The sequence below is a fragment of the Rattus rattus genome, chromosome 4 (genome assembly GCF_011064425.1).
Source record: "Rattus rattus isolate New Zealand chromosome 4, Rrattus_CSIRO_v1, whole genome shotgun sequence".
NCBI classification, from domain to species: Eukaryota; Metazoa; Chordata; class Mammalia; order Rodentia; family Muridae; genus Rattus; species Rattus rattus.
The window spans coordinates 63,713,984-63,786,072 of NC_046157.1; the positions used below are offsets into that span (position 1 = coordinate 63,713,984).

The window sequence follows — 72,089 nt, forward strand, 5'->3', positions numbered from 1 at the left end:
GTAACGAATATTTTGCCATTGAAGTGTAGTTTTTTCCTTTTGCTTATGTAATTGTCCTTCCTTAGGTTAATACAAAGATTATAAAGGTTATTGCATATTAGACGTATAGGTCTAAGTTTTACATAGGCTCCTTTTTATAAAACTGCAGACTGGTCTCAAACTCACAGAGACCACCTGCCTCTCTCCTTAGATGATAGGATTAAAGGCACGTACAACATTCTTAATAAAAAGTAATTTATTAAAACAAAAGCCTCCAAAACTTGTAAATAAACTAGTGGAATGTTGTACAGTAGAATTGTGACATTCCCCTCCATCTCCAGCTCCCTCCTGTGCCTTTCTATGGCTGTTTATTACTGGGCTTGGCTTTCTCTTTTGCTTTGTTTTAAAGAGTGGTTGCTTTCTAGACTGTTTTTCAAGTCTATGGCATAAATATTTAGGGCATTTTTATCTGTATGTTGAGTTATACATTACAAATTACCTTTATTGAATTTCCCAGAAATCACCTAAATGTGATTTTAACTCAATTTTGTTTTTACTCATCAAGAACACAAGTCCCAAATAACTGCTCTTAATTGTAAGTAAAACTGACCTTTAAGTTTAAAATCAGTTTACATTTTCTTTTAAACCAATTGACATTTATCTTTACCCATCACAAAAGAACATTAGAATAAAAGTGTGGAAATTAAGGTAGCTTACATGTTTTTTTCGAAATCATTTCTCTTTGGCAGTCCACTCCACAAGAAAACATTTCACAGAAAAAGAAATTACTGCTGTCTAAGCCCTGTGTAGAAAGTTGATATAGTTCTACTATTAATGTTTTGGATTTTTTTTTCTTTCTTTTTGTAGTAAGAGTAGTTTTTAAAGTATGTTCTGGAAACAAGTCCTTCATACATAGATGTAATGAGAATATATACCTTCTGTGATTTAATCTTTGATGATAAGAATCTAAAGGGGGATTGTCAAATACAGACAAAAGCATTCAGAGCTCCTGTCAGGGGGATCTTTATTCTGTAGTGTTTCCAGAAACTACTTAGAGTCAGCTTTCAATCTTCCCCAAGTTGGTCTGTGGACTCAGCTTAACACACTGATTCTAAAGTTTTAAGAAACTAAAATTTGAGGGCTAACATAAATATAAAACTTCTGTACATCAAAATTACTAATAGTTTAAGGATATACAATATATCATTGGAAAAAATAAATTATGAAATAAGCTCACTTTTATACATTTGCCCTACTCACCAGTCCACAGCAGAATACCAAAGCAGTTAGGGTGGAAAGTCTTGAATAGGTTTAAAAAGGAGGAAAAAGGCCAAAGTGGGTCTAAGTGTTGCCTGATAGCATGCACCAAACATGGATTTGGGATGATCACAGCTCCACATATAAGAAAACTTAATTTTTAAAGGTATATGTATGAAGAAATGTGAAGTATCTTGAAAATGTCTCCAAAGAGTTACAAAAATTGATTTCTATCTAAACTAAATGTTTTTAATCACAAAAAGGAAACATTAGAAAGTGAATGACTAAATCCCAGAAAGTATATTCCCATTATACTATGTGTTATGAACTTGTTTTGAGAACATAAAAACACTCCAAAAAATTAATAGGCCTGGTGGAACAGCAGGAGGATCTCAGTGCCAGCTTGGGCAGATGAGAGAGACCAAGTCTCAAAATAAAAACTGGAAAGGGGAACTGGGCAGTAGCTAAGGGAACAACAGTTGCCTCATATGCACAAGGCTCTAAGCTCTGTCCCCAGCATTCCAACAACAGCCACAGCAATAGCAATAGTAGTAAAACACGAATAACCTAAATAGGAAGTAGGCAGAAGTTATAAATACTGTACAAATGGCCAGTGAACACAGGAAAAGGTGTTAGATTCCTGTGTCTTCAGTGAAACACAGATTAAAACAGTGAGACATGACTTTTTCCAAGTTAAACCATCTAGCAACTCATCTTTTAGTCAAGAACAGAAGCAGCCAGATCTCGTAATGAGTAGGAACTGCTGTGACCATTTGAAAAAACTGACATCCCCATCTATTCTACTAGTCACCACACTGCTGCTACATGTTAAGGAAAATGAAAATAAGGATCTTTAAAGCCAAATGTAAAAAAGTTCTAGTGAGGGGCTGGAGAGATGGCTCAGTGGTTAAGAGCACTGACTGCTTTTCCAGAGGTCCTGAGTTCAACTCCCAGCAACCACATGGTGGTTCACAACCATCTGTAATGGGATCCGATGCTGCCTTCTGGTGTCTTTGAAGAGAGCAACAGTGTCCGCACATAAATAAATCTTTAAAAATAAAAAGCGTTCCAGTTGTGTTCACAGGCACAAACATAGAACCTCCTTTTCAAAATATACACAAAATTGGTTCATGTCATCGTACCATCTGAATTAAACGCTCTACAGAATCTTAACTATTGAAAGCATCCCACACTTGAAGAACAGATTAGAGCTAGAGAATCGCAAACTTAGAGTGCACTGTTCCAAGCAAAGAATTTGAAAACTGCTGCTGAGATTTAAATAATGTGAACTTGGTGTCACCTACCTGATGTAAGATTGTTTTTAAGATTTTTAAGATTGTTGGCCAAGGGCTAAACAACTTACAGCAGAATGGTCTGGAAAGCTTTATCAAGTAGACCACAGCAGGGGTGTGAAAAATTTGTGCTTTAAAGCTCCCTGAGTGACTTCTTACTTAAACCTATCCTTAGGAGTGACTGTTACGTTGTGTTTGCATCTTCGATGCTCGGAAGATTGTTTTTTATTAGTCTTTTTTCTTCATTTCAGAAAGTACATGGGAGGTATTAATGGGATGCTGGCTTTTGTATCTTAACATTTAAATGTAACCATAGGGATGTTCTCTTAGGGTATGTGGTAGGTTTGTGCTTAGTAAGTGGCCTGAAACGACTTAGTCTTTACTGACAAGTAGATTATTGTTTTCTTCTCAATTTATGCAATGCTTTCTCTTCCTACAGATTTCAGAACTGATATTCCCACCTCTTCCAATGTGGCACCCTTTGCCCAGAAAAAAGCCAGGAATGTACCGAGGGGGTGGCCATCAGAGTCACTACCCTCCTCCTGTTCCATTTGCTTATCCAAGTCCAGGAAGGAAGAATAAAGCGTTCCGCCCAATTCCAGTGACATGGGTACCTCCTCCTGGAATGCATTGTGACCGGAATCACTGGATTAATCCTCACATGTTAGCACCTCACTAGCTCATTTGATTGTGCTGATGTTATGTTGATAGAAAGGAAGAAATGCCTTCCTAGATACTAAGAGTTCATACTTGTAGTGAAGTCAGATGGACAAAACCATCAGACTTATTTTTATAGAAAAGCTATTGAGAATAATCTTTCTTAAAGTATATATATATATGCACTTTAGATATATTGATATAGTTTGAGAAACTTTATTAAAGTTAGTCAAGTGCCTGAGTTTTTAATATTGGACTTGAGTATTTATATATTGTGCATTGACTCTGTTGGATACAAAACACTGTAGGAGGGCGATATGTTCTAGCACCTTTGAGCATTTACTTTATGGAGAATATGTAAGTTATTTATACAGAAGGACATCTATTTTATGTCACATAGAAGAATTGTGTGAAATCATGTAGTTGCAAATAAAAAGTAGTTTGAGGCATGACAGTGTGTGGTTTTGTTCTGTATATAAGAAAAGGAGAAGGTAGAAGAGATACTTAGGAAAGAAAATAATCTGAAATGTTCCTTTAAAAAAAACTTTATTGAACACGGGATCCCCCAAAGGCCACATATCAAAATATACATGTAAAAAATTTTAATTTACTGGCAGTAGCTAATTGAAAATATAAATACAACAAAAAACCTTTCAGCTATCAAAGTCAGTATATATGGGACCTTTGTCACCATGATTTTGACCCAAAATCATTTTATAGGATATCTGACATACTTGCCTTCTGCCATTAAAGAAAGCAGAAGTGCTCCTGTAGCTGCTGTAAACTGGGTATAGTGGGAGTTCCTGAAATCCCATAATTTGAGGCTGAGGCAGACAATAGGATACCAGGGCTCCTCAGCTGTGTGTCAGCTTTGATGCTGACCAGGGCAAGGTGATGTTCTAGCTCAAAAATGAAAAACGAAAGAAGTGCTGTACTTTTTCAAAACAGCATTAGTCTACTAAAGTTCTAAAGGAAGGAGTATGGAACTTGAGATTCTTCAGTAGTCCTTCATATTTATACCACTGCAATGCCATCGGTCAGGTAAGCGTACTTGAACTACAAAGAAAGGAGAAGGCATCTATGAGTTTGGATATTGTAAAGGTAAACTTACAGATAAGCGATACTTCTTCCCATAGCACCCTACCCTTCCTAGTTTTCCTCAGGAGTTCTTCAGCTTAGCCAAGAGTGACCATGGCTGTTAAAAAGGACTCGCTATTCCAGACATTCCTATTGTCAGGTTTCTTTGTTTCATTTAGGTTACGGGTTTTTAAGATAGGGTCTCAAGTTGTCTTGGAACTCACTATGTAGAATGGGCTGGCTCTGAACTTTCAGTTCTGCCTGACTCTGCTTCCTGAGGACTGACATTAAAGGTGTTTGCTACCATGCCCAACTCTGTTGTCAGGTTTTTTCCCTTAAATTTACTATGTAAGTACTAAAGAGAGCAAGAATGAAGTTACAGCTCAGTGATATAAAATTGATAGTTTTATATGTCGTGTTCTCACTTAAGCTATAACAATTTTGCATTATTTCTAAAGCATAGTATCAATTTTTCCCGAGTATTTTCCTACTGGTAATTGGCATCTTAATTTTAAAATGAGAAGGGAGCAAAAGAGTACTTTGAGGTGGGAGTCTTGTCTCCTACCTACTGATTTCCTCAGCATGAGTTAGTACAGGGCTGCAGGCACGTGTCGTCATGCCCCACAGAAAAACACGTTTAACTCCTAAGGCCATTGCTTGTTCTGCTGTAGGTATCGGAGGATTTGATAAGAGAAAACAGATTTTGGGCAATTAGAGTTGGGAGTTTGAAATATTTTTGTCAGCTAAGAGCATTCTATTAGTTTGCTCTGTTACAGGTTTATAAATGTCTTGGGAAATTTGAAGTATAATAGCCAACCAGGAAGAGAAGTGGTAATTTAGCACTCACCAAATAACTGGAACTCTTTGCACATTACTACAAAATATGAATCCCTAGTCAACAAGATGGCTCAGAGAATAAAGGCACTTGCCACCAAGCCACATAACTAGACTTTGGTCTGTAGGATCCAATGGTGGTAGGAGAGCGCCAACTACAGCAAGCTTCCTGACTTCAAATGCATGTATGTACGTATGTATGTACACACACAAAGTACATACTTGTAAATCTATCATATCATTCAAGTATGATAGAAGTAAACGGCGAATCCTGGGGAGAGCTGATTTTTATATTTGTTTTTATTTTATGTTGAATGGGTGTTTTGCCTGCGCTTTTATGTGCCATGCCTGGGGAAGCCAGAAGAGGGCATCGGATCTCTGGAACTGGAGTTCTAGATGGTTCTTCACCATCACGTGAATGTTCTAGAAACCAAAGCTGGGTCCTCTGCACGAGCAGCAAGTGCTGTTAACACTAAGCCGTCTCTCCAGCCCTCAGAAAGCTCATGTCTAATTTAACTGCATTTTAGATTATTTTCTGTAGAAGACTATGAACTTTATTCATCTATTTGGTTTTAAAGGTTCAGTTCACCTACTAGTAAAGCTTCCAACAGTAAAACTTTTCCAGGCTATAACTATTGAAAACAAATTACCACTCAGCTATTGGCTCTTTAAGTTTTGGTAGGTATGGGGTTCTCTTTAATGGAATTTAAGACTAAGTTAATGTCCTTACAGGATTGATCTAAATGATCTCAAGATTGATGACTGACAGCAGCTGCATAATTTCATCTTAAAACCTTTATTAGAGTTTGAAGCAGGAGTGGTTCGAGAATGAATAACGATAATTTGTTTTAATTTCCTATTCTGTATTTGTAGACAGAACAGAGGTTAAGTTTGACATGGATGTTTAAAAAATTCAAATTCTTTGGTAAGTTCTACAGTGTTATTAATAAAGTGCTTACTTATGTTGTATACTTTTTAACTGTATCAAGACATTTTGTCTATAGTACAGTATATTTTAAGTCAAGATAAATCATTTATGTTGACTTCTGAGCTGAAGGCTTTGTGATAATTTAGTCCTCACAATCATCTCGTGATTTGTACCATTTTTATTTCAGTGAAATAAGGGCTCTGAGGGAAAGGTGTCCAAGGTGACAGCAAGCTATTTTAAGCCTTGACTTAAAACCAGCAGGACTGTGCTCCGTGGTACCTATGTAAAGTCTACCAACTCCTGCAACTTGGGAGGTTAGACCAAGATTTGACAGAAGGAAACTCAGGCAGAGATTATGTCCTATATTATATGATATCTAAATTATATTCTATATTCTATAATCTTAGTTCCTTGTTATAGACGATAGTTATGTCTGAAAAGGAATACTAAAAACTTGGCTGATTTTATTTGTTTGAACTGTAAATCTAATTTCAATAGCAGTATGGCCTAATGGACAAGAAAGGTACTGGCCAAGAAGACCCAGATAAGAGAAATAATATAGCAATGCCCAAGATGGGCATTCTCTTTTGTTTTTTGTTTTTTAATTATCAACTTGTTTGGTTATTTAACCTGGAACACAATGTTAACAATTACTTTTGCCAAATTACCCCACATTTCTTCTGGCACGAGAGTCTTGTTAGTGAGGCTATAACTAGGATGCTCCCTGGGAAACACAGTATTACCCCTGTGTTATATATGCCATGGACATTGGTTATCCAAGGCAAATCAGGAGAAGCTCCTGTAGTTCCCTTGTAAAGTGTGTATACTCTAAACTGCAGAAATTGCTGCCTGCTTCCCAGTGTATAGCAGAAGGCCATCTCTAAGGGCTAAAACAAATATTTAATACTTCTCAAAATCATGAGGACTTGGAGCAGGGAATCCACTCTCACTGGTGTGGTTTGCTGTTTATTGCATACAACAAGTTGTAAAAATAATTGTTTCTACCCTCAAAATGGAGTAGCTACAGAAAGAACTTTCATGTTACAGATAATCATAGGAAATTTCGTGGGACTCAGTAGAGCTCATAACATGTCTGAGACGTACGGACAGGCTATTAGTACATTAGCTGTCTGTCACTATTGTAGTGCTGAGTAAATGTATCAGCTTCACTAGTAATGGTTAGATTAAAGATATTGGGCAAAATTATTTGCTTAACCAATTAGGCAGTCAGGATTAATAATCCCCATTAATGTGTAAACACTGTACAGTGTATCCATGTATTGGAATATCATAGATCCCTACATAGTACCCTACAGACACACTTTTGAGATGTATCAGTTAAAAAAATATAATTTAAAAGGTAATGTCCCTTGTTTAGAACATGTCAAAATAGAGATTTAAGGGAATACAGCCTTTTGGAAGTCAGTTATACTTTTGAAGTGTGTATGGTTTCATCTAGCAGCTGTACTTCAAGAAATTTATCTACAGAAATACTTAAATGGGGTTTAAATTTACCATGTACTTAAATTTACCTATGTAAAAGTGTTTACTATATTTTGGGTGACAAAAAAAATAGCCATAGCAAAACTATGAAAAGTGCTATGTGGCTATGGAATAAAGAATGGATAGATTTATAATGACGTAAACTATTATAGGTGGGAACGTGAAAATAGACTATCTAAAATGATGTGTGTGTTGTCTGGGTCAAGCAGTTTTTATAGTATATTCAGAAGAAGGAGGAAGGGGCTAATACAATCTTATTTTTCTACTCTGCATCTTTCTTTTGATTTTTCTGGTAAACATTAATACTCTATAACCTTTTTTTTAAACTGGGTTTTTTTTTAATTTTATTTTAAAGGGATATTATGATATGATACAACAACTAATAGGATAAATAAATAGAAGGAAAGAGCCTGAGAGAACAAGAGTCAGAGACCCACTCTCTCACACTCAGAAATCCCATGAAAGCACTGACCTGGAAGCCATAACTCCATAACCTTTTCACTGGAGGAGTAAAACCATTTATAAAAAAAAAAAAAAAACCTTTAAGGTCACTTTATTTTTAGCTAATAGAAGATGAGAGACAGCCTGTGGACATACTTGTAGAAATACAGAATTGATACACACAATGCTCTGTTGAAACCTTTGCAGTAGTGGGGGATTGTGACTCACGCTGTGCAAGAGGGGAAAGCCAGTAAAACATGACCAGTCTTCGGAAGAGAAAAGGCTCAGTGTTAGGACAGGCTGGAATAACGTACGGAATGAGAAGACTGGCATAGAGGGTTTGCTTGTTCTTGACACAGGTCTGTTGTAGACAGTCCTCATGCTCACCCTATAGCTGAGAAGGATGTTAAACTCCCAGTTCCCTTGTCTCTACCTCCAGGGCACCGGGATTATAGGCAGGAGCCACCAGGCCTGGCTTAGAACTTGCTCATTATGAAATGAGAAACGTAAGACACTGGTACTTGGTGAGTATTAAAGCTATGCTCCCATGAGGTGCCTGAAAGGTGAGTATAGAAAATAGGACTGATGAATAGGACCTACTAGTTAGCTGTCCAGGATGGCGTACACATGAACGGCTCAGCACATGGGTGCCTGAGGCTGGAGGATTTCAAGTTCAAGGCCAGCCTACACTATACAGCTAGGCTCTGTCTAAAACAAAACACAACACCTAATAATCAAGATTATCTATGGTAGTTCGTGTATGTGTATACACACAATGAATTTTACCTAACCTGTTGGGAATTAATACATTCCACGACAATCCTGTGTGCGTCCTAACCCTGTCTACTTTACAGCAGAGAAAACTGAGTATTTAAACTGCCTCAGGTGCTGTATGCAACTAGAGAACTTTGAAGTCGGCCATTGTAACTCTATGATGCATACTTTTAAGAGCTGGATAACAGAAGTTTACGCATTGTCTTGCACTGTTAATAATATGTGATTTTATTTTACTTTTTTTTTTTAAAGGAAACAATGAGGTGTTATTTCTGGTAGATCTGTTAGGCTAGATTTTAATAAAAAATAGGTTCAATTTTAATGAGTAGTAAAACCCTTCTAAACGTTGTTGACCACAAGAGGGCATCAGATGATCTTTCTATTGTCAAACCCAAGGTTGGAGTCTAACAAGACTACAAGTTGCAGTTACCGGTCTCCACTCCTCTGTCCTATTATTCCCTGGAAATGTTCTTATAGCTGACAGTTCCGGGACTATGAGAGGGAAAGTGTCCTATTTAACATTAAAAGAATACACTGCCAGTGGCCAAAATCCATCTAGGAATAGCTAAACTAGTTTGTCACTTAATCATATTTTCAAGGGCGAAATCATTCATTCATTTAGTTTATGCTGATTCCATAAAAACTGTTCCTTGTAGAAAATCCAGCAACTTGAAGAAACTAAATATAGGCTGAGAAATTCTGTTAGAAATGTATTTGGCAGTGGCTTACCGTGAGCAAAATGAGAGCAGTTGGAAATTATCTACAACTAAGACCACTGGGAATCTGCTCCATTGTGCTTTCTGATTTACAAGTGTATGTCACTCTGACATGAACCATGACATGCTTTGTTTTCCTTCCCTCTTTTGTACTGCCTGGCAGCACTGCATCCTAAATCCCAACTCAGACACCTGAACATACACACACTCACTTCCCTGCTTCCCGTTAGACTGCCAACAGGATGTGGTCCCTCACCGTCCTCTGCACAGAAGCGTGAGCACCACACACCTCTCAGTCCCAGCCTTTTATATCTCCAATCCAGCGCTCTCTCATGATCCAGATAAACAGGCATTTCAACCTTGCCAGTTCCACATTGAAGGAGGTTCCTTCTACTCATGCTCAGAACACACTTCCATGGCTTTGTTTCCAGCATTTACAAGGCACCTCCCCCAAACTGTCTGCCATGGTTATATGCACCGTGGTCTACCATCTTGCTGCAAACTTTCTGTCTCCGGTAATGACAGTTTTGTTCCAGGTGTGTAACTCAGTCGCCAATTGTTATTTTACCCATAATAAAGACAAACCAAAAGCCCCCATGACCTTTCTGCCTACAGCAGAACTGTTCTCAACACAAGTCAAATAGTAAGTGTTCCGTTTTCTATTCCGCCTCAGTCTTCCACTAAGTTGCTTCAACCTAAAGCCTAGTATTTCTTCCCTTGTGACCAATCCTGACAGTATTCACTGCAAAGAATAAATAGGATGCGCTTTAAAAACACATAAATTAGCAAGCTGGTATATATAGGATATTCTGGAACAAGACAAGAAACTGATCATACTTTTTATTATCTACTTAGACTTTTCCTTTTGCTTGGAAGTGCAGCTTTTTGAGAAGAACTGGGAATAGAAACACCGGTGAGGTTTGTCTTGTGCCTTACACTGTATCTATTACCTTCATTATTACTGTCTGAAATACAATTAAAAAAAAAACTAAAAACTAAAGCTATTCAGACCCAGTTATTAGCTTAAAAATACACACTGTTTAGTTCTGCTTCCCTGAAAATCACTGCATCTTCTCAGCAAGATTCAAAGACAAACGGATTGGCAGCTCGTCTACTTCCACTTGGCAAGCGCGGAAGTTTAAATCGTATTACCATCCCACTTTGGTTTTGAAAGATAGCAAGACTCTGGAGAAAGGATGAGGCAAGTGAGGTATCACTTTTGTCCTTGTTAAGTCACTATAAACTAAAGCTGGGCAGTGGAACGAAGTTTGAGACCAGCCTGATGGTGTAGAGTTGGTTTCAGTACAGCCAGAGCAGGAAGCCCCGTCTTGAAAAGCAAAGTCACTGCATATAAGCAGGGACCGCCCTGTGCACATATCCATATAAACTCTGACTGGTTAGGGCCTTCCTCAGTTTGCACCACTGCCATCAAGATATCGACCTGTCCCCACCGCCCCAAATCCCTATGTGGAAAGGTGATTCTTACTGCATGAGTTGGGAGCTGCTATGAATACAGATGCTACAGTTACGTCAGATGGGGTCTCCGTTGGGTGTAAATGCAGTTATGACTGATGTCCACGAACAGAGTAAATACAGACAGAGATAGGTATTTGTAGAGGAAAAACAGTGTGTAGGAAACGGAGAAAAAGACCCACAGAAAGGCCAGAAGCCGATGCTTGGAATAGTCCATGTCACGGTTCCTAGAGGGAGGAGTCCCTGCCATTGCCTTGACTGTGACCCTCTGACCTCCAGAACATGGAGACATCGATTCTGTCACTTAAGCCTCACCATTTGTGGTAGTCTGTTATGAAAGGAAGCCCTAGCAAACAAAGACAACTTGTAAATAACCGATTTCAGAAGACCAATCATTTAAAGAAGTCAACTGACACGGTACTATAAGGTTTTTGTGAAAACTACAAAGTCTAAAAAAAGTGATGTTTTAGGTATCTTAGCAGGTCTCCCTAGATTTTTACACTAAAAAGTATGAGGACATCAAAACGAGGCAAGGTGCCGCCTAGAGTAGCATTTATTTCTCAGCCTTTCATTCGAGTGTTAAATCAGCACAACCAAGGCCATCTTCCTTGCTGTCTTTTCTATACAATACTTAACCACATTGAAAAGCCACTGTGTTAACTTGGCCTCCACTTCAGAAACACAGCAGAAACCCTTAAAGCCTGAGCTTGAGCGAGGCTGGCCTGTCGTCAGCCGCCATGGCGTCATTTCGAAGTTACGTCCAGTTATGGCTTAGGACACACGAGAGCACTTAGATCTAGTAACAGTTGCTTTACCTTCGGTGTTGCAGTGTTTACTCAGCCAGGGCTGTCATCTGGTCTTTAGAGTTATTACGGTTTAAATAATGGTCTATGTTAAGGGCATTCAATTATGCACATGCTTTCCCCTGACATTTTATTGTAATGTGAACTTTAAATTCAGACTTGAAGTTCCGTGTGTCCTTATGAGCATCTCAAGTAAAGGATGCCTACAAACAACTGTCATCAGGGCAATGCTCTAAAACCTCCCCACATTTCGAGACATAGGGAATGGCCACCAGTTCACCCTCATAAAATTACGGTTAAGTGAAGCAACCAGTAATCATCAGCGTTCACCATGGCTTCCTTCATGTCCTGTGTTCTTCACCTTAGCCCGACAGGAACTCTCCTATTTTCTGTCAGCCATTGGTTCTCAAGTGGACCTGATCAGTCTTCTACCCTAGGCAGTGCGGGGACAGTAAGCAATGTCTAAAGACACTTTTCATTTTAACTGGGGTAGAGGCAAGGGTCCTCCTGACATCCAGTGAGTAGAAGCCAGACATGCCACTCCCACTCCACAGTTGCCCATAGTAACTGTCCAGCCCAAAATGCTGACATTGTCGAGGCTGAGACAACTTAGTGAGTAACCACAGTATTCTTCAACATGTACTCTTACGAAACTTTACTGCCCAGTTTTCTTGAAATCGACATTTCAAGCCCATGAAAATAGCTTTACACCATGAGATGACTTGCTGTGATCGGAGTGGACGTGCTCTCCTGAAATTCTCATCTTGAACTCTCGGTGGCTAATGTGATGGACGGGGCAGCACTTGGGAAAATGGCTGTCATGGGGGATCTACCCTCTTGACTGGAATCAATGAAAGGCATGAATGATCTTGTCTCCCCCATTCCACTTTAGGAAGATACAACAGAACAAGCTCTGTCAGACTCTTCTGGTGCTGTGGGCTTGGGTTTCCCAGCTTCTAGAACTGTAAGCAGTTTGTTTATAAATGATCCAGAAGAGGAGATTCTGTTTAAGCAGCAGGAAGGGACCGGAACATGTTTACGTGTTTAATGTGTATTTATAAACACTCACTTTAAATTCACCTGAGAAGTGTGAGTTGATTTCTAAAATTACAGAACTCCAGAAGCTTCAATCTCCACATCGTACACTGGCATATACATGGCGTGCAAACAATATATATATGCGCTTAACTAACGCATGATGATTCTCTCTTTACTCTTTTTGTTCAGGATGAGAGAGGCTCAATACAGGAAAGCAGGGAGGAAAGAATACTGAAGCTTTGGCAGGCGTCTGTCAAAGCAAAATAAAGCCACACCACAAGGCAGGGGACGACTTTCTTCGTTTTATTTCAAAAGTACACGGTCACAAAGCTAAGAGCAAGTTTCTGTTTTTAAACAAAGTTGTTCTTACAAACTTTAAAATCTGCATCGTTGGGTATGTAAGCCAGATATCTGAAATACAAGATCTGAAACTGACACTATCAATACTTTGCAAATGTGGGTGTCAAATTAGTATTCTTAATACAACTGTGTTTATTGCCAAAATTCACAATTAGGAACAAGAAAGGTCAATTGGTGAATTGTGGTCCTCTTAGCACCTGTGTCATTAGACAAATTAGCAGAACTCCCAAAGCTCAACTTCGGCAGACTTGTTAGTGTCTGAATAAACGCCAAGCTCAACGGATGGCCTCTATCTCTAAATTACAAACTGGGACATATTTTTTAAGCTTGAACTTAGAGCTTAGGGTCAAGTTCTGGAAGGTAAACAAATGGCTGGCCTTCCTAAAGGAGAAAAAAACCACAATTCACAAATGTATTTATTCCCTCTTTCTGTAATATTTTCAAAAGGAACCTTGCTCAAATACAGATTATTTTAGTGTCAAAAGTAGGCAAACGAGAAATTTGACTGCAGAACATTTTGCCTTTATTGCTGGAATATCCAGAGGCATTTGAAATATTGAAACTTGCCCTGAACATTTATACTATGAAACACAAGAATGTTATAAACATATATGTACATATATAATAATGTTGCAAACCACTTAAAATTGTGCCAGCCTTTTTCTACACACTATTCTGTAAGTGACACATTTAAAGCATTCACCACATAAAATAGGAACATTTTCTGTTCACACTGAAATAAGGCAGCTGAGAGCACTCTAAACACTGTTGAAAATATTTTAGAAAAAAAACAGAAACCTACGAACATTCACATAGCTTCAAATTTACATGCTGTACACAGAGACAGTAGTTATTTAATAAGTCACACAGGAAAGAACAGCCAACTCCATGCACTGAGCTCTTGTTAGTCAAAAAGTTCACTTGCCTCTCCATATAGTCTAATCCCCAGGGCACAGGCTGAAGTTCATTTCTTAAAAGAACTTAGAGTCAAACCTCAGTCAAAATACTATACCACTGAGGTCAATCTCCAGGTGTTGGAGCTCTCAGTGTAGCCTTGTTTTGAACTGGCTACTGGCCTCAAATCCATGATCTTCCTGTGCCTCTGAGTTCTGGGATCATACATGTGCACAGTCACACATGTAACAGAAATTAGGCATCTCCATAATCTATACGGATTCTCCTAGTAAACACACTCGGTCTGTGTTTCCATACTAACAAATCCTTGGTCGGTAACTCGAAGTTAAGGAAGGGAATGATGGAACTCAACACCAGACTGAGCAGCAGGGGAGGCTTTCGAACAGGAAAATGCTACTGAGGTTATCAATAATAATAAAACTCATAGCTGTTCTGTATTCAGAACACAGACTATGGAATCTGTGGTGGCACTTCTCTCCAGATTACCCCGTGGAACATTAACATGTGTGTTAAGTCTCACGTAGAGAGTGGGATCCAAACCTCTGCTGTGAGGACAGAGCTGGCCCTGAACTGGATCTCTAGATAAGATTACACCAACCAAGTCCATGAGCTGTTGACTAGTTGACTTCCAGAGCAAATACTTGCTCCCTGGTTCAACTACAATCAGTGAGAATTGTTGGGGAAATTACTAGTACTTGTCTGACCTTTGGGTAAACTGAGACTTCAATGAGAAGAGCTGCAGACCAAAGCCTAAAATTTAACTATGTCGCTAATTGTATACCCTCCAGGCCTGTTGGTTTTCACAGTGTTTTGTTTTGTTTGTTTTTAAACAAGTTTCTCTTTCAGATTATAGTTGCTACAAATCTGGACTAAAGATAGTTGGATACTCTGGGTTTTGTTTGCCTTTCAATAAATACAAAGTCTATGGAAAGGAAAAGATTCCACACATCTGCCTTTGTAGTAATTTCTACCTAGCATCTTCTTCATTACCTAAAAACCATTAAGATCTACATTCCAATTTATTCTTGTAATATCTTATAAAAATGCCAAACATCTAAGAGTCAAACGTGGCTATGGTTATAAACTAGAAACACGGCCAAAGTGTACTGAGGGTGTGAATGTCTTTTCAATCCTAATAAACAATGATATCGCTTAAGTGACATCAAAAAGAGCAGAGGAGAAAAGGCAAGACTGAGACTCGGGGGAGAAAGGAGCCACAGTGATGTGCTTTTGAAAACAGTACCCTCACCTCTAAGCACCTTTCAGGTAGGTGATAGCTAGCTCATAGGCACCATAAAGTCACTGTAGAAATTAAATTACCTAAAAAGGCACAGATGAGAACAACACAAATATAAAAAGTAGTTTTATGTGAGGTTTAAACCTACTTTTAAAAAATGCCTCCGAATATGTAAAACTGTACACTAATCCATTACATGGACATTCGGTTTAAACTCACCATTAAAAAGGCTACACAACATTCTGCCTAACCGTAAATGCATGCCAACGTTAATTTATAATGTAGCATTTACAAGCACAGCACCTGAAGAGATTAACAGAGACCAGTTCCCTAGGGGAAAGGCTTTGTAGTTAGTTAATGAAATCTTTTATAACAGACCTTATCTACTATAAAGAAAATGCTGGCTCATTACACTCTACACACACTCCCTCACAATCTTAAGGGATATACAATAAATTCACTTTTTTTTTTCCTACGAAAACTATATTTAATACATTTGGCAGATAGGAGTATTCCCTTTACTCCTTTTTAAATTTCTTTTAAGAGTAAGTCACTTTCACAAAACTAAGACTCAAACTTGATTTCTGACCACTAGAGGGAGGCAGGTTTGGCCGCAGGTCACCAAGCACACTGCCCAAGTCTGGAATTCAGGACTAGTGGAAGACACTTAACTTGCCTCAAATATATTTGTTCATTGACTCTGAGAAAAATAGCCTCCAGGAACCGCACTCCAAATCAAAAGTCTAGATTATATGTTTCTATAACATAAACTATGCAGTACGGTCTACGACAAAACAAAAACACAAATTTAAAAATAATTTAAGAATTCTCATCCATTACTGTCAGATAAGAGAATTAACAGTTTTCCTTCCTTCCCTACCTCCTTCCTTCCTTGTTTCCTTCCTTCCTTTCCAATTGCAAAACCATCACCTAAAATAGAAGGCCAGTGTTTAGCTGCAGACTGACAAACCTGGCACTCCCACTCTGCCTGGTCAGAGTTTTGCTGAGGTCCACAGGCCCCGAGGCGCAGACCCTCCGCGTCGATCCTCCTCCTCCTCCTCCCCCGGCCCGTGGAGCATCAAGTGTTCCACCTCTATGTGTAGCAGGGGCAAAAGCTACCGAAGCTGAAAGGTGCTTCTTTTTGTAGTGCACAAAAGGTTACTACTTTCTGTGGCTGCTGTAGTCTCTAGGTTAAATACTTAAGGAAATGATACAGACTAGTCAGCCCAGCATTCAAGAAGCTGAAGCAGGAGGATCATGATTTGAGGACAGCCTAGGCAACGAACACACTGAGGCCCAATCTCAAAACAACAAAAGAAAAAAAGAAAGACAAGAAATCTTGTCATCAATGATCGTGAAAGACTTAGAAATAAAACTAGACATTTTTAAAACACTGTCATGTCTCCTACTTACAGATAATGGAATACACTTCAGACTATAAAAACAAATTCTTACATTAAGTAGGTTTTTTCATGGATTTCTTTTTGAGAGACATAAATAAATGAGACAGATACCCTAAAAATAATGGTAGAAACTACAAAGTATCGTTTTCAGATGGTTCAAGAATCAACTTGGTACATCTGTAAATTCACAAATTTCTTGACCCATGACATCATACTCAAAGTGCTATATCTTTCTTAGGATATAAGGGCATTATTGTTTAGGTGCCCTTAGAAATCAACTTGATAAAATTTCCAGTTGGTCAATGTCATTACTCTTCAGCCTTTATTATTTACTATAACCAAAAATTCTTACGGAGCATGTTCCTTATAAATTTCTTCACGTGCGTGTGTGTATGTTTATGTATATATGTGTGTGTATATATGTATAAGTATGTATATATACACATATACACACACATACATATACATGGGCTACTGTTAACAAAATTTAGAATAAGTACTGATATGTCAAGAGAAGAATCGAACCATGGAAAGCGGAGAAGAGAGGTGCAGAGTTCTATACTATAGACCCATCCTTGCTCTGTGCTGGGATCATCACGGGAACCGCTCCCATTCGACTTAGATTAGGGGCAGCTACCTTAGCGGGCGCCAGAGTCGGACTCTGAGGAGCGCGTTCAAAGTCTTCACTGGGGACTTGGTTGTACTGGGTCTTGGAATACCCTTCCATGTTGGAAGGGGACATGGACCCCAGGGAGGAATGGTTGCTGCCGATGTAGCTCCTGGCGGTGGATGTCCGACTCTTCGGAGGAGGCACATCTTCCCTGGAAAACAAAGCGCCCAGTACATGCTAAAAATGAACGCTCACCTCTAAAACCTTACAGTTATGTAAGCTACAAAGCATGGGTAAGGACAATGCAAACAGTGAGCGGAGTGAGACTTCACCTCGTTAACTGTGTGCCTGTCTCAAGTCATTACCGTGGTCAGACCGTAAGGAACAGTAATTGAGCTGTGGCTTTTGTACAAATGCATGTTTTGTAATGTATGATGAGGAAGACATTTCAGTTTCATCTCCTAGCATCGATGATTATGTAGTTAAGCCATATCATTAATACTTAAAGCATTGACACATAAACATACCCCCAAAAGGAAAGAAAGACTTCCTTTTTGCTGTAAAAGCCCTCTTAAGATGTCAGCCAAAGGGGTTGGGGATTTAGCTCAGTGGTAGAGCGCTTGCCTAGCAAGCACAAGGCCCTAGGTTCGGTCCCCAGCTCCAAAAAAAAAAAAAAAAAAAAAAAAAAAGATGTCAGCCAAAAACTACATATTTTGTTTTCAAAACCTGAAAATTGGTGCCTGAGAATTTTCATCAAGCATGGACATAGAATATAAACCTGAATAACTTTGGGTGCATCTTAAACAACAAGCGTTCAGGTCTCCAATCTCCTGACCTAACTAACAACAATTTCCAAGTTGTTAAGCTGTGTAAGTCATGTGTTCTTATTTTTTAAAGTATAACCCTAGTTAAAATCTTCCCGTTTAGAATATTTAAGAAAATAAAGCTATGTCTGGTAGTGACACCCGAGACCCCCCCACTTAGCAGAACTCTATGATTATGACTTCAAGGGCAGTTTGGGCAACACGGTGAGACTGACCCAAGAAGAAAAACTAAAACTCCATTACCAGTGCCGCAAACTACCCATGCCACTTAGTGACCGCCGGGTCTTTTCACAGGAAACAGCAGGTCTTCCTGAGACAGACGCTTCGCTGTGATTCTAAACACAGGACAAGAAGCTGTGAAGGTTTCACAGCGCTGCTGGAAGTGGTCAGACATCTGAACACACATGCTTGGCGGGGATTTGAAGGGAGGAATCAAAGCGTTCACGCAGTTTTCACATTACTTAGTTCCCCAGAGTGCCTCGGGACGGAGGCTCTGGGATGGAACTGTTCTACACCTGTCCAGTCCAGGTTCACTTGATTACCTGATGTCGTGATGCACCTCCTTCTCATACTTCTCTTCTCTGCGTTTCTTATGACAGCAGAAGAGGATGGCCCCGATGAGCACAAGGGCAAGCAGTGTCCCTATGACGGCGCCCGCGATCGTTCCAGCTCTGTTGGAGGCTAGCGTGAGATTGCGACAGAATTAGAAGGAGTAAGAAAGCCCACCACACGGGGGCTTAGTACTGAAAGAGAGGTGTGTGTGTGTGTGTGTGTGTGTGTGCGCGCGCGCGCGCGCGTGTGTGTGTGTGTGTGTGTGTGTGCGCGCGTGTGTAGAAAGAGACCGACAGAATCATTGCATATATTAATTTTTAAAAGAGATCATCAAAGCTTTTGTCTAGCAAGGAAAATGTATAAAAGTTATTTTCTTTTGAATGACACATATCACCAAAATTTAAAAGCTGATGGCATCTGAGTGCAACCTGTCTTGATCAGCACACAGAAATGTCATAAGCTTCATAACTTTAATGGCTAAATAGTGGACCAAAGCTGATTTGACAACTTTTATCTCCTAAGTGATGGTTTTATTGGTAAAACCATCATATCTTCTCTGCTGCATGAACGAGGAAAATGAGCAAACGCCTAGAGTGTCCGATGAGGGAGAGCGTCCTTGCCGTCAGAGACCCTCACTAGGTACGCTGAACAAGGCCATGAGAGCTAACAGAGGTGAGGCATGTGAGAGAATGTACTTACGAGGGACAACATCTAGTCGTAGCATACACTGATCAGAGCCCACTCTGTTTTGGACTGTGCAACTGTAGGTCCCAGAATACTCAGAACTGGCATTTTTCACAGATATAACCGGTGAAGTCATTTCTATGAAAGAAAAGCAGGGGAGAGTAGGTTTGCTTTTGCACGATGGATTGCTGTCAGTTTTTAATAACACTAATTTGTGTCAAGTTTACTTCACATAAGTTTGGCAATGTAGTTAAAAGACAGATAATTCTGGGTGCAGAAAAACTGCCAGGAGCAGATGATGCACATCTCCAGAATTCATACAACCATCCTGCAGGTCCTATAAGCAAGCTTACAGTTACTATATCCCCTCAGGCACAGCCTCAGCTAAAGCAAGGTGGTTGGTCTGCTGCATGGCAGCTACAATGATCACATGAATGGTTACATTTAGCCAAGTTGTAACTTTTTAGCTCATGGCCCATTACGTAGGTTTGGTTTAAACTTACATGGGTAAGTTACTGGAACAACAGTAAGAATCCAGGCAGAACCACCATGATTACACTCTGGTACTTTCCCCACTGACTTGTGACCGTGTCCAGTTCTCAACATTACGAAAGATTTACCGCAGTCACCAATTACAAAATGCTTAAGGTGAAATCTTTATAGAAATATTTCTTCTTTGAGGAGACTTGGTTGTGATTATAAGATACTGAATAATTGTCATGGTAATCTGGATTATTCTATATACACCAGGGAATTTAAACACCACTAGGTTTAAATGTAAGTCAGCGACACAGGGGCACCATTTTGGTACCTAAATGAGAGCAGTACCTGCTAGCCATGGAGTAGGCATTTTCTGGGAATCTGACAATTTCTGCCATTCATACTGCAGTGGGAGGGAACCTTCTTTGGGTTCACACTTTAGCTTGAAGTCATTTCCAATCTCTCCCGAGCCATCCACGAAGCACCTTGTACCTGAAGGCTTAACTGAGAGGAAAGGAAAGAAATTACAGCTCTGCCCAAGAGAATGGATTTGTCTCTCTAATGGACTACATAAGCCCCTTAAGCACAGAGGATGACGCATAGCCACTCACCCTTCATCAGCCAGCATGGGGCTCAGAATGGACAAGGGAACGGAGAATGGTATGTTGTCAAACCAGCTTACACAGCCTCGTCAAACACAAACAGGACATGAGCTCAGGCAAGCAGCCACTGCATAAAGTTCGGTGCATCTCAGATGCAGCTCAGCTCGGCCATTCCATAGGCACATGTCAAAAAAGCGGGGATGATGCGGCTGGTGATGATGCTCCCAGAAAGCTCCCCTCCGTTCCTTACCTAGTCTCTGTCCTTGAAATGCAGCCAAGTCATGTCTCTCTAGGTGTCGTTACTGGACAATCAGGGCACTTATCAATTACTGATCCCCGGGACGATCCGCTCAGTGCAGCCAGACCACTTAATACTATGCACTTACATGAATTCAATCCGTTCAGACAGCAGAGTCATAAAAGGTAAATGGGAGGTTATCTTCCAGACCGCTGAGCGATGATTTAGAGAAACAACTAACCTCGTTACCTGCAACTCACCCCACCTCTGGCCTACTACCTTGGCACTGCAGGCTGTTCTGCACCTCATGAGGCATGACGTTTACGGGATAAAATTAAGATGTCAGTCAAGCGGGTTTAACAAATGTGTTTATATTGTTGTTGTTCAGTACTTTAGTAGGTAATTGGTTTCAGGCCCTATGGGTACATAAATATGAGGCTTCTCAATGCCTTACATAAAATGACATAGTATTTCACTTGACCGACCATTCCTGGTGAGACTTGAAATTCCCTATCGATTGCTTGTAATATTTATTACAATGTAAATGATACATAGTTGTAATAATGATTATAACTGGGGGAAAATCATTAAGTCTGTATGTACATTATACACAGATGTTTCCAAATGTTTTTTGCTCTGTGGTCTACTCAGTGTGAGGATGTGGAACCCAAGGATAGGAAGGGTTAACTGGATACCCAGTAAGCAGGAGTCATAACTTTTCTCAAGTTCTCTCCTGGTGGCCGCAGACGCCTCGCTTCAAACTGGCCCATCAGATTTCTATCACTGGTCCAAGATCTTTTCTCTTTCTGGAATCATGACTTGAATAGTAAGGTTGGTTCCTTTTTCTTTGGTCTTTTATTCCATGAGTTTTTGAGAATAATGCACATTGTGTAACCATGCGTGCTAAACGCTGCTCGCTGTTCCGCTGCCATCAGCACAAGCCAAGTGTGTCTTCCCTTTCACCTACTGAGGAGCCTCGTGCTTGGGGACACCTCTAAGGTCTGCTCACCCAGGCTCTCCAGGACCCAGTGTGTGGTCTTTAAAGTCAGAAGGGAGAGCCAGGAACTGTGAGCACCACACACAAGAGGCAGACACCCATAAAGGATTTGGGGAAACTCTCAAAAAAAGCAGACATCAGCCCCCAGGTAGCTACTTCTGAAGGGAGAGTAGGAGAGTGGGGACTGAACATGGAGTGGGGTCTGTCAGGAGGAAGGGCCCATGAGTAGTTAGTACCCTAGTGAAGGAGGGATGTGCAATGCTGGCCAAACACTAAGTCATTATTTTCACTTTCCTCTAAGACCTTGGGGAAAACAATGCTTCCTACGAACTCTGTGGCTGGTTTTACCATCTGTCTCCCCGGACTGATAAATGCCAATGTTATTGATTTTCCCCCAGTCTAAGTTCATTCTCATGCTTTCTGTCCTTTGTGAGTTTTCCACCATTATGAATAAAAGTGAGAGCTGGAACACACACACACACACACACACACACACACACACACACACACACACACACACACACACAGAGACACTCACTAGATTTTAAGGGCCATTCCTGCCGAGACCGTGATTGTGCTTAGCCACCTGGCCATCAGCGCTGTTCCGTCCACTCATTCTGGGAACAGCAATGCAAATCCCATCGGCCCCACTGTACCTTTTCCCAAAGTTTGATAGACAGCTGTCAGTCACTTCACGAAGCATATGAATACCAGTGGGAAACACTCTCCATGGACCTGGACTCTGAAAGATGTCCAGGAAAGTAGGGGGTCCCCAGAGTCACAGAGCCACATCAGGGTCTGAATAAGAGTTCGGACCACTGTTTAAAGAAACAGTCGCCAGCTTACGCAGTTTACAAACATAAAGAGGTCAGTCCATGTTTCCGTGATAGAAACATAGCTAGTGTTTCCTATGACGCCATATTCCCTTCTGTGGGTCCTTTTACATCATAAAGAATACTTTTGGGGTTGGGGATTTAGCTCAGCGGTAGAACACTTGCCTAGCGAGCGCAAGGCCCTGGGTTCTGTCCCCAGCTCCAGAAAAAAAAGAAAAAAAAAAAAAAAGAATACTTTTAACTAAAACCAATTTAAGATGGAACCGATTTAAGACCGGGACCCCTTGCGTGCTAAGTCAGTGAAGTGACCAACAGCCAAGCCAACCTCTGCAGTTACTTCTGGAATGCAAAGCAATTGCAATCACTCCTCCTGGCCCGTCTGCTCACACAGGAGGCTCTAGAGGAGGCCCTGGCCAGCAACACTTGCTCTTCCTAAACCAAAACCAAGTCTAGAGCCTGACAAGAGGTAAAAATGTCTTGCTTCATTATTTCCAAGAGTGTCTTAAGTAATGCTCGCAACCCACATTTCCTACAAAAAGCGAGTCTCCCTGACACACACAAGACAGGGATATCAGTACCGCAATACAGAGAGCTGACAGCCGTGTTTACGTCATGAAGCTAGAGCATATTGTGTAAATCTGTCACAAGAAGTTTTGGACACAGAGTTATAGAAAGCTTTAGACACAGAGTCACAGCCTTTCAGAGCCTCCTAATTTGAGAAGATTAACTGTACACACTGTTTCAGATTCTAAAGATGGACGACCGAGTTTTGAGTGTGACAGCTTACTAAGATGTTGAAGCATCACCTTTGTAACTCTCCAAGGAAAGCTACCAGGCACCCCAGCAACGGTCTAATCCTCTCAGTGGAAGAACCAAAGCAGTGGTAACAAGGAGGTAAATAATCTGAGTCCGTTTTCCAATCATTCTACCACAGCATATCTCCTCCAGCTGAAACATCCCAGTATGTGGGGCTGGAGAGGTGGCTCAGTGGACAGGCGTATGTATTACAGCTCTTGCAGACAACCCAAGTTCCATACCAGGCATGCACCTCTCACGGTCACCAACTGCACGTAACTCCAACTGCATGGGGATCTGATGCCTCTGGCCTACACGGGCACTGGCACGTACGTACGCTGCACACACAGACATCCGCATACACATAATTTAAGTCTTAAAAATTACAAATAAATAAATACTCTGAGTAACTAATCATAGAAATCTCATCTATCCTTAAGAAAGAAAAGGGTTAAAGCAGAAAAGCATCTTAAAGCTGAATGAGGTCTTAGGCTTAATGATAATTAAGTCTTTATGTTTCACCGTGATAGGCTGAAGTCAAAGGAAATGAAAAGGTTTAATTCTCAGAGAAATTTCTGAAGAGGAAAAAAATATCTTACAGCAGTTAAGGAAACTCCTGGCTTGGTCAACTTCGTTTTAGTTTTCTCTTGCTGTAACAAAATGTCTGAAGGGGAAGCTCGATCACTATTTGAAAGGAAGGTTGTCTTTGTCCTGTAGTTCTGTAGGTCCAAAAGCATAGTAACAACTGGGTCTGCTTGGCTCCCACAAGCTCTTCAGGACCAAGAAGAAGAGCTCTTGGCATTCGAAGAAGAAAGCCCTGAAGCAGTGAAGGAGGCTCAATGGCTACACCGCTCGATCACTGGAGCACAGCAATCCCTCAGAGCGGAAGCTCCCCCACCTAATCACCTAAACTCTCCACCGGCTTCCTAAGCCTCAGGGAGTTCTTCGGTCACAACACACTCCAACCATGGCAGGGGGTCTGTCTACTTCCTAACTTTTACAAAGTAGGCAGTCCTTGTCCTTTCTTCATCTGAAAAAGGAGAGACTAGCTGTTCTCGGCTGTCCAAGAATATCAGAAGTACTTCCGTGTGAAGCCAGCTTTGTGCTCCATGAGCACTACTCCTATAAGTGGTAGCCACTTTCCCTGTCACCCAGGATCCCCCGTGGACAATGGGAACGATAACTTACCAAGAACTGTCAGCAGAAATTTTCTATTTGCAACCCCGGGAGCTTTCTTCACTTTGCACTGGTAAGTGCCAATATCGGACAACTGCAGATTGGTCACATTTATCGATGCGTCACCAGACTTGACGTCGTTACTCGTAAAGTGTACTCGTCCTTTCAGATCCGGATAGTAGTTATCATAAATTTTGTCTCCAGAATACAAAATAATCTGAAAGCAAAATAAGAAAAGGAGATTTAAAAAAAAAACAACCCACCTCATTTCATAATTGTTCTCATTTCGCAATAAGATCCCTTGTTCTTATCCTGAGACTCAAAGGCCAAAGAATGGTAACCAGACACAAATAACAGGGTCACAGCTGGGCCAGCTCCAGGTGACTCTCTTATCTGAGTAGTACGGGCGGAAAGTAACATACAAGCATATCTTTTTCTCCCCAGTGTTAATCTGAAATGCAAAAGCAGGAAAACCGTGTGTTAGGAAGACAGCGGCTCTCCAAGCACACAAGGGAGGAGAAACATAAGGGATACTGGGCTGAGTTGTAGCTCTTTGCCCCATTTCTAGTGGGAAACAAAAGAGGAACAGGGTCACAGGATGTGCCCTATCCACAAACAGAAACAAAAAACCCAACACAACTATAATCTGCACAAATTGCTTGTCTCAGATGCCAATTATGTGCAGTGTAACTGGAAAATGTCTCCTAAGGATCTTCTTTTCTGAAGGAACCTCTGGGTTTTTCTGTATTTGACTTCTCTAGCATGTCCACCCCACCCTGAGTCCACACACCCTCCTTTTAAGTAAGGTAGGTGCCTGTCACCAGGTCCCATTCAAGGTCAGTTTGTTGAGTACACATAGGAGGGTGCCCGCACTTGGCCTGAACACACTGCCGATTACCCAGCTTCCGTCTGGCCACACCCACTTGTCAACATCAATCAACATTCACCAACTTCACAACATTCACAAACAAGATGCCAATGTCCTGTCTATCAAACTTTTCACTCGTGTTCAAATAACTGTACCTCAGAAGCTCATTTAGTCACACACAGCTCACCAGACACGAGTGTGCCCACAGTGAGCGGCCTTGTAAACCTTGGTGTTTTCCTAAGGACTGGTTAAGAAACGTACAGGTAGCACTTACCTGATGATTTTACTTGTCTTCACTGATCTCTCCTTGCACGTACTGTCCCCCTTTAACAGTTAGCCTAAAACAGTGCTGACTCTTGTCGCAGTTTATACAGACTAGCTTCACATCAGCCAGACCTGTTTTCCCTTGGCACAGTATGTGACTAATGTTTCTATATTATTTCCAAGCTGACAAGTATCTTGTGCATGCAGTATTTCGTTAAATTCTCCTAAGAGGTGGTTATGACATTGGTCCCTTCTCTGCCATGTGAGGAAATGTTCTTGTGGGACATGGGAGACAAGGAAGGACAGTGTAAAGGATAACAAAAGTCACAGCTGGGACAGCCCCAGGGGACTCTCTTATCTGAGTAGTATGGGGGAAATAACATACAAGAGTATCTTCCTCGCCCAATGTTAAAATAAAATGCAAAAATAACATTAAAATAACACTGGATAAAAAAAAGAGGTATGAGGGGGGTTGGGGATTTAGCTCAGTGGTAGAGCGCTTGCCTAGCAAGCACAAGGCCCTGGGTTCGGTCCCCAGCTCCGAAAAAAAGAAAAGGAAAAAAAAAAAAAAAAGAGGTATGAGAATTGCAGAATTCTGGGTTCAAATTCCAACTACTATAGCTGTGTGACGCTGGGCTTGTTCCTTCACATCTCTGAGCCTGTTTCCTCACGTTCATAAGCATACCCATGCTCATCTTAGAGTCTGATTAAAGCTTAAGTACACACAGTCATGCGCTGCATAGAGAAGCTTCTGTCAAGCCAGGACTGTGTACATAGAATGGTGACGCCGTAAGAGTACTCCACAGCGATTGTGTTTGTGTGTACATCAAATACTGCCCAAATGACAGTAAAAGTCATCTGATGGTCTTCTCAGAAAATATCCTTCATGCAGAAGCAGGCATGACTGTGTAACTAAGGACCACCAACAGTGGTCAGGATGGGGTACATGGTACAGTGTCACACAGGATAAAAGTAGACGGTTCTCCGGCCCAGTTTTTCAACTTCCAAATCCTTAGCTGCCATCTAGTAGGTTAACTGTCTCAACAGGAGTCCACTGATGCATGGTACAGCTCGACTTCCACGGAGGCATTCTCTTTTGCAGAGAGCTCCCCATACCTGCCTTCCCATACCTCTTCCTTTTCATTGGAGTTTGCTGTGTACTAAATCTGAGGCCAGGTTTTTAGCCCAGAAATGAACTCCAGACCAAGTGCCCAGTGTCATACTTGGGTCCCAATTCTTGTGCTTCATCCTTAGCTTGTGAGACTTGGAACCCTCTTTCCATGAGCAGACAGGCTACGGGCTTGGGGCACACTAGGCTTCCTGGTCTCTACATACCCTCCCCAGACGTCACCATCCTGTATGTTACCTGCAGGCTCAGACTCCTGAGCAGGAAGGAAAGGGAGTGCCAGCCGTTATTAGAAATCAGTGTTCAGAGTGCAGACATCTTCAGAGCGAGAGGCAGGGGGTGGGGTAAGAGTGAGAATGGAGAAGCCCAGGGAACCTATCGGGCGGATGAGAGTAAAGGGAGTAACGGAGGTAACTGTTCTTTGGGGTTTTGTTTGGGGGGTGTGTGTTGTGTGTGTTGTGTGTGTGTGTGTGTGGGGGGGTGTGGTTTATGGTTTGGTTTTGTTTCCTTTGAAAATAGGCCTGATCACACAACCAGACCAATCGGAATGGAGGAAATCCACAGCCCTGGTCACTGACAGCTAAGGACACTGAGAGCTGCTTTACCTCCTCCACAAAAGTCTGGGTTTATCAGAAACTACTCATGTCCGGGATGCACTTCATTCCGTCGTTTAAAAGGAAGACTTGCATTTTCAGTTTTAAAATAACCCCTTCCTTTTCTCTTCTCTGGACAATGAGTAAACTTAAGTCTTTCTCAGAGTCACAGTATGTGGTGCAGGCTGTCTTTACCCTCAGCGTTCTTCTGCCTTGCTTTCCCGATGAGGGAGTGGCAGGCGTACATCCCCGTGCTCAGGTCTTACAGCTAAACACTGCATCTTCATACTCATAACCTCGGCTTACTTCCTTACCTCTGCTCCAATATCCCGTTAAGTGAAATCTATCAAATGAAGTCAATACAGAATGCGCCATAGAAACTGAATGTGAAACTTGTCAGTAGATATGGTCTGGTGTTTGTGCTCGTCTCCCACCCTCTATCGGTTCTGTGTGTCTTACAAAAAGGTTCTGGGGAGAGGAACCTATCACCGAGAATGAGCTCTTCAGCTCCACAGGATGCAAGGAAAGACTCAGCTTCCAAAGCTGCTCTCTAACCGCCACTGGTTCATCAGTGTGTCACATGCATGTGCACGGACACACAAGTCAGTAAAAGTCAAGGCAAAACAGCAACAAAGATCTCATTTCCCTCTTAGGTAATTCATCAGATATTTAAAGTCTGAGCTCAGTTCTGGGTTTTTATTTTATTTTATTTATTTATTTATTTATTTATTTATTTATTTATTTATTTATTTTATATATGAGTACACTGTAGCTGTCTTCACACACACCAGAAGAGGGCATCAGATCCCATTACAGATGGTTGTGAGCCACCATGTGGTTGCTGGGAATTGAACTTGGGACTTCTGGAAGAGCAGTCAGTGCTATTAACCACTGAGCCATCTCTCCAGCTCCAGGACATTTAACCTGATGAATTATGGAAACGAGGCTCTAACGACAATACTATATAGCTTCCTTACAGTATATTATATCTTACACTTCTTTGACAAACGTGCTTTACTCAAGTCCCTAACAGCACGTACGCTGCTGTGCGCCTGCTCCAGCAATTCCCTGCTCTGCCCTCACGTGCACCCCAGACTTTCAGAGGCTTCCCTTGGTCCTCCAGGCCCCTTAATGCATTACATATGCAGTGTCTTCTGGGTGTGTCAACACAGTACAACAGAGTTCCTCACTTACACCACACCCGAGCATCGGGCTGACTGCTTTCTCCTAGGCCCCTCACCCAGTCTATGTGAGGGCACACCCGAGAACCTCGCTGGCCTGTATGGAGTGACCAGCATTGATCAAACTCACCACTTGATCCACTTTCTGGTTATCGGACGGGGATATCAGCCATTCAATGTCCAGTGGTCCCTGGTCTTCGGGTTCAAGAGTAAACTTGCAGGGTAGATAGGCAGTTTCCCCTTTAGCTTTTTCGATCCTCTGTTCAGGTGTGGTGATACTCAAACCGCTGGTGAAATCTGCAAAAAGAACCATATACATGGGACTCAGCCTCTGTTACTGCCCTGGCACATGGCCCTGGGGCTACTCATGGGAGCACAGTGATATGGGGTTTGGCTTCCAAGCAACAGAAGTCAATGTCTGTAGTGCTTTTGTAATGAGCCCACTGATGCTACAATATCCAAGCAATTCCCTTTAAAAGCACTGTGGACTTCCCACATGCAAAAAACACTCTGTACGTTCATGGGCTGCAGCCTGGAACTCACAGTCCTGTTCCCACTGACCAAGTACTAGGATTGTAAAGGCGCACTACAAGCCTGACTATGAAACTAGTTTGACGATGCAGCTTAGTTGCCTAGTTCGTTCCTAGCCCTCCACTGAAATCGCAGGCCAGTGAAGAGCTGGCCTTTGCTGTGTTAGGTTTTTGGTTTTTTGGTTTTGTCACTGAGCATGTGGCAAACATCTTTAGGTACAGCACCAGAGAGGCAGAGGCAGGAGAATCAAAAGTTAGAGGCTAGCTTAGGATACACAGCAAGACTCTCAGAAACAGGAGGGGGGAAAGGTTTGCCAACAACTGTAGTAGCACATTCCTGAATCCCAGCACTAAGGAACAGACAGGACTGAGAGTTTGAGCACCCACCCCAGCTCCATAGCAAGACCCTTTCTCAAAACAGGCAGGGCACTTGCCTAGCGTTTAAAGGGCTCTGTGGGATTGTTCCATGGGCACCATTTAAAAAAAAAAGCCAATGTTGGTTTTCGAATCAAGATCTAAAGTGAATTATCTAATCATTAGCTTGATTCACAACAGTAATTCATCAGATCTGTCTTTAAAACTATTTACAACATCAAAGTTTCTTCAGCTCTAGTTTGCTTTTAGTTTTCTTTTGTTATTCTGAGTGGGGTCTGACTCCTTAAGCCAGCCTGGTCTGGAACGCACTTTGAACTCAGCAGTCCTCTCACCTCAGGGTGCTAAGTTGCGGACCCTTCACAGGCATGAGCAACCAGCTCCAATAGAGCTCCGATGTATACCTCAATCTTCTCCTTGTCCAGGGCGTGAGGCGTCACCATTTTGGGCCCAGAGCAGCAGCTTTACTGCTTGAACCCCCTGCCCTTCCAGATGTGGATGCTCGGTGTTGGACAATTACACAACAAAGTCTGAACACTGGGATTATGAACGGTACCCAGGGTCTGCCTCTCCTCATCCCCACACTCTGTCCACCCCACCCCCCACTTCATCCTGTGCTCATCCTTAACACATTGACCAAAATTAGGAGTCAATCAATCCCAAGTCCTCACTCTCCACAGTGACTATTTGATGAAGTTCCTCAATAATGTATATTATAATTTCTATTAGGTGAAAATTAATCTTAATACATTACCTACCAGAAATAATAGAGTGTTCGTGAAGTTGAAGAATAGAACTAAAGAGAAGCCACCATCCTAAGGTTGTAACAGTATCTAAGGACATTCCTCAAATGGAATAAGAGCTGCGTACAAATCCTCTGCATTCTTTTTTTTTTTTTTCCCTTTCTTTTTTTTTTTCGGAGCTGGGGACCGAACCCCGGGCCTTGCGTTTGCTAGGCAAGCGCTCTACCACTGAGCTAAATCCCTAACCCCAATCCTCTGCATTCTTAAGTCAGATCACTGAAATGTAACCAGTATGCACTGGGCAAGATCCAGGGTGAGGGCCCCTGATGCCCTGCTAAACCCATTCTCAACTTCTTCGGAACCACCGTGCAAACAAATCCCAGGGGAAATAAGTGGGGTGTCTGACCAGGAGTTAGGACTGTCTAAGATACAACCACATCAGACCACCAACACCCCACTTCTAGATCAGTTTCTGCAGGACCTTGGGTGAGGCCAGAACGTCCTTTCTCAGCCTACCTATCCCAACATCCACGGATTTCTGGGTTAAGTCTCTAGAGTTGGGGTTGGTTTTTCACACAGCGAAGGCTGATGATCCGCCATCTAAACCTATTGGCTCAGACCAAGCAACTGCTTATCCTCGCCCTGAGAATCTTCTGGCCTTTGGTCTGTCTCATGTCTACGTATTTATTTTATTTAAATATAGTTTGACACTGGCATCTCTAGAGTCCCTGCTGAAGAGATATTGGAACTTTGGGGTCTTGTGTTTAATTCCTCATAAATTCAGTCCTGTGCCTATGCCACCTCCCTGTAAGTTTTCTGTCCTTCCGTTTAGGTGCATGACCTCACCTGTTTCCATGTGTCACAAGTGTGCCATTAGCTCATGCTGGCGTTAGTGTTTGTTTTCCTTTAGACATCTATGGCACAGCTGACTAGGCAGACACATTCCATTTCCCCAGTACCGGACTGCTTTTCCTCCCAGTGCTGCCCTGGAGTTTCAGGACCCGATAAGGCAGAAATCCTGACTTACTATTACAGGATTAGTTTCTTTAATGGGCAGGGAACCTGGAAGTGCCTCAGTCTCTTAAAATAGCCCCTTGTTAATTACTGAAAAGACTTTGAGATTCAATTATATTCTGTTCATTTTTAGAACTGTCGGGGAGATACACAATCTACCTGAAGAAAGCCTCACATTTCAAGGGGTCTGTCTTCTCCTTCCCTTTGCTGCTGGGCTACGTGCTGTACGCAAATACTCCTGGACTGTACACGTCTCCTCAGATACAGGAGATGCCAGTCTGCTGCGTGAGATATTTTAAGCAGCTTTCTAAATGACTTTCAGTATTTCTTTTTTGAAATCTGTTTGCTCCTTACTGGGTTGTACTAAAAATGAACTGAAATCTCAAGGCCCTCACAAAGAGTTCTTGGGTTTCCTAGCAACACTGAGCTCTCGCCAAAGGCATCTTTATTTTATTATAAAGTGCTGGAGTATGCACCAGTCAGAACTGTATAAAACAAAAGGCAGATGTACTTGGTCTCAGGCAGGGGCTCTGTAAGGTACGCACACTGCAGTAAACTGCAGTGATGACGTAACTCAAAAACTACTTGCAGGTTTAAACAGCGTTTGAAAACTAAACCAAATATAATTTTATTTAAATTGAGTTTGAGGGTTGAATACAATACATGGCACAAAAATTCAAGCCACAAGGTCTTCCAGAGGCCAGTGGTAAGTGCTGCGAACCGGAGTATATAAACAAGCAGTGAGGCCCAGCCCACATGGACGCTGACTGGAATAACATCTTCCAACCTTCTGCTTGCTTTTCTTATCTCCAATTTCTAAATCAATTGGGTCTTTGGAGATTCTCTGCTGCCCAGGCTAACGGAACATCAAAGTGATGAGACCTCATCAAAGAGTATTTTTCAGCCCTTGATGTCACCTCCTACTAGGTCCTTAGGAGACCTAGATTCTACAAAGAAAGGCCCATAGACAAATGGGAGAAGCTTTGGCTCCACGGGGAGGCGGCCCTCTTCATAGAGGGCAATGCACAGTCTGGGAACAAGCTAACTTTTCAACATGGATGGTCCTCGGTCATGCAAAGTTAGAAAATGTTAAGGAAACTTAATGTTGGTTTGATTCTTTTTCTTTCTCTACTTATTATTTTTTTTTTAAGAGAAGTCAAGGTGAGAACTTTAAATTATTTTGACTAGGGATGCTTAGAGAAAGGTTTTTTTTCTTTTTTAAAGGAAATTGGAGGGAAGAGATGGCTATGATGGGGAAGAAAATATTTACTATAAACACTTGAAGTTGGAAATCATCACTTTGCAAAACGACAGAAGAGCTTCAAACAAGAGGCTGAAAGTGAGAAAGCGAGTATCTCACGTGGTGTCATGAATGACAGAGAGGAACGGCGAGTTTGCAATGGAGTATATATGATACACCGCTTTAACCAAATGACCAAAGGAACGTTCACTATACCACTGAGCAAAGCATGCGGCTCCTGATTCAAAATACAGCCTCACTCGTGTAACACCAGCAAGTTAAAGATGCATTAGCTTCCAAGGAAGCCAGAAAACCCTTTAAAGTCTATTTGCAGGGCCGGGAATGGGGGTGCCCACCTTCAACAAGTCCAGGTTATCTGGGAGGCAAACCCTGTGAGTTCAAGGCCACCCTGATCTACATATAACAATGGTCAGGCCACCAAAGCTACACAGTGAGACCTATGTCACAAACCAAAGCAAAATACCAAGTATACTGAGAAAAGAAGTCAGCGAGAAGGGTGATTTGCTAGATTACAGCCATCTGACTTTCTACAAAGGGACAATTTAGCCAGTGAGGGGATGATTAGAGAGGAGGGAGGGCTGGAGGCGTGGAGCAGGTTTCTTAGCGCCATCCCGCTCAGTGCTAATGGCTAACACATCATTGTGTGGTGGTCCAATATCTGTACAATAAAGAGAACCACAGACTTTGGGTGACAGAAATATGTCACAGGTTCAAGCCTTAGCGACGGATGTCTTGGGCAGGGAACGTTGAGACAGAGTGTCTCAGCTGTGCAAAATAACCCCAGGGGTGCAGGAAGTCCCTGTACGCCACACTCAATTTTGCTAAGTATTTCAAACAGTTCTGAACTACAGGAATACAAATGTGATACGGTATTCCACATATAAAACTGATAGTGTTTAAAGTGCAAATATTCCAAACAAGAAGGCTCACACCTATAATCCCAGCGCTTGGAAGCTCACAGGTTTGAGGCTCGCCTGAACTACAGAGGGAGGGAGATTCTGTCTCAAAAACCAGGGGCCGGAATTGTAACTCACTGGTGGAGCAATCACTTGCCTTTCAAAACAAAAACAAAATCAAGCAAACAAAAAACTCTTTGAGGTGGTAAAATTGAATCTCGCTCACATTAATAAAAGTATGGCTAAATATCACCCTTTTGGTTTCATTTCATTTACCTGATGATTTAGTCAAATCATAGCATTCAAAAGGGGCACGGCCTTAGGCAGACAATGTATAATACAGCTCATTAATACTAAGTTCTGGAGAACTAGGCTATGATTGAATGTTCCCAAAATCCATGTGGGAAAGTCCCTTTTGTGACTGGGAGCCACTGCTGTAAAGTAAGGTCTGACTGGGCATTGGAGAAGACCCATGGACCTCCATATGGTGTGGACAGAGAAAAGATCTCTACCCACAAGGCAGAGAGGCCTCTTGCCAGAAACCACAATGGCTGCCACCCTGGCCCTGACGTTCATAGCCTGCAGATTTGTGAGAACCTCATTTCTTTACTTAAGCCACCCTTCTCTGCTGTTCTGTCAGCATCCTGGAGAAACAAATACAGGCTCAGAAAGCTCCATGGACCCGGTGAGCTTTTTATTACAACGAATCTCCCAAGGATGAGCTAAACTGAGAAGTCACCTCATCAATGCACCTCAGCACTTATGAGAGAGACTGTCTAAGCAGGAAATAATTTATGCCCAGGAAGATACAGAAACTTTAATTTTATTTCATTGATCTTCATTAAATTATTTAATTAAACTTTATTAATTTCTTATGAGTCAGGTATCATTCTGAGGCTGTAAATTCGCTTACAGAACCTGCCTGATAGACAGGACAAACAGCATTAGACAACTGTTTCACTGATGGAATATACTGTCATAAATCAGGTTTCGTAACAGTCAAGAATCCTGTTTTACGGGCTGGAGAGATGGCTCAGTGTTTAAGGCACTGACCGCCCTTGCAGAGGTCCTGAGTTCAAATCCCAGCAACCACATGGTGGCTCACAACCATCTGTAATGAGATCTTATACCCTCTTCTGGTGTGTCTGAAGACAGGTACAGTGTATATATAATAAATAAATCTTAAAAAAAAAAAAAGAATCCTGTTTTACTTTTTTTTTTCAAGGCCACCTTGTTAGTGTACAGACTTTCTTGTCTTTAAAATTTAGGGATGTCACTAACAGAATGCCTCCGAAGCCAGAAAACTGTGTTAAGATTCTCACTCCCAGGACTGTCTGGAGCTGAGTCACCAGGTCACCTTGACACAGCATATCCTGGAGTACGGGAGACCTCAAACTGCATCTTCAGTCCTTCCTTCCTCCGTCCACTCACTTGGACCTGAACTGGGTTTGTGCATCATACAATGTGTGACTCTGGTGGCACCAGGAGATAGCATTCCTCAGAAGAGCAGCAGTCCCCTCTCTGAAAGACTGTGGAGCTTCAGATTGATAATTCTGGCGTTTTCTTTTCACTTCGTGAAAGTCAAGGTCTGCTTTTGAAAACTGCTACACAACATGTTTACGTGAAAGGTCGGCCATCACCTGACACCTCCCATTTATAGCACACTATAAAAACTACATTGGATTATATAGTAACTTTAAAGAAGGGGGCAGAGGAGTTTCTAGCCAAATATCAAGAAGTAAATTAGACAAAGCAGCAACCCATACATGAAGAGGATCGGTAAGGACAAACACAAGTTTGTAGTTTAATCACAAATACTACAGATTTGCTACTGGTGACCACATCACAGATGAGTCAGGCCTGAGCCAAAAGAAAGCTGTCATCTATGCATGCTATTTTCATCGATCCCTTCCTGTTTCACTAACCTGTGCCAACCTTCTAGCCAGAAACTTCCTCTATGATTAGTAATGCTTAGAGAAGTCACCTGACTCTCTCTGTTTCTCTCAGGGAAGGGGGAGCCAGGAGGCACTGGACTGGGCTGACCATAGTGGCACACACATGTAATCCCAGCATGAGAGCTGAGATGGGGGATGGGGAGTTTGGGGTGAGCCTGGGCCACAGCAGGAATTTCAAGCCATATTGAACTAAACAGAGACCGCTCCTGAGGAAGAAGAAGGGAGAAGGTAGGTAGAGAGCCAGGGGAGTAGTTAAAGGTTAATATAATTACTTCAATTATTCTTTTATGTGTTGCTGTGGGGAAGAAGAAATCAGAGGGAGTAGAAATTACAGAGGTGGGGTTGCTATAGTTTAGCTGTTCAATTATCACTTATATCTGCTATGGTAAGGATAGTCAGATAAATTAGCAGCAATAAGAATCAGCCCAAGGGCACTTATGTATTTTATAAATAGCTAGAATTGATGCCTACACCAAAGAGAATGCCATACTAGCTACCCAGGAAATAAGCAGGGACGGAAAGCACTGTCTTTTGCGGAGGAAGGTGACTTTCTGAGACAGGGTCTCACTGTGTAGCTCAAAGGGACTTCAACCTTGAGACCCTCGTACTTTAGCCTCCTGGGTGCTAAGATTATATAGCTATGGACAGCACCCAGCTTGAAACCATTTTAATAAACAGGAAGAGTACTCATTAATCCCCTTGTGCTTTTCAAAATGCTCTATAGAGATTAACTCTGAATTCCCACTTACAACTCCATGGCAGAGGTATTCACAGCATCCCTAATTTGTAAAGCAGAGACACCAAGAGGTGGACTAACTTCTGATGGAACACAACCAGATCAATCTGGTTGATTACATCTCAGCCACACTCAACCTGTATGGAGGTGGGGATGGGACAGGGCTCCTCAGGCATGAGCATCCTGCAGGTAGACAACGAAAGGTTTCATCTCCCAAGTCATCGGAAAATGCAGTGAGTCTGCCGTCAGAAACCCATCTGACCTGTAGGGAGAAGGTGGGTTAAGTCTACACAAATCTTGTACACTAAGCTTTGCACCTAAGTGCAATGCCCACGAAGGCCAGAAGAGGGCATCGAGTCCCTGGGAGCTGCAGTTCCAGGTAGACATGAGCCAGCCAAACAACATGGGTGCTAAAATCTGAAGTTGGGATTTCTACAACAGCAGTAACTACCGAGCCATCTGTCCGACCCCCACACCAACCTCCCCACACCAAAGCAGTGTTTCGGGCAGAGCACGTGATTCAGAGGTATGGGTGGATTGTTCTTTTTAGCAGAGAATTAAGTATCAGACTAGGAATCTGCCGTCAAATTTGGTGCACACCTACACGTAGACACAGCCCTGTGTCATTTTAGACAAGCTGCCTCTCTCTGGGCTCAAGCATAGACTGAAGGTGTGGAACTGCATTTTCTATTTCAGAATTAAATGTCTTCAAATTGAGGTTCATCTGTCAACCAAAAGGATGTCTTTGTCCTCCATTGTCCCCTCCCCAGTCCTCCTATCAGCATTTCACAGCTCTGCAGCCCCGAGCCCACCTCTCAGGAAGTACAGTCGAAATCATTCACAGCTTGGATTGTGGAATCAAGTCACCCAGTGAATAGGCAGGGCTGTGAGGTCAGGTCTGAGTTCAACCTTACAGTTTATAAAACTGTCCACGAGAACGCTGTAGTCTCGTGCTGACTAGATGTTTTCACATTTAAGATGAAAATTAATCATCAAAATGCCATCTAGGTAGTGTGGTGCATTACTAGATCTAAGCACTCTGGAGGCTGATGCAGAAGGATCTCCATGTCTGAGACTAGCCTAGGCTATATTTGAGAGTTCGAGGCCAACCTGGGTTGTGCAGTTAAGACCTTGTACTGACAAGTAAATAAACTGTAATGAAGCCTACATCACTGTAGGATCAAGTGCAACAGTGCACATAAGTCTGAGCAGTCTGGGGTCTAGAGAGGGTCTCAGTGGTTAGGAAAAGTGTTCTTCCAGAGGCCCACAGTTCTATTCCCAGAACTGCCAAACGCTTACACTACCTATAACTTTGCCTCCAGGCATCCTAAGCTGCCCAACTGTGAGGCGCACACACAGAGGGACACACTGGCTAGCATGTTTTTAAAGGACAAGCTCAAGCACACACCAGTATTCTCTCTTCAATAAACGTAGACAGTGGGGGACACACTGCCACCTCAATAGCCCAGCCCAGGCAGGCATTATAGCTTACTTAGTAGAGACCTGGTCTAGCATATGGAAGGCCTGGGTTAGATCTCCACCATGGCACGATTCAGACAAGGCGATGCATGCCTATATGTCTTAGGGGTTCTGTTGCTCCAATAAAACACCATGACCAAAAGGCAAGCTGGGGAGAAAAGGGTTTGTTTGACTTGCACTTCCACATCACTGTTCAACACTGAAGGAAGTCAGGACAGGAACTCAAATAGGGCAGGATCCTGGAGGCAGGAGCTGATGCAGAGGCCATGGAGGGGTGTTGGTTACTGGCTTCCTCCTTATGGCTTGCTCAGCCTGCTTTTCTAGAGAATCCAGGACCACCAGCCCAGGGATGGAACCACCCGCAATGGGCTGCGTCTTTCCCTATCGATCACTAATTGAGAAAATGCCTCCATAAGGTTTGGCTGTAAGGCGCTCTCTCAGGTGAAGTTCCTTCCTTTCAGATGACTCTAGTGTGTGACAAGTTGACACAAGACTAGCCACACGCTATACAATAAATAACTATACCAAACCAATCCCTCTGATAGGATGTGGACCTCTCGGGGTCTTTTAACTATAACTCTTAGTAATAATGTTTTCCAAACAGAAAGAACTCAAGACTTGCTGTGAAAGGAAGCAACGCTGTCCTGTTATCTACTAGGGTTTATGGTCACTAAGTGACCTAGGTCAACTCCAACTTAGTGACACTATTTGGCTACAGAATGGGACGTATCTCACTGGAGAGATGGGGGAGGGGCTCCAAGCAGAAACAGAAGTGGCTACTATATTAGGGAACGTGACCTTCAGGAACAGGACAAAAACGCAGACAGATTGAGATCCTGTCCAGGCAAGGGGTGTTTGAAATGAGGAATGTCGAGCGTGCTTGTAGGTCGATAGGAAAGAAAGAAAAATTAAATAAAACGGGAATACATGCAATAGAACATTCACACTGAGCATGAAAACCTCAGAGAAATAAAACCCTGGAAACAAAGGATAAGACCCCTTAGAGATGGAACTAGATAGCACAACTATGACTGGGTTTACATCGGGGTGTGAGAAACTCAGCTAAAGAAACTTGTACCTGCTAGCCTGTATTTCCTCCGTGACAAAGCATGAGTATACTCACTTAGAATAAAAAAGTCACTCAGAAAAAAGACAGCAAACCTATGTCTAACTTGGCCCTGGACTGTGCCTTCTCGTTTCTGTCTCCTGAAGCCCAGGGCAACACCTGGCTCAAAAATACGCACTATTTCCCTCAAACTTCCACGGGACTAGAGATGTATTGGAATGAATATGAATCTAGAACTTAGAAGGCATTTACTAAGGAAAATACGAAAGGCAGGCAAGGCACATGCAGATACAGCAGCACTGAAGTGGACCGAGATCCTCCCTCCCCCACAGCCCTGCAAACATCCTCTCTTGAAAGGCAGCATTCAACTCTGACCAGTCCCCCTCAACCTTCTCTATCTACTCCTTTAAAACAAGGCTGCTAACGTCTAATGTCTCTGACAAAAACAATGCAAATGGGTTGTTTTGCGTAATGCATACAAGTAGACTGGTTGCCTTTGTGAATATTTTCATCACCTTCAGAAAATGCTATGAAACACTGCGTCTTAGGAAATGTCCTTTGCCTCGTTGCTCATGAAAACCTCAGCTGACTGCTTTTCCCTCTTCCTTACCGCAAGCCTGGAACGAAGGCACTTGGCAAAAGCAGTAAGAAAACACTCAAGTGGAATACGGAACGTACGTAGGCGCGCTCATACCAAAATCAGCAAACAGCGTTTCACCTTCTATAAAGAATGTTCTACCCTACAGAGGAGGTCACTTACATCCGGGTGCCTAAACCGGCTGCTTTATTATAGTAGAAATGCCTTCCTAATGTCCCGAAACTCCTCCTCATCCATTAGCAGGGCCATTGTACCCAGTTATTTGGCACCCCTCCATGACGGCATTTATTGCCCCTATGAGCAAGTGTAAGACAATAATTTTTATGCAACGTTTTTCTATCTTCTCTATAAAATGTGCAATGTTCATAATTATCAAATAACAGGGGTGCTGACATAGTTTTGTACACTCAAAAATTGCTCTAAGGAATAAAAATAAAAACTAAATAAGAAACAGGAGACTTTCTTTAGCTCACTGCCAACAGAAAATACTGTGTGACAGGGATAATTATTTGAAAGGTAAAACCCCCCAAGAATAATAGGGAGCCGTAGTCCATTAGTTTTGAGGACACACTGCTTCTGTGCATTTCCATAGTAGGTGTTTGTTCTAGGGCTGACAACAGCACAAGCATTGCTTTGAACGCTACATCTCCGTTGGCTAGTACGGCATCTGCCAGCCACGGACAAGTGGCTGCTGCAAGCCGAACTGAGCTATTTATCAATATAAACACTAACCAAATTTCAAAGGCTCCATGGAAAATATTTAATCTCAGTATGTTTAACTCGATCACATATAGAAATGTGTTTGATATAAACCAAGTTACACGATTAACTTTTCTTGTGAGGTATGTCTGGAAGAAAGTGTCTAATGGCCTGTGTCGACAGCATTTACATTTATTTCTGTTGCATAGCCCTGTGTGACATCATGGCCACAGTTTACTGGATACAGGCTTTGATTCCTACGATTCTGAATGATGGAGGTCCTTCTTATCCCAAAGCTATTAAGAGAATAGATTCAAATACAACAGTTTTTCAGAAACAATGAACCTTGAGTGGCAGCCTATCCCTACAATCACAGAGCTCCAGGGTTATAACTGAGGGGTGGGACTGCAGGGACCATCAACTCCAGCATGGTCTACACACAACATCAAAGAGACAAAACAAATCCAATGGGCTATATTCATTTTCCTACCTCAGACTTTACTCATTCAAGCTTGTTTTTGCTTTTTAGATTTACTTATTTTATATATGTAAGTACACTGTAGCTGTCTTCCGACACACCAGAAGAGGGCATCAGATCCCATTACAGATAGTTGTGAGCTACCATGTGGTTGCTGGGAATTGAACTCAGGACCTCTCGAACAGCAGTCAGTGCTCTTAACCACTGAGCCATCTCTCCGGCCCCCAAGATTCATTTTAATTGATCCTGTTTGCAATGAACAAGTTAAAGTCTTTTCACTTTTTACTGCAACTCTACTCTGGTTCAAAACAAGGTGAAAAGTTTCTATCTAGTCCAAAAACATGGGAACTTTTCTGGTTTTCACATTCAAAACTTTCTTTACTGGCAAGTCTGAAGATGTTGGTGACAGTCATCCACCTAAGGACTTAGCAGAGATATGATTGGCTTCCTGTTTCCAGACAGCCCTTCGGAGTCCTTGACAGACGTTCACCTGTGCATTCAAAAGTTCCTTAGGAATCCTGGAATCCTAGAAAGCTCATTGGAGAAAGCATCCCTGTGTCTTCAGAGGATGGAACCATATCCAGAAGTCTCCTTCCTTCTTGTAGTCTAAGCATCTAAACATCACATCCAGGAAACTGACTTGTTTCCAAAGAGATCTGTACTTCCGCAGTATGTGCATGTTAGTGCATTTAACTGTGCCAGGCCTTTTCTCAAACACTAAAGAACAAACATTGACTCCTGACACTGGTCTCGTATAATAGATCCTTCAAAAAACAGACCACCAGGGTTTTCCTGTCTTTTCCTACCACCTTCCTGCAACAGAGCAGGAAACAGTCTTCTCCTGCCAATTACAACCAACCGGGAACACTGCTGACTCTAGGTGAGACCTTTACGCCTCAAAACTAGCTAAGCCCTCATTCCAAATCACCCTGGGTGAGATGATACAGTGGAGGAAGGTTCCAGAAGCACAAGTGGGAAAACATGGGAGATACCTTACCCTCTCTGCCTCATCAAATAATCGCCTGCTGTTACTAAATGGGAACCGTGTTTCACTTTGTCCCCCATCAGCCAGAAGTCAGTTAATGGACCGGGAAAAGTGAATCAGCAGAAAAATATTAACAAAGTCCCCAAAGAAGCATGAAGCAGGTTCTAGTTTTCGGAAGAAATCCTATCACTGTGCCAAGGGGATCACCCACTCACTCTGCTCAGCATTCCTTCATCTGTAATTTCAAACCAAATTTAGAAATTTAGAAAAGAAAGGACTCAGAAAGGTCACGCCTCCTCCAGCATCTAGGAATCAGTGACTCCAGGGCCAGGAGGTAGGATTCCTGTAACCCCATCTTCAGGAAAGGTGAGACACAAGGAACCCAGGTTCTCACGCAGACTGAGATACAGAACAAGACACTAGATATGGAAAAAACATCCTTTCAACTACACGTTCATATGTGCCTATGCGTGTACACATGCATGTAGAGGTCTAAGGACAACCTTGGGTCTCATTCACCAGATATCATGAACCTTAACTTCTTTTGACACAGTCTCCTGTCTGGGAACTCAGGAAGTGGGCTAGGCCAGCAGCCAAGGAGTCACTGAGATCCATCCTGTCCTAGAATCCTCAGTGCTGTGATTCTAAGCATGAGCCACTACATCTAACTTTTCTTTTATTCTTTTATCTTTTTTTACACTCTGGTCTTTATCCCCCTCCTGGTCTGCCCTCTGACTGACTGTTCCTCATCTCATACCTCCCTCCTTCCCCCCCCCCTGTCTCAAAGACGATGCCCCAACCCCCAACCCCCAACCCCCACCCCACCAGACCTTCCCACTCCCTGGGGCCTCCAGTCTCTTGGGGGTTAGGTGCGTCTTCTCTCATTGAGTCAAGAACTGGCAGTCCTCTGTGTTGGGGGCCTCCTATCAGCTGGTGTACATTGCCTGGTTGGTGGCTTAGTGTCTGAGCAATCTCCTGGGTCCAGGTTAATTAAGACTGCGGGTCCTCCTACAGGATCGCCCTCCTCCTCAGCTTCTTCTAGCTTTTCCTTAATTCAACCACAAGGGTCAGCAGCTTCTGTCCATTGGTTGGGTGCAAATATCTGCATCTGACTCAGTTTCTTGTTGGGGCAATGGGCAACCTCAGGAGGTAGGATGTGTGTGTGGTGTGTGTGTTGTATGGGTGGGTGGTGGGTGCGGAATCCTCTAGAATGTACCGGAGACCTGAGAGGCGAGGGACTCTCGGGACTCAAAGGGAGGGGGGACCTTAGATGAAATGCCCTACAGTAGGGAGAGGGAACTGTTGAGCCCTCCTCCAGCAGAAAGACAGGGCATCAAGTCAGGGATGGAGTTGCTATCCCACAGTCAAAATTATGACCCAGAATTGTTCCTGTCTGAAAGAAATGCAGGGTCAAAAATGAAGAAGAGCCTAAGGGAAAGGAGGTCCAGCAACAGGCCAAAATTGGGATCCAGCTAGGGGGAGCCCCAAAGCCTGACACCATTACTGACACTATGGTGTGCTTACACATCTGACTTTTTACATGAGTTAGGCAAATCACTTTCCTGACTCTGGTCAAAGAGGAAAACCAGCTACCTAGTAACCATTTTAGAGCAGTGGTTCTCAACCTTCCTAATCCTGAGACCCTTCAAAACAGTGCCTCATATTGTGGTGACTCCTCCAACTCCAAAATTATTTAGTTGCAAGTATGGTGCTGTTATGAATTGTAACGTAGATATCTGTATGCGACTCCCAAAGGCGTCGTGACCCACATGTTGAGAACCATTTGTTTTACACTATTATTTTTATTTTCTTGAAGAGTGTAAGTCAGATGAAAACCAGGAAGCCAGGGCTCTAAGGTCATTCTGGTTAGACGCCATTTGTTTCCTGGCTTACTGTAATAATTATTTCAGAGTTCGCATGCATGAGTTGCTGACCACTGGAACAGTCAGAGTGGCCAGCTTCAATATTTCCTTGACTTACTCACAGAAGGATCAGTTCTCACCTGACGGCTTGTGTGCTGACTGGGGAAATGTGGAACCCGTGGAGGAGAAGAACAACTAGAAACGGAACACTAAAGCACGGGCAGGAGTGGAAACAAGCTCCTTCCATTTCTGAGTACCCAGCTGACAGAGCTGCCCAGTTGGTAAGACACAGTCCAGCCTTGCTCCAGTCTGCCACTGCACCATCTCTGACCTTCAAATGCTCTCTCTGTTCTAGACCCGGCCCCAGGCTCCTACAGGCCATTCTGCACGTATCCAGTGAACGCACAGCCTCAGTGTAAGCCTGGAGGGTAGATACAGACCCTCATCTCACCAGAGTCTCCCGAGAAAACCAATTATTTAAGGTGTGCTCAGTATGAAAGGGATGGGCCTGGAGCACCAGGAAAACCTCCCCTACCCAAGGCCAGATGTAAAGTTAGGTCAACAAGGCTAACAGACAGTGTGATACTGTGATCTGCACAGCTCATAGCTGGGGGACGCACATGTCTTAGAAGAACAGGATGTGAGCATATGGAGAGTCAAGTCAAATCCCCCACAGTTCTGCCTGAGATTTTCTTGGGTGGCTGAAAAACAGACTTTCATGTCAGAAGGAATGGTGCTCAGTGAAGTGTGAAGTCTCGGTAGAGGCGGCAGGGGATTGGTGTGATGGGGAAAGGTTGTGAGTGATGAGACATAGACCAGAGGCTGAGGCACGGGACTGGGAGCTTCACTCAAGGCGCAAAGCTTGAGAAATTAGCACTTAGGGTCCAAGTGGAAAGAGCACAGCAGGCCAGAATGAAGGAAGATATTAACAAGGAGACGGGAAAGAGACTGACTGAGATTGGGGCGGAAAGTAAGAAACGGTTCAAGAGGAGAATGCTGTTTAATGCGGTTCTTTTTTTTTCCATTTATATATATGGCTATTTTCCTGTATATGTCTGTGCACCACAAGCATGCTATGCCCTTAGTGTCTAAAGAGGGTGTTAGATTCCCCCAAGACTAGAGCTACGAATTGTTGTGAGCCTCCATATAGGTGCTGGAAATAGAACCTGGATCCTCCAGAAGAGCAGCCACTGCTCTTAGGCACTGAGCCAACGCTGTGGCCGCAACAGAGCTATTTCTGCCACGAGATTTAAGAGGCTGGAGGTGTGATTTAGCCAGAGGTAACATGTGACATCACAGCAATGATGAAGGAGAGATGCAGGGTTGAAGGCATACAGAGGAACATGCTTGACCCTGCTAAGGTCCAGAAGGTAGAGATGAGAAAGGACTGTCATCCCTGGGCAACCAGAGGATTCAAGAGTTAGTCTGCAGGACGAACGATGTTCGAAAGAGGTTTTCGAGATTTTTAATCTGCAGCAAGACAAGGTCTGCTTGCTTCTTTCTGGTTTGGGTTCAAGGGGGCAATGGTCAAAGTCCAGTTTCTGTTCTCCACTAAGCCAGTGCCCAGTCAACCTATTAAAACCCAGCTTTCCTCTCACCACTACAGATAAGGTCCTTGTGGAATTCACTGACCCCAATTTCACAATCGTTGGCTGGCAGTAGGACTGGCCACATTGCTCTGTGAATCTTTAGGACGACCTCACCCTGTCTACCTCTCCACACCTCACCTTCTTGAGTCCATGTTCCAATCTTGTGATGCTTAGTCCAGACTGATGCTTCCTCAGCCCTACACGGCCCCTTACCTGTTACTCATGGCTGACATCCCTCATCATTCATCCTCAATTCAATATTGCTGGTCTTTGCCTCTCTCCCGGGATCATTCACTCATTCATTCATTCATTCATTCATTCATTCATTTTTAAATCTCATCGCTGCATGGGTTTTGGTTTGGTTTTTGTTTTTTCTTCCCCTCTCATAGGCTTAAGACCCTGGTCAAGGGCTAGAGAGATGGCTCGGAGGGTAAGACCACTTGCTCTTGCAGAGGATCTGGGTTCTGAGAACAGAACCCACACAGTGGCACACAGTAACTCCAGTTCCAGGGAATCTGACACCTTCTTTTGGCCACCCTTGGCACCAGGCATGGATACATACATCATAACTTACAGGCAAAAGACTCATACACATAAAGTAAAAATAATGAAGTATGTAGGAAACAAATTTTTAAAGCTGAAATTAAGGTTCATTGCCTTCTCCTTAAAACTTGCACTTTTCAGTCTGGAGGGACGACTCAGTGGTTAAGAGCATTGACTGCTCTCTCAGAGGTCCTGAGTTCAATTCCCAGCAACCACATGGTGGCTCACAACCATCTGTAATGGGATCTGATGCCCTCTTCTGGTGTGTCTGAAGACAGTGACAGTAGATATATATAGATAGATAGATAGATACCTATATCTATATCTATATGTATATATATATATAAAATCTTAAAAACAAACAAACGAAACCTTGCACTTTTATTTCCCTCACAGATTGTGACATCACCACAAAGTCAACCCAGAAGCTGTCCTGCTGCTCTCCAACTGCTGCCTCTCCCACAACAAACCAGACAGAACCTTACACATCACCCAACAGTGTCCAAAGACCCAAAAGAAGCCGAACGCTGCTGTGCAGGGAACAGCTGTCTACAAGGACCTCGAACGCTTGGACCAAGCCAGGCGTCCTGCTAAGAGCGAGCAGTTCTGCTCACCTCCAGATGACTGCATGCTACCATCAAGAACTTTTACAACCCCAACAGTTTCTTGGGGTCATGGGTGTGAGGGGCTAACTTGACCAACCTATAATTTTCTGCCAAGCTCTCAAAACACCCTTTACATCTTTCTCACTAAGCAGAGTCAGCAGTGACATCATATGTCACTTGTTAACATTAAAAAAAAAACTCAGGCCCCACCTTATGAGTCATATACAGTACAAGTCTCGAACAGTATTTGTTACATATTTTATATTCACTGACCTTTCCAACCCCCAAGAAGGATCACATACCTTTCACTGCAGATTCGCACATTGTGGGAATGCATTTTACAATTTGCAATGTCATAGACTAGTGTAGAAGCACCCAGCACCCAGCATAGTACACAGGGAGCCATAAATACTTGAATGAATGGACCTTTGATGTATCAATTAATGGGAAAGTTTCCTTAGGGACTTGGAACATCTAAGGTACACAAATAAAATTGGACGCTGTTGGGTGACATCAGACAGTGAAATGGTAACGTAAGCACGTGGGGTGGCTTATGCCTATACTTCCTCTCCTGGGGCTGAGACAGAAAGATGACCATGAGTTCAAAACCAGTCTGGGCTACACGATACAATTCAGGCTAGCCCACTTAGCAACAGAGACTTTGGAAAGAATAAAAGAAAACCTGAGACGGGAGTGGGGCAAGACAATGAAGAAGAGGTAGAAAAGTGGGGAGGGAAAAAGAAGGAAATAGTAGTTCAGAAAATAGTAGTTCATCCAAAGTGGGCCGAACTGGAGATAATCTCCATGTCATATCAACAAGCTGAAGGTTACGGTGATGCTGTATGAGGTCACCCAGGTTTAGGACAGAGATTGTAAAAAGGACTGCGTGCCAAACCACGGGACAGCTGACTTAGAAAGCAGGGAAGGACCAGTCAACCGCCTGGGAAGAACACGCGGGCTGTCTTTACCCACAGTGACTTCAGAGGAGAAGTTAGAACAGGACGACGAACTCCTGCTGTGGAGGCTCTCGCCCAGAACCCACCACCTCGCCACTCAGGAGGCTGAAGCAAGAGGATGACTGCCTATGGAATGTACAAGTGACCTAACGAGAGAGAGCCAGAGATGGATGAAAGGAGGGGGCCGAGAAGAGGGGGGTGGAAGGACGCACATGCCAGGGTCCTCCAGAATGACTGTATCAAGCCAAGTAATTGACAATTACCTCACGCTTTTTTTTTTTTTTTTTTTTGTGGTAAGAACAGTTAAATTATCAGCAGTCTTCAAGATGGTTATCAATTATGGTCAGCATGTTCAGGAAGCGATCTCTCTTTTTTTTTTCTAGGAGCTGGGGACCGAACCCAGGGCCTTGTGCTTGCTAGGCAAGCGCTCTACCACTGAGCTAAATCCCCAACCCCAGGAAGCAATCTCTTAACACTTACTCTCTGATCCGATGGAAACCATGCACCCTTTGACCACCACCACCGTCTCCATCCCTTCGTCAGTACACCTATTCTGGACACACAAAGCAACTGAGGTATACGAAGGACTTGGCCACCATTACATGGCTAATGAGTCAAATTTCCACCACAGATCGGAAGGACCACATGAAGCTTCACTCCAGCTAAGGAGCTTTGAAAGTCAGAGTTATTTTCGGGAACTGACCGGTATGTTGTCCATGTTCCAATGGATGGTTCCACTTTGATGCTTATATAGACAACCCTGACTGTACTCACTGGGCTATGAAAGGACATGAAGCAACCGGCGGGGGCGGGGAGGGCTCATCTTGGAAGAGCTGAAGAGAAAATTGGAGGCTAGTAAGATGAGAAGGAGCCATAAACATGTATGAAACCCTCAAAGGATTAGTTTGTTGTTGTCTTTTTTTTTTTTTTTTTTTGGGGATTTGCTTTTTGTTTGTTTATTGTGCTTTGTTTTTTAGACAGGGTCTTTCTACATACCCGTGGCTGTCCTGAAACTCACAACTCACTATGTAGATCAGGCTGGCCTTGAACTCGTAGAGATTCACCTGTCTCTGCTTCCTGATGGCTGGGATTAATGGCTGGCATGGGCTAGGCACGGTAGTGCATACCTATAATCCCACTACTTGGGAAGCGGAAGCAGAAGAATCAGGAATTCAAGGCCCATCCTTGGTTAGAGGTCAGCTCGGTCTACCTGAGGCTCTCTCTGAGAATAAAACTTGAGGTACGTGGGGTTCCCTCAGGCAGATTAGTTTCCGACAGGGTCCTAAGCGTGAAAAAGTCTTGGATTCCTTGAAGTGACTCAAAAGCACTCAATCAAGACCGTGAAATTAAAGGGCTAAGTCATAAAAGCCTTCAGAGTTTGCCACAAGGTCAAACGGACGGCAGGTTCTTCCTAAGTCACCAGCGGCAGATGGGAGGATGTCAATTACAGGCAATCAAAGAGAAAAGTGTCTGTTCCAAAGGTATAATCTCACGGTGACATGTGCACAATGAACAGCAAACCTGTGGCCGCTGGACGTTAATTTGCACACTCCTCCGTGCCTCAGTTTCTCTACTCATACAATAGAAATGACTATAATACACAGCTTGGAGAGTGTTGCTGGAGAGATTAAAGGAGTGCAGGGACAGCCCAGGGAGCCGGGTGTGGGCAGTACACCTGTAAATCCAGCCAGTAGCAGGGAGAGGCTGAAGGGGCCCTGTGGCTAAATTCGCTGTCTACACATCAGAGTTCCAGACGAGCCCTGGACTACAGAGACCCTTAAGAAAAACCACTAGCCATTAGAGAAGTAGCTCTTACAGCGTGGGGATGTTTGAACTGAGTTCCTAACCTAGCATGAGAATGAAGCAAGAGGATCATGTGTTCAAGGTCATCCGCCCAGTGTCCAAGGTCGTGCTCCAACATAAGTTGGAGGCCAGGCATGCTCGCACAGTGGGGGGAGGGCAAGCATGCCTTACAACTGTTTAATCAAAGGTTTAATTTTACTACTACATCTTACTGCTCCCCTGCCGCTCCTAATCATATGACTTTGAACTACATAGGCAATAACTATGCCTCAAGAGTCCCATCAGCATCCAGGACATCATACAAAACTCTTTTAAACTAGCAAAGAAAGTCTGTAGCAGTGCAGTATTTAATGAGTAAACCTTACTTTGCAAATAGAAGAGTTGATGGCATTAACACTGGACTCGATTTCTCACCACTACACTAAAAGCCTGATCTACAAAACACTCAAAGCCATACATCAATTAGTTTCTGCGATATTTGAATTTGGGGCTTTGGATTTATTTTATTTGTTGGTTGGTTGGGTTGTTGGGGTGGGGAGGGCAACTGGGAAATTTGAGTTCTTAAGCAGAAAAATTGGAGTGGAGTTGTCCTGTCTAGACAAGCAATTGTCCTTCCATGGTATGTTGACTACACCCTAACGCACACTATATGAACTGAATGGCTAAGTATATTAAAATAGCCTTAATGGAAAGAGTGACTACCAGAGGGGTATTTCAGAAGAGGGAAAAAAAAAAAATACCCCATTGCTTCACAAGAAGAAAAAAAAAGAGGAAGATAGGTAGTCCGTCTCCTACACCGTTCATTCCTCCTGTTTCTGCTTTACACTATTCAACTTTGGTTTGTTTTACCAAAGGTGGGATTCACCAAGTAGACTGGTTCAACGACCCTTTCTGTTTTCCAGAAGATTTACTTTCGAAATTTCAGCCAAGCCTAAAAGATCTGTATAAAAAAAAAAAAAGGTGGAGGTGGTGTGGGAGCCTCAGATCCACAGATTAGACAGACTTGTTAATAGAATGTTGATCCCATGAGTAATGTTCACAGCTGTGGCATCCAACAATGGAATTAACATTTCAGCAGGAAGCAGAGGGCCACCCCGACAGATCCAACAACCTTCCCAACTCCCGGGACCCTAACCAACCATCTTCGGAGGCTACACTGTGTGTGCGCGTGCCTCCTAGAGTTGAACGTGTAAATCTTTTTTATGACTCATTTGGTTTCAAAATTCCTCCAAATGCTTAGTATAGGAAATGAGACCAACTTCTTAAAACACACTTAGAAAAAGGATTAATTTCTAAGTGTTAAAATGCTTACGCGTCTTGGAGTCCAGGCATTTTTTAAATGCCTTGTTTCCCGAAAAAGACGCTCTGCAGCTGAAGAAGGATGTACTAGGCGATTTCTAACACAACACACCTCACCACCTGAACGTCAACCGTCATCCAAAAAAAAAAAAAAAAATCAACTTATTACAAACCCGGTTAACTCCTCCCCAGCACGGATTTCAGACAGTCGGTTCCTAATCCCTCGTCTCGGGGCGGCTCGGTCGAGCCAGCCTGTTCTCTGAGACTAAAAACCCAGCAGCTTCAGTGCTTCTTTCCTAGAGGTAGCCAGGACGATTGACACCGAACGTCTCAGTCTTCTCTCAAATAATGGCGTTTGTAATTCAGCCTCCCCGCTTGGACTACCCGATACGTAAAAACTCGCAGCCTGGAGCTTGGAAATCGGGGAAGGCTGGCGGCACACAACACCCAGGGAGACGCGGGAAACAGACAAGGGCAGATAAAGCGAAGTGGTCCCTAGGGTAGGCTGCCCTGGAGGCGCGCCCCACACGCCGCTCGGTGAGCCTCCGCCACCGCCACCTCCACCGCCACCGCCACCGGACGATCCGGTCCTGGCTCCGCTGCCTCCCAGGCGCCTCACACCCCCTGCGTGGCTCCCGGGGACAGATGCATTCTCCCGGCTGGCGCGCGTGGCCAGATCGCCCCGTGCTTGGGTGCCCACCCGCCACCTCCACAGCAGCGCCCCCAAATTGAGCCGCCCCCTCCCCCCACGCCCCATTGTTCCCGGGAGGCCGCGAGCTGGGAGCGCAAAGGATTGGGACGACAGAGAGGTGCCGCAACTCACCCGCGACGCCGCACAGGAGCACGAAGCACAGTAGGAGCGCCATGGGAGCTGCCGGGCCGTAGCTTGCAGGTAAACGCTCTCAGCTCGGGTAGCCCTGCTTTTTCCAGAGCCTGGTACACTCCCGACTAGCTCCCGGCGGTGGCAGCAGCGAAGGCACCTCTGCGCCCCGCCCCAGCTCGGCAGGTGAACGCGTCACTTCCGGCAGCAATCGGGAGCCCCTAGGAGCCCACAGTGTTGGCGCCCTGGGGTTGCCATGGAAACTGGCTCAGCGCAAGCCCCCTTCCCCTCCCCACGCCTCCACCCCCCTCCAGGGAACCTTCCAGCTCCAGCAATCCTTGCGCCCTACACCTGCTTGCTCCGGGAGCCACCTCCAGCTCTCCCGAGCTTTCTTCCCCTGGTTCAATCGCTGCTTTGTGAACTGGGAACCAGCGAGCCAGTCTCAATGCCGAAACCGCAGTCACACCCTCCCCCGGAGCCCGGCTCCAGGCCAGAATTGTTCCCTCTCCCTAGACCCTGAGCTAGGTTTCTACACACCACCAGCCGGTCCACCATAGCCGTCACCGTATCCCTGTGGTCAGGGGTGGGGACCTCCTGGCACCTGTTTTTCCATGTGTGAGTGTGCGATCAGAAGGCTCCACGAATATCATGCCTTCTTTTTGAAAGGCTAGGTTCCTGTAGAAGGCTCAGGGGAGGCTTTTCTTCCGCCCCTGCATACACTAGACCTATAAAATAAGGCTACGGGTTTAAATACTCGGGGCTGTTCTCCTTGCGATTTTGAATCATCCTGGCCCTGAACTTAGCCCACAAGGACAAGAGAACTTTAAAAGTGAGACTGGTTGGGGGTGGCTAAATGAACGGGAGTGGCTCTTGGAAATTAGGGATTTGAAGAGACTGTTCAATCCCGCCCTGCTGCTCTCCCATGCTGTTATCCTCAGACTTGTCCTTGCTGCCTGCTCTTGGTTGCTCTTCCCAGGTCATTTTTTTTTTTTTTTAATTGTAGAGATGTTGAAATTCACAAGAGCCCCTTATTAGGAGATAGAAAACAGAAGAAACCAGCTTAATGGCCAAGAGCTAGGGGTCTGGGTGGGCAAGTTGTTTAGAAGTGGAAGTGAAATCATGCATTTAAAAAATTCTTGGCAGGGGGGTTGGGAATTTAGCTCAGTGATAGAGCGCTTGCCTAGCAAGCGTAAGGCCCTGGGTTCGGTCCCCAGCTCCGGAAAAAAAAGAAAAAAGAAAAAATGCTTGACAGGGCTGGAGAGATGGCTCAACAGTTAAGAGCAATGGCTACTCAGAGGTCCTGAGTTCAATTCCCAGCAACCCCCTGGTGGCTCACAACCATTTGTAATGGGATCCAGTACCCTCTTCTGGTGAGAATGAAGACAGAGACAGTGTGTTCAAATAAAATTTTTTTTAAAAGAGGCTTAGCACCCGGCAAAGCACATAGGAAGTGCTCAGCGAGTAGCAGCTAGTAATGGAATATTGGGAATGGCTTATTGAACCAGAAGAGAGAAGACAGATGTGCAGGGTTGCGTAGGAATAGTCCCCACAGGCTCATATATCTAAATGCTTAGCCATCAGGGAGTGGCACTCTTTGGAAGGATTAGAAGTATTGGGGACTGCATCCTTTTGCAGTAGGTGTGGCCTTATTGGAAGAGGTATATCCTTGGGAGCAGGCTTTGAAGTTTCAAAAAGCCCATAAGACCCTGTCTCTCTCTTGCCACCCCCACCCCAACCCTACCCCCTCTCCTTACAGATCAAGATATAGCTCTCAGCTACTTCTGCATCATACCTGCCTGTCTGCAGGCTCCCTGCATGATGATTATGGACCGAAACTGTAGACAAGTCTCCAATTAAATGCCTTATTTTGTAAGAGTTGCCTTTGCCATGGTGTCTATTCATAGTAACAGAACAATAATTGAGACAGAAAAATAAACAGATTTAAGGCAAAGCAGGCTCCTACACGGGAGGGAAAAAGTATAGTCCACGAGGAGGTGTGCTACCCTGCTCAAAGGCTTAAAGGGTTTGCCACTTCAGTCAAGCAGAAGTCTGGAAATGGGTTTTAAGGGGGTAAGACAATGGTAGAAGGAACATGTAACTGGATTAGGCTGTTTATTGATATGGGCCCACTGAATGGGGATTCTGGGTTTAATATGGAAGCTTGCACAATTAACAAGGGTGTCACAAGTCCGAATAGTTGGCTGAAGCATTTGTCAAAAGATGGCTTACTAAAAGAGAATTGGAGATGCCCGATACATGTTGACTTAGTGTTGATGAAGGGATTGTAAGGTTCAGGGAAATTGCAATGCTAGAGTGGGTAAACATGTAAAACCTAATGCTCCAATTTTCTGAGAAATCATCAGACTGATTTCCAGAGTGCTTGCACCAGCTTGCAATCCCACCAACAATGGAGGAGTTCTCCACATCCTCACCAGCATCTACTGTCACCTGAGTTTTTGATCTTAGCCATTCTGACTGGTATGAGGTGGAATGCCACCCAACCCAGTCACTATTGCTGATGCCAAGAAGTGCTTGCTGACAGAGGTCAGATAGGGGTGTTTGAGAGGCTCTGCCAGAGCCCTACTGATACAGATGAAGATGTTTGCAGCTAACCACTGGACTGAACAAGGGGACCCCAATGGAGGAGTTAGAGAAAAGACTGAAGGAACTGAAGGGGTTTGCAACACCATAGGAAGAGCAACAATATCAACCAACCAGACCCTACCAGAGCTCCCAGGGACAAAACCAGGAACCAATGAATACACATGGAGGGACCCATGGCTCCAGCCACATATGTAGCAGAGGATAGCATTGTCTGGCATCAATAGAAGGAGAAGACCTTGGTCCTGTGAAGGCTTGTTTCCCCAATATAGAGGGATGCCATGACGTTGAGGTGGGAGTAGGTGGGTGGGAGTGGGAGCATGCTCATAGAAGCAGGGGGAGCAGGAAGGGGGTATGGGAGAAGGGTGAAAGAGGATAACATTTGAACTGTAAATACATAAAATATCCAAGGGAAAGAAAACTAATTTTCCACAGTGGGAAGGTCCAAAAGACATGTCCTTCAGTAATCCTTTAAGCTGCAAAATTGTGAAAGAGGTACCAGCCATTTGAAAAGCTTTGTTGAATAAAATGCAAGGGTTTAATTAGGCTCCGAGGTAACAGAGGCCATGTGGCAGTACTGACTTTCCAGAAACAATGTGATCTTAGTCAGACAGCATAGATGGAACAATGTCCGTAATGGCCTGACCCATAATGGTCAAACAGGGTTCATTGGGTACTGGTTCCGAACTGATGCTGATTTCAAAAGACACCCCAAAACACTGTGGCCCTTTGATTAAAATAGGAGCTTAGAAAGATCAAGTGATTAATGGAGTTTTTGGAGAAGTCTGACTCATAGTAGGTCCAGTGGGTCATCCTGTGGTTATTTTCCCAGAGTATATAATTGGAATAGATATACTTAGAAAAAAGTCAGAATCCTCACGTTGGTTTCCTGACCAGTGAAAGGAGGGCTATTGTGGTTGGAAAGGCTAAATGGAAGCCTTTAGAGTTACCTCTGCCAGGAAAAATAGTGAAATAAAGAATGATATTTTATTCCAGGAGAAACCACAAAAATTAGTGTCACCATCAAGCAGTTAGAAGATGCGGGGGTAATGGATCCTACCATATCTCCTTTTGATGCTCTTATCTGGCCAGTGCAGGGACAATGGATGGGCCAGATGTCAGCGACATGGAAAGAGCATCATTGGAAAACTGGTGAGAAAAACATCTGGGTAAGAAGCACGAGGATAGATCTCTCCAAAATGGGCAAAAGCTGTGAAGAGATTGAGTCCTGTGTAAATGCTCATCAAAAGGTGACATCAGCTGAAGAGGAGTTCGAGAAGCAAGAGGATAGGATGGCCCCTTCTGTGGGCAGTCAGCCTCTTTGCCCAGCCATTCTTGTCATTACCCGATGGGCCTGTGAACAATGCGGCCATGATGGCAGGGATAATGTATGTGTCTCAACAGCATGGACTTCTTCTCACCAAAGCTGACACGGTTACAGCCGCAGCTGAGCATCCAATAGCAAAGACCAACACTGAGCCCCAGATATAGTACTGATCCCTGGGGGAACCAGCCCTTGATCTATCAACCTGGTGCTAGGTTGGACCACTTCCTCCATGGAAAGGACAATACTCTGTCATCACCGGAGTAGGTACTCACTCTGGTTATAGATTTCCCTTTCCTGCATATGATACTTCTGCCAAAACCACCATCCATGCCTTATTCAGTGGTCATTTAGTTGTCTTACCATATCTCCACTGTCTTGAAGCAGCTGGCATGATAGAAAGAGAAAATGGCCTTTTGAAGATATAATTCCATCCCTGGGTAGGTGACATCATCCTAGACAAGGTTCTCCAAAAGGTTGTATATGCTTCCAATCAGTGTCCAAATCATATATGGTATGGATTCTCCCATAGCCAGGATCCACAAGTGCAGGAATCAAGAGGTAGAAAATGGAATAGTTCCATTCACTATCACTCTACTGACCCACTAGGAAAACTTCCGTTTCCAATAACTTTAATTTCTGATAGCCTAGAATTTTGGTCCCGGAGTGTGGCATCCTCCCTCCAGGAACCACACCAAACATTCCATTGAACTAGAAGCTCCGACTTCCTTCAGGCCACTTTGAGCTTCTGATGCCCTTAAGCCAACAACAGGCTAAAAAGGGAATAACTGTGTTAGGAGGGATGGTTGATTTGGATTACCAGGGGGAAATTAGATTGCTTCTCCACATGAAGGTCTGAAAGAATATGTCTGGAGTGTAAGTGATCTAGTAGAGAGTCTCTTGGTACTTAGACATCCTGTGATTAAAGGCAATCAGAAACTTCAACAACCTAATCCAGACAGGATGACAAAGAGGACAGACATGTCAGGAATGAAGCCGTAGGTCACTCCTGAGGAAAGGTGTCCAGGAAGGAACAGAGAATGGAAAGTGGAGGAAGACAGTTAGAAACACCAGCTAAGGGTGTGTAACCAGTTGTAAAAACAAGGATTATAATTGACATTCGTGTTTTTGTGATATTTTCCTAATGGGTTTATATAGATAGATATTTGTGTTTTCTTTCCATGGTTTATTCATCACGTAATCTAACATCAACTCAGAGAATATTAGTGGCTATCACACTTAAGTTTGGGATCCTAAAAGAATGTCCCTCAAGGGACATGGCCACCTATTCTAAACTTATAATGCCTTTGTGTTTGTATGTGGGATAGTCATATCATGTGAGGTGTAATTATAACATGGCTATTGTTTACATTTGGAAATTTAAACCTGACACGAGGGGACATCGTTGTGCGCCAAGGTGACAAGGGGTGGGCTTGTGATGGCTATTCTTGCTTGTTAGATTGACCTCATCTGGAATTAAACAAATGGCTGGACTTCCTGTGAGGGAAGTTTTTTTCAATTATATCATTTGAAGTTGGAAGACCCACTTTATTTTTAATATAATATAATACAATATAATAAGATAAAAGGCAAAGCAACAGAAGACAGAGAGTCCCAGAGATGGCTCAAGAATCTGGTCTGCATACTGCAAACTATCCACATAAACTGAAAGCTGTTATGTGAACGCAGAGGACCTGACCCCAAGCTTGCTGCCTCGGTCTGTGAGTTCATCCTGAGCTTTGCTCAGTTTGTTTAAAGGACTTTATTCTCCTGGTATCCACCATCCCCTCTGGCTTTTATACTCTTTCCTCCTCCTTTTCCCTGAGTTCCAAGGGGAGAAATTTGTTGAAGACACCCCAGTTATAAAGACATATGTTCCAAGGAAGAAGACCCACTCTAATCCAGGTCTTAGAAGAGAGAAGATATCCCTTTAATCCAGACCTTTCGAGGTAGGAAGATACAAATTGGATCTGGACCACACTTTGTGCCATTGTGGGTGGTGCCATTCCCAGGCTGGTGATCCTGGTTCTGTAAGAAAGCTGACTGAGCAGGCCAGAAGGAGCAATCCAGTAAGCAGCACTCCTCCAAGGTCTCTTTGTCAGCTCCTGCCTCCAGGTTCCTCCTGTTAGAGTTCCTGTCCTGATTCCCTTCAATGAGAACGGTGGTTTGGAAGAGTACTTGGAGGGAAAAGCCCTCCACAGTTGCTTTGCTCTTGGTGTTTCTCACAGCAATACTAACCTGACTATGACAGTGACACGCTTGAAATTCCAACCCTCTATTCGTTAGATAGGAGATTACGATGGCTTGCCCTCAGGGACCTAGCATTGCTTAAGACATGACCTGCTGACATGACCTGCGGGCCTCCAGGTGCAACAGCAGTGTGCTGTGATTAAAAGGACTCTCTCTCTCTCTCTCTCTCTCTCTCTCTCTCTCTCTCTCTCTCTCTCTCCTTGTGTTCCCTGTGTCCCCCGTATCTCTTCTCTGCAGCGAACCCCCTTTTCTCTGCCCCGTCTCTTTGCCCGTGCCCTGCATGCCGCTCTCTATTTTATAACACTGCAGTACTTACTACATTCCCTTCCCGAGGCCCTGAGCCTTGGAAGCCCAGCTGAACTTTGTGGTTGTTTTCTGTGTGCTGCAGCTCTCTGCCTATGCCACCAGGAGACCTCTGGGACATATTTTTTACCCTTTTATAATCATTATGTAATGGTGTGGTGTGGTGGGATTTGGGGTGTGTGTGTGTGTAGAAAAATGTATGCTCCAAGTTACTACTAGTAATTAACCTTGGATTAAAATAATCTGTGGTTGCTAACTAGCAATAAATTCTGATAAACTCTGACAAATTCTGCAAACGTGTCCATTTAGGCTCCAGGTGTGGTATATTCAAAATGAGAGAGAGAAGTGGGGAAGAAAGAGAAAGGGGGTTCTGTAATAGTTTCCTCCCAGATTAAAACATTCCACTCTGCAAAAACTTTCAGAAGAAGGTTAACAACTGAAAGTAGCCTCAGGAAGTCCCTGAAACTGACCAGATTCACTGGGCCCCTCCCTGCCAGAGTAAGCAATAAAAGCTGAGAGCTCTCAAACAGAAGAAAGCTGAGCTGCAAAGAGGTTTCTCAGATGAGCCAATTTTGCCAAGATTCAGCTGAGCTTAACTGCAGACTCTCACAGGAACAAAGCCCCAAGGCAGATTCCGAGACCAGATCAGCTGTGTGCAAGAGATTTAGATCAACTCAGCTGCCCCTCCGCCCCCAACAAATACTCTCTAACCTGTCGCGCTGCCTGCAGGCTGTGTGTGCAATGTGCTTCAGGTCTCCAGCTTTGTGAGCTGTGATCCAGCCGTCTTTGAGTCATTTCTGCTCCTGTAAGTAGCCCTCCTAAAATGCCTTCGTTTACTAAACTGTACCTTGCTGATATCTGCGCTTTGATCTAGTATCAGTACCCCATCTGGGGTGAGTAGACTTGTGTGTTGTATTTCCCTGGGGAAGGTTTTGTTACACAATGGCGTGCGTCTCTCCAAAGCCTGAGCTTCCCACCAATAACTCTAGTTTAACACGATTTGTATAGAATCCTACCTTACCTAAAAAGGAGGCCAAGTACAATGGTGAGGCAGTGTGAATAGCATCTACCGACGACTATTAGCTGAGGACACAGAACTTCCACTGTAGAGCTGCAGATATGCGATACTTGAATCTGAAATTTTTACTCATAGTCTCACATTTTGTGAAATGAAGCCACTAAGTGTAAGTGTGGAAGCCGTTCGGATCCATTTCACAGTTGTGGGAAGTTTTCTTAGGATTGACCTTTATGGTAGTCGTGCCAATTAATTTTATGTCAACTTGGCACAGTCTAGCGTCATCTGAGAGGACGGAAACCCGTTAGAGACAGAAATGCCTCCATAAGACTTAAGCTGTCGGCAAGCCTGTAGGACGTTTTCTTCATCGGTGACTGAGGGGCGGTGCCATCCCTGGGCTGGTGGTCCTGGGTTCTAAAAGAAAGCAGCCTGAGCAAGCCAGGAAGCAGCACCCCCCCATGCCTCTGCCTCAGCTCCTGCCTCTAGGTTCCTGCCCTGTTAGAGCTCTGTCCTGATTTCCCTCAGGGGTGAACAGTGATGTAGACGTAAAGTCAAAGAAACCCTTTCTTCCCCAAGCTTCTTTGGTCATGATGTTACGTCACACCATGGATAACCCTACTAAGCAGTCACTCGTTATAACGTTGTTGTCGTGTTACCTCCTGTGATAGAAATGGAAACCACTCTGCAGGAACCATGTTGGTCTCTTACTGCAGTAAATCTTAGAAATTAACTCAAAGGGACACTCACCTCTTTGATTCTCCTGATACTTTAAAAAAAGAAAGAAAAAGTGGTTGGGGATTTAGCTCAGTGGTAGAGCGCTTGCCTAGGAAGTGCAAAGCCCTGGGTTCGGTCCCCAGCTCCGAAAAAAAGAACCAAAAAAACAAAAACCAACCAACCAAACAAACAAACAAAAGATAGTCATATTCTGAACTACTGAGATGGGTATTTGCATACCTATTAATTATGTCTTCTGCTCTGAATATTTCTAGGAGTTAATGGATATCAGCTGGATACATAATTTATATGGATCTCATTTGTATCAGCTGAGTTCGAGTAGTAGGCTCCCTGTCACCTGAAGGGAACCCTTTCTATGTTGTGTTGATAACTCACATATTCAAACACATCATTGCACCTGGATATACCTTTAAGAATGTCTGTTTTAATTTTTGTTTATTTATTTTTATCTGTATGGGTGTTTCGCCTGCATGTATATCTGTATCTCATGTGGGCCTGGTGCCCTCCGATGCCGGAAGCCAGTTTCAGCTCCCCAGGGGCTGGAGTTACTAATGGTTGTAACTGCCCAGCCATCTTGACAACCTCTAGAATTTTTTTCACACCAATGTTACCTACGATCAGGCAGACAATCCCAGTATGTGGGAGGTGGAGGCAGAAGAATCAGGAGTTCAAGGTCACCCTCAGTTACCTAGCAAGTTTGAAGCCACCCTTGTGCTACATGAGACCTCGTATCAATCCCTCACCTCAAAATCCATTTTACAAAATCAGTTGTATACTTCTTTATATTAAAGAACACAAATATTTGAGAGCATTTAATTTTTTTAACCTAAATTTAATTAAGAAAGAAAGGAGCAGTTTTACCTTATTTAGGGGACTATTGTTCTTCAAAAAGTTATATAAAGTAACTTTTAGACTCTGGATTGTGACTAAGTTTTCACATAAATATTAAGTAAAGTGCTGGTAAGTGGATCCTGGTAAGTGGATCCTGTTAACGATGCCTTAACCTGTCTTTCTGCCTGTCAGCTTAGAAATGATGCCTCCTGGAAAGTAGAGTGTAATAATCTCATTAATTCTGGAATGCGCAATTTACGCATTGTCTGGTATACTCAAACCAAACAAGCGAATGATACACAACCATTGTATGGGTTTCTGTCATCGAGTACACCTTGCAATTCTGTATTGGGGAGCCTCTAAGCTAGCAAAAGATGAAGAGAAGGTAGTAATTAGACATAAATCACTCTGCGGTTAATAAACCGTCCTTCCCCGGATTTCTCCATGGTAATGGACGTATCAACATACCTACAGGTGATTAAAATCGTACAACCAAGATTAACCTAGGATTTAAACGATTTCCTTCTCTTTCCAGTTCCAGATATGTGGACCTAAATAGATACATTCTATAGCACCTGACTCCTGGCATTCATAGTTTCTGGAAAATGCAATTTTGCTCTTAAGAAATCAAGGCCTGTCTCTAGTGTGTGGTATTTATATTACCAGTACATCGGTTTAATACATAAATACCACTCAAAGACTGTCTATTAAGCCCTAAGCTACACACACAGGCATACACACACACACACACACACACACACACACACACATGACAGAAATTAGTTTAGTTCTGGTGGCCCTGAGCATTTAAGTTCCTAATAAAATGGATGCATGAGTACTAGATTTATAGAGACCAAAATTCAGAATTTATTAATGGGATTTTAAAATATCCTTACCCAGGAGGAATCTGTTTCTTTCAGTTGCTTCCTTTTCTTTCTTAAGATCTCCAGACTTTCACAGTATTTTTTTCTTATTTTTCCAAGTTCTGGTACTTCATAGTTTTTGACTCAAAGATTAAACAGAGTTGTGTGTGTGTGTGTGTGTGTGTGTGTGTGTGTGTGTGTGTGTGTGTGTGTGGTGGTGGTGGTGGGAGTATGTTGAAATCACTTAGTTACACATGGTACCACACCACATTTATAACATCAGCATGCTGGAAGCTAAGGATTGCTCCAGGCAATTCAGATACACAGGGAAATAGGAAAGTTTGAGGAATGACCCTGTGATGGTTTGTATCTGCTCAGCCCAGGGAGTGACACCATTAGAAGGTAGAGTAGCTGTGGCCTTGATAGAGTAGGTGGGTCACTGGGCGTGGGCTTTAAGACCCTTATCCTAGCTGCCTGGAAGTGAGTCTTCCATTAGTAGCCTTCAGATGAAGATGTAGAACTCTCAGCTCCTCCTGCACCATGCCTGCCTGGATGCTGCTATGCTCCTGCCTTGATGATAATGGACTGAACTTCTGAACCTGTAAGCCAGCCCCATTTAAATGTTGTCCTTATAAGAGCTGGCTTGGTCATGGTGTCTGTTCTCTGACAGTTGATAGGTGGTGGGACCTTAAAGAGGTAGGATACCTATAAAAGGAAGCAGTCACCGGAAGATGGACATACATGATCACGAGCTTTTCTGCTTGCTGTCTGTCAATTAGTAGCTTCTGTGGCATGGTCCCATAGCTGCCATGTTGCAGCCCACCATGACCCTAGAAGCAAACACAGCCAAACACCATGAACTTAGGTAATCTGAACCCATAAGTTAAATGCATTGCCCACTTTTGTCAGGCAGTGGTGGCAATGCCTTTAATTCGAGTGCTTGGTATGCAGAGACAGGTGAATTTTTGAGTTTGAGGCCAGCCTGGTCTACTGAGTGAGTTTCAAGACAGACAGAGCTACACAGAGAAACCCTGTGTTGGAAAAAATTCTCCTACTTTTTAAGTGGTTTACTTTAGCATCTGTCAAACCATTACTAGTCCTCAGGCTCCAGTGCAAAGGCACTGTGCCTGTGTTCTGGAAATACTGTGAGAGGTGACTGGATATATCATGTTTAGTACCTAGGAATTTTTATCAAATCCCCCTTACTTCAACAAACGCACCATCCATCCCAAGACCCTGATATCCATTAATCCAATGACCTACCTTCCTCTCGCTCCCACTGCAGCATGCAGAGGATCAAATCTAGATCTTCATGCAGGCTAAAGATGCTCTGTACCATTGATCTGTAATTTGGTCCCATTTGCTCCGATTTAATGTTTTTAGGAGTAGCGATAAATGAATGTATTTTATCCTGTACCTTTTACCAGTCTGCCCTCAATTTAAGTAAATATTCCTAAATTTTTTTAAAAAATTCAAACTCTAAATAACATGAATGTCTTTATATAATAATAATAATATAATAATAATATAATAATAATAATAATAATAATAATAATAAATTTGGGCTATTTTAATTTATAATGTAATCATTTTTTCTGTTCATCTTAGAAATTATACTTTGTAGAATATGTTATATGTAGAATACAATCAATATCTACTTAGAAATGTCAATGTGCCTCTGCTTACTGTGTCTTCTCCAATTATTTCTAAGATCAATTTCCTTTGTTAGAGATTATGTCCTTACCAACTCCTGCACTAAAAATCTCTTTAAAGTAGACGTTGTTTCCACTGGTCTAAAAGTGTGATCTCTGACTCCTGGGAAAACGGTCAAATTCCTCCTGAATGTTGTTTTTCCTACATTGCCTCTGATTTTATTCTATTAATTAAATATATGCCACATTTTCCCGTTGAAACTTGAACTTTGGGGAGGGACAACTAATTCATATCAAAATTGTAGTGTTAGTTTTCATGTAAGTTACATTTTTACTTGTAGATATTTAATTCTCATTTTATATCTGTGTTGGTTGGTTTCTTATTTTCTACCTGTACATTACCAATATTTCTTCTGTCTTTTTAAACATACAATGAAATATATATTTAAACATAGTAATATATATATATATATATGTAGTGAAGAAAATATATACACACATACATATAAAATACACACATCATCTGAAATAATTGCATGACCAAATCTATCCCTTTGTGTATCTCATTTTTGTATGTGTGCATGTGTAGATCCTGGCTTCTTGCTTCATGGATTTCAAGGCTTTTAAATTTTTAAACTTATTTGGGGAACTTAGTGTGAATTACTCTAGGCATTTTAGTGGGTTTTTTTCTTACTGTTCAATGATGATAAATATGGACAACACAGATTTTTTTACTATCACAAGTATATAGTTTAGAGTCATGAGAATGTTTGAGATCTTGGTAAACTGAAATTCTGTGCCTATTAAACAGGTACTGCCCCCTCTTCCCAGCCCTGCTGGTCATCATTCTACTTCATTTTAAATACTTTAACAACATCGTATCTATTCTTTGAAATTTTTATACACATATTCAGTGGACCTTGATCATATTTACCCTGTCTCTGCCCAGACACCCAACACATCTCCCCCTACCTCGTTTTTTAATCTACTCGGTCAATTGGTGCTGTCTATAAACACAGAGTGGTGAGGCCAAACACTGGAGCAGGGCAGGACTAGGTAAATTCCTCTCCCTGATCCATGTTGAAATGTTGGTTACCTTGATCTTGTGCAGGTAACTTTAATTTTTTGAAAACTTATTTTTAATGGTGGTTTTTAAACACTTTAACCTCCCTTGTAGCCCACCACCGATCTTAGGCAGTGGCAGAGAAAGTGGAGGAGGGGTGGAGTGGACCTGTTTAGAAAGGTTCTTTGTAGCAACTCCCATCTGTGTTGTCTGGAAATCCACAGTTCGGTTCAGAGGTTAGCAGGGGTAATAGCAAACACTTCACAGATACACCAGCAGTCTGGTTTGGGAGAGGTGGGATGGCAAACAAGAATCAGCAGCCGTGGGACTGCCTAGCAGAGTCAGCAGGAGGGACCTGGAGGGGACACCAGGAAAAGTTCTTAGCCAACAAGTGTTTCACAGCTAGATCTATAAGCAAGTCAAGCTCAGCCTCTGTCACTGTCCGTCAAGTCTTATTTATACCCTCTAAACATTAGGCAGCGTACACGTACACAAACATAACATGTCAACAAATGTCCATATACATCAGACATTAAAGAAACACAAATGGCCAGGACTAAACAATCTTAATGATATTTTTGTCAATTTCGACTTTCATTTTGCTTTTTGTTGGAATTCTTTTTAATTTATTTTTGGTCTTATTTTGGTTTTTTTGCTTGTTTTGATTTTCATTTTGGAGGTTATTTTTAGAGTATTGTAAGTGTGTTTCTTTTTGGTGGTCTATTTGTTTTGAGAGAAAGAATATAAACCTGGATGGATATTAAGATTTGCTACTTTTATTTCAACTTGACATGAGCTAGAGTCATCAGAGAGGAGGGAACGTCAATTGAGAAAGTGCCTCGATAAGTCAGGCGATGAGGAATGGCCCAGACTACTGTGGGTGGTACCATTCCTGGGCTGGTGGTCCTGGGTTCTGTAAGAAGGCAGGCAGAGCAAACGAGAAGTAGCAAGCCAGTAAACAGCATCCTTCATGGCCTCTGCATCAGCTCCTGCCTCTAGGTTCCTGCCCTGCTTGAGTTCCGGTTCTGACTTCTGATGATGACCTGTGATGTGGAAGCATAAACTGAATGAATCGTCTCCTCCCCAAGTTTCTTCGGTCTTGGTGTTTTACACACAAGCAATAGTAACCCTAAGACAGAAGGTAGAGAGGATCTGGGAGGTAATGAAGGAAGGCAGAAAGATGTTCAAAATAGAGTGTATAAAAAGTTTCAATTAAGAACATGGCCAATAAATAGTCAAAAAGTATTAAACATGTTGCAGGGAGTTTAGCTAAACCTCTTTGTGCTCCCAATGGTTTGCACATGGGCACCCACCCAAGAGCTTATCTGGATTAGTGAATGAAAGACACACACACACACACACACACACACACACCAGAATATGCCTTGGACTAGCTCAAAGGCTGGGACGTTCTAATCCTCCCTGCGGCCATCACAAATTTCCCTCCTGTACCCCTGGCTTAACACCTTCCCAATTCTACATTTTATTCTTGTTGCTCTGGCTCCTTCTGGGCAGCCCTTCCAGGGGCTGCATCCTCCTCACTACATTTCAGGTGATTTTCCTTCTGCAGCTCTAAATCTGATCCACCTCCCTCTCAATTATGGTGGGTCCCTCCTTCCTCTCTCCTAGCCCATGCAAATCTGAAGGTCCCGCCTCAGTCTACCTGTCCAGTCATTGGTCGTTGGCTCTTTATTGATCCCTCAAAACCCAGTTGGGGACAAGGACGTTTAGCATTTGGGCATACAGATTCCCAATTTTGGGGGCTGATTAATTCGAAGCATTAGAACCAATCCCCAACATAAACCTCTTTAGCTTTTTAAACGCCTTTTAAATGCAGTTTAAGTTTGCTCTGAGATCTCACCTCACTGAGTCAGGATGAGCATCAAGAAAGCAAATGGAAGTGCACGTGATGGTCATGGTCATGACAGACAAGCTACCTGTGGCGAGCTGCCTACCCAGCCTTCATGAATATTCTCATTTTCTTGTTTAGGAGAAAAGAAAATTGATAGTGAACTTTACCAAGAAAGCTAAAGAATTTAGTGGCAGTGCAGTGTGTGACACGTACACTCATAAAGGCATTTTGAGTCAAGATGATCTCATGCTTGCCTAGTGCTTTGAGCATAATAGATCAAAGATTTTTAGCTTATTTAAGCATTAATCATATTTACTTTATTATTGAATATACATTTAAATGCTATAACAATACATACGTCTTCATCTGCTGTTTTTACTGGCTTCTTATTGGCTGGAGTCGGCCTTCTGTCTGATAGACAATAAAAACACCTCACACAGACAGTAAAGCAGTTTTCATACAAGGAGTTTAAAGAGCTCAACAAGTATGACTCAGTTTTCTTTCTATTATCTGGATGGACATGGATGTAGTGCCAAGTACCAACCGCCCATTTCAGGAGTCAGAGATGGAGTGCACAGCAAGTCCCCTGCCTCTGATTATGCAGCAGCCAACAGCACATCTTCCTTCTCTGCCAGGGTCTCCAACAGTCTCTCCCTTGCATTTATGTTAGAAGCGATGAGACTGAATTCTTAACTCTTACATGTGTAGTGCTCCCTTGTCTCCAGCCAGTCTACCATCGCATCTGTGGTTGTCGCTGTGGATACTTGACCTTCAGGATGCTGGTGACATTGTCATCCTTCACATTTTGCATCAACCGTTTTCTTTTTTAAGGGACAAAGAAAAGTATCCTGGTCAATACAGATTCTGCAATTAGAGCTTTTAGAGCACAGATATTAAAATGCAGACGGAACCCAAGAATCCAGAATTCAATGGGATGAAATAATATTGTCTGAAGTGTTTATCAAACTTCCTGTTCAGAGCACATTGTAAGCATCGCCGCTCCATGCCTGGATATATAAATTGCTTGTTTGTTTAGTATCTGTTAATCTCTTTTCCATCTGTGAGATCCATGAGCAGAGGGAATATGTCTGATTTCTCCTACAGCTGTAGCCTCAGCATCATTTAGTGGTTGACTCTAAATTTGCGCTCAAAACAAAGAGAAAATGTAGCGTGTTGATTTCTATTTTTAGCAAAGTAGACTTTGGAAAATTTAAACGTAAGTCTTGAAATTCCAACTTTAAATTATAATCTAAATGCTAAGTATTCTAATTTATTATTCTGATATACTGGAATATAAAAGCATTATTAAATGCTCTAACAGTGTATTGAAAACCATTTCAAATCTAGTAAGATGAGGAGAGACAAATTAGGAAAGTAATGAAGAGGAGCTCAAGAACCGAATGGAAACCACAACCTGTCTGTAGTTACTTGGATTCTCGGGAGAAGGGATTCATGGGAGATTTTTCTGTGGCACCTAAGAGATGTATCAGCACTGTCTGCTCCCCAGGCTTATTGAAGAGACTTGCAGAAAATTGCTGTCAGCAAAGTCTCAGGTGTACAGCGTGGGTGCTCAAGGGTGACATAGTGGGCAAGAATCCCTTTTCTTCTGAAGTCAGGCTTTTTGGGTCAGTACAAAGGACCATCCAGTGTGTACTTCTTTAGAGCAGGGGCCTATCAGAATCCTATCTGAGTTTTGGAAAGAACACCCCAGAGAGTGCCAAGGAGGCAAGTGAAGAAAGGAAAGAAACAAGAGAGTTCAGTGAAGAAATGATTGCCAAGGCCCCAATAAAAGCCGGTGGAATCGTGGCAGAAAATGGAGTTGGGGAAGGTATTTTGGAGGAAGCATCAGAAAAAAAAAAAAAAAATTGAGCTCAGCTGAATGAAGACAATGGTGGACAGGAAACAATCCGAGAAGTCTCAGGTTTCTAGAATCAGGCAACTGTGTGGATAAGGGTGCTGTTAGCTACAGAGGGAGGAGCAAGAAGAGCCGGTTTAGTAGAGCGCAAATGTTAGGTTTCCAGTGCCTGGGGGACATCCAAGTGGAGATACCAGAGAGACAGACTGGCTGGAGATCCAGGCTTGGGCACCCAGATCGCACTCCTTTGAGGAATTACTTTGTATGTTGTATTGGTGGTAACTCTCAACCTATCCCGTGGCAACCATGCTGCAAGTGTCGTTACTTTTCCACAGTAGCTCACAAACACCATTTAGCCTATATTTTCCCAGATAGAATATGACAAAACCGCCATGAATAAGAAAAGTGTTTCTTATCCCTGGGGATTTGCATTAACTAGGCCAACTCTAATAAAGCATCTTTTCTTGCTCCAATACAGAACTGGGAACAAACAGGCTTCTTTTTTTCCTTCTTAGCAATAATGGAGCACTAGTTGTGGAAGGGCAGTCGGCAGACCCTGACCTGTGGAACTAGCACTGTTTGTGGTTTTAGAAAGAAGGGACTGCATTTTCAGCTAGATTCAGTGCAGGGAAGATGGGACGGCATAGGAACATGAAACAGCATGGACGGATGCTCTTGGCGATGGGGTAGGAAGGTGGGTAAAGGACCTTAATGGGGACCAAAAGAACCAGAAGCAAGATTGATGAGAGAGCAAGATTGGACGGCATGGGAGCCACACAGCCTGGGCAGGTCAGGAGACCTTATTATTAAGCTTGGGACGATGTCAGCTGTTAGCTCTGCTAATCAGTCACAAAGACAAGATCTAGGGAGACTCAGAGCACTGGGACAGTCGGGAAAATGCTCTTCTTTAGACATTAGAGGAGTATTCGTACTGTGGCCATTCGTACAAATGCTTGATTAGTTTGGGGTTGGTAATCATAATATCCGCTCATAAAACAAGCTCTGAAGAACTAAGTACCACATGAACACCTGGTAAAGGAGGACCTCTCATCCCATCCTTCTGTGGAGTTGATCTTGCCTGTCTCTACTCCATAGATTTAACAGTCAGTTTTATATTGCTTATTCTGAAGCCTTTGAAGCTAGATGTACTGGTACCCACATAGGGTCTCTTCCTTTCAGGGCATTGAAACAGGAGGAGGCTTTGTGTTCAGCTCAAGACAAACCCGAGCAACACAGACCCCCCCCCAAAAAAAAATTACAAAGACTTAGAAGTCTCTTCTCAGTAAAAGACACTTCAGTGTCTGTCCAGCATGAATTCGATTTTATATAAATGGTATTGCCTAGAAAAATAAAGAAATTGCTTTTGTTCTGTGTGGTTTCTGGGTTTCCTGTTTCTCTAGAAATGGGGAAGCAATGTCCAGGCTATTCCTGAGCAGATATTAGTACTACTCTGTAGTATCAGTGAATCAAACTTCAAATCTGACTGGAGGTATTGCGTGGTGTATGTGGCAATAGTAATGTAAAAATGAAAACAACCTTAAAGTAGAAACTCTTAAAAACCGAGAAAGTACATTTAACAGATTTTATTGTGTTAATTAAAAATATTTAGGAGGGTGTAGTGTTTATCGTTTTCGTGTTTGTTCAAGTAGAAATAAACATTCTGACTTGAGTAAGTGGCAGTGCATTCCAGGCATATTCTGAACTCTTAATGTGATGGGCTTTTCCCAAACCATGTCCTTTAGATGTGTTAAGCCACATCGTTAGGGAAACTATTTAGTATAATATTTCACATTTCTTATCTGTTTAAGGACAGAAATGGATCTTGGGCAAGTAGTACTGGCATGTTCCACATTGCTCCCCACACATGGCTGACGGTGCATGGAAATTTAGCTTGTATAGATGCTCTACCATGCAGGAACATCGCTTAATGGACAGTAAAAGTCAAATTGACAAATATTGGCAACTCTAATAGAAACTCAGATGATAACTCGCAATGAATAATCAGGTTTTGCCTGAAGAACTGCACAAACCATCTGTCAAACAGCATCCGTCCAGTTTCCGGAGCCTGGTTTCTTTAACGGTAAGCAATGCTCCTATTAATATTCTAAGAAGGAGAAGACCCATGGGAGTGAGAAAGAAGAAAGGCTCTCAAGACAAAACCAACCAGGCAACAGAAACAAACTACCCCAAAGTAGGTCATGGTCTTCAATAAAATGAGATCAGCTAAAGATTTAATCTCCAGGGTGACCCGGGTTAGGTAATTTTCATCATTCATTTCTCTTCTCCAATGCATGGGCAACTGAGTGACTTTACATAACTATGCTGAGCACAAGGGGCTAAAACCTGAGGCTGAGAATGAAATTCCCTCTAATGTTCTATGGACAGTAGAGAGTTAGAATACAGAGTAAGGTCTGGTTTACTATTGTACTGGCTGGTTTTGTGTGTCAACTTGACGTAAGCTGGAGATCTCACAGAGAAGGGAACCTCCCATGAAATGCCTCCATGAGACCCAGCTCTAAGGCATTTTCTCAATTAGTGATCAATGCAGGGAGGGCCCAGCCCATTGTGGGTGGTGTCATCCCTTGGCTAGCAGTCTTGGGTTCTATAAGAGAGAAAGCTGAGAAAGCCAGGGGAAGGAAGCCAGTAAACAGCATCCTTCCATGGCCTCTGCATCAGCTCCTGCCTCCGGGTTTCTGTCCTGTGTGAGTTCCCTTCCTGACTTTCTTTGGTAAACAACTTGCTTCTTGGTCATGATGTTTTGTGTGGGAATAGAAGCCCTGACTAAGAGAACCATCCTAAACGGGATCAGTGAAACATAAAAATGTCCAAAGACATTCAGACCATGGCCTGTTTAGCAGGCATTCTGATTTTAACACTGGGTGGTTTGAGTATAGCGATCCAACCGATATCAAGAATGGATTATCTATAATAGAACCAATGGAGCAGTGATTTAATTTCATCAGAGCTCTCGTAGAAACTGACCTTCGGGTCCAGACAGGTTTAAAGGTAAGTTAGAAGGTGGTTTTAGGAAACAAGGAGGAAAAAGAAGTGGGGCTGTAACCATGCAAAATTAGTCAGTAGAGGGTATATTGACCTGGTGGTCAGTTCCAGTAAGAGACACTGGAATACTATAAAATAAGCTTGGAGGTATCTGATCTCAGGGGTGAAGAGTTAGGATATTAATTTGCTAACTCCTTTCTCTCACTGATTGAAGGCTGTTCTCGTCTGTCCCTGAGAGGTCTAATACTCTCCCGCTGGAGAAAGTTCGCAATCAGCCAGCCATTAGTTCTTACTGATAGGGAAAAACTGCTGAGTGGATGTGAGCTCTTTGTCTATAGCTCTTGCTGTGTGGTTCTTTAAGTGTGCGTGTGTGTGGTTGGGTGGGTGTATGTGTGTGTGTGTGTGTGGGGGTGGGGGGTGGGGGGGTATCAGTCCCTTGTAGAATTTGATTAAAACTGTGTCTCTGCAAAAAAAAAACTTGTGTATTTTATTCACATTCAATTTACTTGGACTTGTACCCAAATTACCAACGAGTGGCTCCCTTTGGGAATATATAGAGATGTTTTAACTTGTCAACTTGTTGCCAGATGAGTACAGGGTCTTTGGGGGCCAGCTAGGAAGTTATCCGTTTGGTTCAGGCTTGCAGGAGAAACCATCATGAGATGTGAATGGCAGAGTCAGAGTTAAATGGAGTCACGGTGGTGTTAGGATATGTCATCTTCACTGGACTCAGACGTAGGAAGGAGAGAAAGCCGAGGGTGGAAGATCCTCTTTATAGGGTCTGGAAGGGGTTAGGGAACTGGGAAAGCAGGCAGATCTTCACAGAATCATAGTAGGTACTCCTCCAATCACTCCCATTGCGTTCGTAAAATGAAACAAGGAACCCCTGGGGATCCTAAATTGACCAAAAAGACAGTAGGCAAACCGATCACACTAAATGCAAGTAGTTATGGCTTCCTGACCTAAACCTGACAAGAACTGAATGGAAAACTCATGGTAATAAATCAACGCAGTTAAGTGTTTGCGATCTCAGACTCCCACGTGAGGGTTTGAGTCTTACAGGACAGCCTCAAAGTGGCTGCAATTAAAGATCAACAAGGCCATGTAGTCACCCACTTTTCATTGACCGACCCAAAGGAGCAGCACAGCTTTGAACTCCAAGGATCACGCCATGAACAGAGTGTAGTTTTCGCTACCACCTTAGCAAACACTCAAGGCACTTGGTTCTCTGCACACCTTGGTGTGTGGTCTTCTAGTTTGTTGAAAACTCTCTCATTGAGCTGGCGGGAGAGTTAGCCCTGCCTCCTCACCAGTTGTACCTGAAGAGCAGGCCCCTGAACACAGTGGAGCTGGCCCTATTGGCCAAGGCACAGATGAGTCATCCCTTGTGGTGGGAGAGCAGAAGAGCTGGCCCAGCCCCTCACAGACTGTAGCTCCTGGGAGAGTGGGCCCAGCACCTTGACTTGGCAGCATGGTGAAGCTGACTCTGGAGGTTTGGATGTAGGTGAGCTGGCCCTGAGGGCCTGAGAGAAGGGAGTGGACAGCGCCTCCTGAGGGCAGCATTTGATTGGTGGCCTAGCCAGAGCACTGCTGAAGAGCTCACCCTGGTAATGCAGATGACAGAGAACCCGTGTGTTTACCAGCTTAGTTACCACTCAGGCCCAGATCTAGGGCTCTAAGTTGGCCCACCCCTAAATCTATACCATCTGTGAACTGTTGGGACCGTGAAAGGGCCACTCCTGCTGATCCAAAGCTGCAGGATCTCTATGAGATAAGCCAACAACAGGATAACTGGGAGGAGTCCTGATAAGGAGCAAATAGTGATGGTGTCACAGTGGCCAGAGACCTTGAACCAGACCAATGAGTCATTGCAAGAAACATTTGCAAGGAGATGTGTGTAGACAAAGGGACATACTGTGGGACATGCTCTGACACAGTACAGCTTC

At 43.2% G+C, this 72,089-nt stretch overlaps 2 protein-coding genes across 4 annotated transcripts in view; one reads left to right on the forward strand and one right to left on the reverse strand.

Moving 5' to 3' along the window:
- Btg3 (BTG anti-proliferation factor 3) overlaps window positions 1-3,639 on the forward strand; it is a 16,044-nt gene extending 12,405 nt beyond the window's left edge. For both annotated transcript variants that reach the window (XM_032900511.1, XM_032900512.1), the window contains one exon: window positions 2,968-3,639. In XM_032900511.1, coding sequence (XP_032756402.1) covers window positions 2,968-3,207 — 240 coding nt within the window. In that variant the 3' untranslated portion in view covers window positions 3,208-3,639. The remainder of the gene's footprint in view (window positions 1-2,967) is intronic.
- Window positions 3,640-13,056: 9,417 nt separating this feature from the next.
- Window positions 13,057-28,844, reverse strand: Cxadr (CXADR Ig-like cell adhesion molecule). Of its 2 annotated transcripts, XM_032900513.1 has the most exons (6): window positions 28,641-28,844; window positions 24,491-24,695; window positions 20,186-20,341; window positions 19,373-19,495; window positions 18,664-18,802; window positions 13,057-17,508 (listed from the first exon to the last, which is right to left on the reverse strand). In XM_032900513.1, exons 1-6 carry the CDS (start codon window positions 28,827-28,829, stop codon window positions 17,244-17,246), a joined length of 1,077 nt encoding a protein of 358 aa, XP_032756404.1. In that variant the 5' UTR covers window positions 28,830-28,844; the 3' UTR covers window positions 13,057-17,243. The 2 variants fall into 2 exon arrangements, with proteins under 2 accessions (XP_032756404.1, XP_032756405.1); XM_032900514.1 differs by lacking the exons at window positions 18,664-18,802; window positions 19,373-19,495 and having other exon boundaries at window positions 17,321-17,508.
- Window positions 28,845-72,089: the final 43,245 nt, after the last annotated feature.

What these genes read in the sequence shown, in the direction of transcription:
- Cxadr (XM_032900513.1), bottom strand. Translation starts at nt 28,829, where the DNA reads ATGTATATGGTTCTTTTTGCAGATTTCACCAGCGGTTTGAGTATCACC. An exon ending in ACCAGAAAGTGGATCAAGTG is followed by an intron (nt 24,696 to 28,640) that starts GTGAGTTTGATC and finishes TTTTGCTTTCAG; the next exon opens with ATTATTTTGTATTCTGGAGA. An exon ending in GAGGTGCATCACGACATCAG is followed by an intron (nt 17,509 to 18,663) that starts GTAATCAAGTGA and finishes TTTGTTTTCCAG; the next exon opens with GGAAGATGTGCCTCCTCCGA.